Here is a 72089-nt window from a genome sequence, read left to right as displayed (position 1 = left end):
CATGAATAAATAAAAAAATAAAATAAATACATTTTTATTAAATAATATATGCAAATCAATGCAGAGAACAGGGCATACATTGGTTGTGTTCTATTCTTTTTCAGCTTTTACCTTTGATCATTGTAATGATTTGGAGCCAGAAGGAGATGGGGACCACTGCATGCCCCTGGGGTTTTTCTTATTGTCTCAAATATCCATTTGTTGTCTAGGTATTTGTGCTGTTTTGTTTCCAATGAATTTTCATTGCTGCCTCTTAATATTGATATTGTTCATTTGTCCCCCATATATTGTCACACTTTCCAGTGCATTGTCCAATTACTGACACAATTGCTGTTGGTGCCTATTTAAAGTCATGATTTCTAGTGTATTGCCCAGATGTGTCCCGTGGGTGATGTCTAGAGTAATACATATCATGCAAACAACCGGCTCATACCTGCTGGCTCATACATGACTACGGTTATGAAACAACAAGTACATGTTCTATAGAGGGAACACAAAGTATAAAGAATGCATTCCCACAAATATTGTCCAGTGCTGAGATATTCAAGAAAGTGAGAACTTGTTGGGTTGGTGAGCACTGCAATTAGACCCACTGTGTAAATGATAGAGTTTTCCTCGTCTGAGTGTGGAAATATAAAGGGATGGCATCTTCCAGAGACTGGCACATTTTTGGCAATCTGGCAAGAGTTGTTTATTTAAAAATTACTATATAAAACTCAGAAAAAAAACAAGAAAAGCAAAATCTGTGTGGTGATCCAATGGTAATACAAACACATTTGTGTAGGTGGGAGGTTTATGTAGGCCTTGGGAAAGAGAAAGTTACACCTCCCTTGGGTTCTGGGGTTCTTCTTACTGTCTCAAATATCCATTTGTTGTCTAGGTATTTTTACTGTTTGCTATTTGTTTCCAATGTATTTTCATTGCTACCTCCTATTATTGATATTGTTCATTTGTATTTCGTATATTGTTATAGTTTCCAGTGTATTTTCCATTTACTGCCACAATTGCTGGTGTTGCCTTTTTAAAGTCATGATTTCTAGTGTATTGCCCAGGTAATGTCATGTCCTGTGGGTGATGTAATACAAACCAATCAAGCAACAACCGGAGAAGTGTCCGATTCCAACTATAAGGAGGGAGAGCTGCAGGAAGAGAATGGGAAAGGTCATAATGAGAGACCCCGCTACCTCAAGTACCCACCAATAGAAATATGGCCAATAAAAGAAAAGAGGTAAGAAACCTACAGATTTAAAATAATGATTTCAACAGGGATTGGACCTAGTCTATGACACCTTGTCAAAAGAACCTGGTGATAACAGTAGGGAAAGTGGAGACACGGGATGGTTGTGTTTTCCTGTGTCTATAGTGCGGTCTAATTAGAAGTAAAAATGAACTGTACCAGAGAACAAAAGAGTTGAGATTATGCTAGTGTAAATGTTTATTAATCTTCTCTACTCTTTATCCAATGTCCTCTGGGCATGATTTTGAGAGGTTGCTGATGTCCACTACGTACCTTCAACCCATGGTTATCATACATGCATAAGAATAAAATGATTGTTTGTAAAATATTACTTATATTGATATAGCTGGTATACATTGTGATGACATTCTCTTTTAATGTATAAACTGTTTACCTTGAAGAATACATATTAACAAAGCATAATAATTCCTATTATAACTTCCAGATAATTCTAATTGTGTCCCCAACTCCGTTCCTCACTAGGGATGAGCAAGAATGCCTCAGGCATTCTCGCGTAATTTTCCTCGCACTTCCAATGGTTCCGCTAAATTGTTACGAACTGATTTCATGAAACCATTGGAAGATCGAGGAAGTTATAACAGGAGGATTCACAGGGGGTTCACAGGATTCCCTGGGAATCCTCCTGTTTGTGATCCCTGGAGCACTAGAGGTTAATTAACCTCTAGTGCCCGGGGATCCTCTCAATGAATGCGGCTGTGGAGAACCTCCTGACATTGTAATATAGGTATCTCTTACAAATGATACATTTATTACAGATACAAATGTATCATTTGTATGAGATACTTATATTCTCCTGTGCTGGGGATCTTTTCAATGATTGCAGCTGTGGCTGCATTCATTGAGAAGAGTGTGCGATCCTCGGGGCACTAGAGGTTAATTAACCTCTAGTGCCCCAGGATCACAGAGGATTTCCAGGGCCGTGGAAATCCTCCTGCTCTGGGGGAGCTCGACCTCTCAGCGAATCAGAAGGCAATTCTCGCCTACATTTTCGATAAGCGAGAAAGGCCCGATTCGCAGTGAGATCGAACTTAATATTCAAGCTCGCTCATCCCTATTCCTCACTAGATAATCAGCATTTATTATCTCTGTAACTATGACAAATGCCTGTAGCAATTTGTACATTTTCTACAGAATTTGGAAAATATTTTTTCAGAAATAATTTTGTTTAAAATAAGTCATATTCCCCCATGTATTGTTTTAGCAATTTATGCACTATGCTTTTAAAACTCATACTTGCTGTCTGAAAGAAAGACTGCGAATACACCATCAGCAGTTTTATTTTCGTACTGCTGTTTAAACCTGATCATGTTTTGTCCTTCACTTGCATCCAGTAGTAATAAATACTATGATTGAAGAAATGTATTGTTGTAACCCTAAGCAGCTCAGGGCACACTGCGAAATATCATTTCAAAAAGAACATGAAATTGCTTCGGTAAGAAAAAAAGCTAGAGATGTTTTGTAAATATTAATAATATCATTAATATTAATAATACTTATGATTACTATTTTAGCAACATGCATTATATATATATATATATATATATATATATATATATCATTATCTCCCATGGTGCTGTACAGGTAATAAAACTAGGAGTGAACAATACAGATACTGGCCTATTACTAACAAGGATAGATAAAAAAAAAGATTTATAATAAAGAGACCTTCCCACACAACCGCAATAGGGTCCTTGCTGTCTTTTCCATACCAAAATCCTAATGGAACAAAGTGCCAGTGCAAAACATTTTCTCACAGCCAATGATTAAAGTTAGACCTGCCTTGGAAGATTAAGCGATGATACATTAAAATAAAGAAAGAGGAACACAGGCATTAGAAAGCCGAATAAATATGTGAAAAGATCTCTTTTTGGAAAATGTATGCGTATATTATAAAATCCAATAATAAACATTATCCACAATAATTTTTCTAAATGAACTGGTTTATTTTTGTATTGTATTAAAAAAGCAAATAAAAATGTACATTCCACGTAAGATTGAGTTTACTGGTTTTACATGAGGTCTTGACAATACATGACTTGTGCTGTAGCAGAGGTAGAAGCAATGCTGGGTCAGTAACGAAGGGTATATTTTAGGCCAATTTTATCCTTGTATGGGATGGGGATTTCAAAGGAAGCATTTAAATGTTTGAAGGGTTGAAGAATGCTGAAAGGAATTCAAGATACATGAGATAGGCCCTAAACTTATGCAGAAGCCATGTTGTATTACATATAATGTTTCTTCTTAGTAGTGTGGAAATTTAGTAAATGATACACAATGGGCCTTTTTTTAAAAAGTTACCTAAGACTGGAAAAGATAGACTGTCATTGAAAAACTTTGGTGATCCAGCAAACCTGCTATTAGTTAGCATATATTTTTAATCCAGGACCAAATCGATTCCAGGTTTGTTGGATCACCCAGGTCCTCCTGTAATAGTCAATCCTAGTAGTCAAATAGTCCTGAAATAATCTCCTCCAGACTTGGAGAGCTTTATTAAATCACCCCAATGTAATGTGAAATACATTGATTGTATGGGCTACATGGGCTAATAAACACTTATCTGTGGTTAAATCAATCTTCTGATCAGCCATGAAGCCCCATTTACCTACTCCAGCTCTTGGTGTTGATAACCTCAGGCACTCACTGTATCCTAAATTATCCCTGACATGAAGCTACCAAATATTTGGACACTGTCTCGGGGGAAGCAGGTGATACTCTGAACTAATTTCAGCTGATAATTAACTGTTTGACCTTACAAGGCAATTAATGTAGCATAATAAATAAGGAAAACAACTTAATCACGGAAGTGTAATTATGTGACATAAAATATATGATCATGTGTTCGTTTCCAAATGCATGCTCATAGTTTAATTTGATCTTGTGCTCTAGTCATAGTGTTAATCCTAAAACTAGCAAGATGCTCCAGCATTAATCGTTTATGTACAATTATATTGTGCAATAGAGAAATTAAGAGATAATGTAAGAAAACGCTTGAAATGTATTCTCTGTGCAGCCAGTGGAGGAACTGATAGAAGAATGCGAAGAACAAGAAGAATGGTAGATGAGTTGGCCACATAGGATGGATTGGAGTTGAATAAATTAGTCAACCAACTTTATTATGAGGACATACATTGCCATTTTAGATGTGTCATCCATTAAAAAGAAGTGGATGAAACAGAATAATCTTAGGTTAGTAATGATAGAAGGTACTTTGTGCATGGATGTATGATTAACAGTGACCCTGTCAGCAGCACAGGGTGTACTTTACATACCTACTAAAAGAAGTTATTATACTTATATATTTCAGTAGCTTATTTGTTGCTGCAGGTACAAATGGTCTAGATACCAGTTTCTAAATTTGGGAATCTAGGTAGTCCTCCTATAAAGGTAAATCATCATTCTGCAAAGGATAATTCAATTGATTTAGTGAATGCAGTGAAAAGTTACTTTGCAAAGAACACCCAATCAAGTGCAAGGATTTGAAAAAAAAAAAAGATTTTTGATTGTCCTTGCGTAAGTTATGAGGTTGTTGCAGTTATCATTTCATCATGCCAGTGAACAGATGCCTCAGGGGGGGTGCTATAGGTAGCTTCTCCCTTTGGAAGCCCCATTGAAGATGAATGGAGCTGGCAGTACCAGTACTGCTCACTACCTCCAGCTGTCAAATGTGCAGATGTTGGTTCTTTAGGAACCAGTGTTGGGTGCAATCTACTGAGTGGGCGTCAAGGTGCCAGCTGCTGGGAGTCATGTGGGATCACTCACCTCTGAATTATCCCTTGCAGATTGCATTCAATTGCCCTTCAGCCACTCACATAGGAGCCAGCAGAAAGAATCAACGTGACAAGGGAATGGGTATCCCACACACCCAAAATTACAAAATACATGCAGCACCCAGCAAGAGGTAGAACCATTTTGTCTATAGGGCCACCAGAAGGGTATGCATGGTGACTTTCCTTTCATCAAGTACGTAAATCTTTACAAGTGACCCTGTGCTGATGAAGTCACTTTAATAAGAGCGCAGAGATAAATACTAAGCAATGAGCTTGGAAACTGGAATAGAGCTGCTCCCATCTTGGCTGCAGCGTGGCAGAAGTGCCGGCATGATAAGAGATGTTTCCAAAATCCAAGTATTTTGACAGGTTAAACAACTGGAATATAGCTATAATAATTATGTATTTATTTTTGCTTTGAGTTCCTCTTTAAACACATAGATCACTGTAATCACTCAATGCTGAGTGCATAAAACATGGATAAAGCTTTATTTACTGTATTCTTTTTATAGTAATTTTAAATGATTAGTGAGTATACAAAAGAAAAAAAAAACACTTCCTACTGTGCTTAAGATGCTACTGTAATTACGTAGATTGTTAAATTTTTCATGAACCTTAGCCCTTAATTTCCACTTTGGAAATAAAATATTAATGCTTTGAATATTCAGCAAAGAAATGACATTATCTAGAGGACAGTTAAAAAACCAACACCATTTTTAGGAATCCTCTTCACTTTTTTTTTAGTAAGATTAAAAAGAAAAACTGGTTACATTACAAAAATAGTGAGTTCAGAAGAAATTACATGGAGGTTAGTAAATTGTAATAGTGGATAAGTATGAGACCTAATAGAGCCTTTTTTTAAATGAACAAATCACGCTTTTGGTAATGTCAGAGTAATGGGTGGGGTAATGCAAAATGTTCCTTCTTATCCCTGGGAATCTGTAGATCCAGAAGTGCTGATGTAATGGACAGATACATCCTATGATTATAGGTTAGTTAATCTACCTTCTGTCTATCTAATTCAACCCTCTGTATTCATTACTGTAATGCAGTCAGGCTACATATGCTTCAAAAATATGATCTTCCTTCTTTTATCTGCTATATACTTCAGGGTTAAAATACCTGGCAGCATGTTGAAGCGTAAGGCATTTGCTCTCATACACAATGGCTTGGGTCTCCGCTGATATGACGCGCTCTTCATTAGATGACCAGCGTTGTGGATTGGACTATAGTAGGTTCAGTTGAGCTTTAAAAAAAAACATGTTGCCGATAGCATTTTAAAGGTAAAGTTGCCCACAAATGCCTAGCACTGTTTCCAATTTTTATTATATCTAATTTTGAATACTTTATGCCTTTTCTGTACTGAAAATGATTTGAATGTTCAATGTATATTACAAAACCAATTTATTTATGTTTTGCTAGTACTGTCTAGTAGGAGATCTTTCCCATCTTAAGTATAACAGAACCAAGCTGAGCTCATCTGAAAACATGATTTACTGTTTTCTCCAAAGATAGAGAATTATCTTTACATAGCATGGTCAACTTATATATCTATATATCTTTATATAGCAAGTCCACTAGATGTGTGATAGCGTAATACAAAATCACACTGCATGTTCCACTCCTTAATAAATTTGAAAACTTGTCAAATTTAAGCTTATGTCAGTTGCCTATGTCAAAGGTCAAACACAAATTATCACAGCTATGCTGGGGCTGGAGGGGATGTCCCTTTGACTTAGATAGAAATAATTATTTGGTGATTAAATAAACCTTGATACACACAATATTGGATATAAATATTGAGGTTTTTTTCTGTTTTTCAAAAAACATGTTTTGGGTTTGATTCCATTGCACCAAGCTCAGTAAACTTTAATTTACAGTCTTGTAAAATATTTCTAGCATTCTAACCTTGGAGATGTAACCATATCTTACTTTCTACAGATTCTACGTATCCATTAATAAACCTGTACTCAGGGCTGAAATTGGAAATCATGCTGCCTCTAGTTTTTCCTAAATGATGGAGCTATTTTGTAAAGTTCTGTCCCTTGTGTTATGGGAATATTGTAATAAAAGTTAGCTCCAAAAAATACTATTACAGGCAGTAGGCTATTGTCTTGAATTTGGTATTGAACTTGGTCATTGTTCAGCTCACAGGGGATTATTATTTGAGCATGTGTTTGGAACTCTGGGGGACTTAATTTATGGGAGGAGGAGTGATTTAGTAACAAAAAGTTGCTTTACTATAGGAGTTTAGTTTCTCTGTTAAGCAAAGTGAAATATTTGTCTGCAAAGACACCTTGTTTATCAAATATGCTAAGAATTTACCCAAATCATGTGCAAGGAATTGTAAAAAACAAAACAAACAAAAAAAAAAACACCAGAAGTTATTGAACATGATTAGATGTGTGAAGTCAGGAGAGATTTTTATTATTATACAGTATTTATATAGCACCAACATATTATGCAGCGCTTTACATAGTCATGTCATTAATTATCCCCTAAAGGGTCTCACAATAAAATGGCCCAATCATAGTCATATGTTCATGTATTTATGTATGTTAATGTTTAACACAGTATAAAAAAGGTCAATTTTACGGCAAGCTAATTAGCCAACCTGCATGTTTTTTAAATTTTGGAGGAAACCAGAGTACCCGGAGAAAACCCACGCTAACACGGGGAGAACCTGCAAACTCCATGCAGATAGTGTCCTGGCCAAGATTCAAACTGGACCTAGTGTTGCAAAGGCCAGAGTGCTAACCACTGAGTCACTGTGCTACCCATTGAGCCTCATTCTATTTTCTAGGAACGTTCAATTACCGAATGATATTTAGGGAACCCCCAGCATTCCATTGGTACATTAAACCCTTTTGTGTATATTGGGATAGATCAGTGTTTCTCGATATTGTTAACATGGGGGAACCCCTATGAAACAACTTTTAGGTCTTTAGGGAACCCCCTATAATTACTATATCCACAGCTCACCGTACATTAATGTGGTGGTCAGGGGGAAGGATGCCTCCTCATTGCTGGCTATTAGGAGAATATCACCTTTACAGATAGCCAAAAAGATCATTGCAGTTTGTGATCTTCTCATTGCTCAGAAAAACCCTAAGCAAGTTCTCAAGGAACCTTGGAGTTATTTTATTTTTAGCCAGTATTTATATAACACCAACATATTACACAGCGCTTTACAAAGTCCATTGTCATATCAATAACTGTCTCTTAAAGGAATTCAATCAATGTCCCTACCATAGTCATATGTCATTAATTTAATGTTTTTTTTTCGAGGGAAAGCCGTATAAATGCATGTTTTTTGGAGTGTGGGTGGAAACTGGACCAAACCCAAACCTGGGACCTAGTGCTGTAAAGGCAAGAGTGCTAACCACTGAGCCAACAGAACTTTAGTTGAAACCCTCTCCTTAGGACACAATGTTAATATTAACTGCATATTCAGGGATCAAATGGTGAATCAAAGTCAGAAGCATTATTAATCTTACACAGGCAAGTCACAGACACCTTTAGCTTTTTTCTGCTGATATTGTCCACAGCAGCAAAGTTAGCTAAATCGTATAGGAAGAAGATTCTGAAGGCTGGCTCAGCTGTAATTTTATCTTTGAAAACACATTTCACTGAAAAAGATTTTGTAGGTAAAATGCAAGCACTGTAATTTTAGACAAGGTATAAAACATTGGACAGTGGTTTTGATCCTTTAAAACTAGCAGGAATCAGTTCACACATATTCATCAGAAAATTAATAAAGAAAGAACAAACAACCAAACATGTATGCATGAAGCATTGAAGCAAGGTAAAATACACTTGTCACGCTACTGCCTTGTAAAATATATTCAACATCTCATTCTCATTGGTGACCGCTCAGCACAAAGCAGGCCGTTACACCGACAAAAGACACAAAGGGTTTTTATGTCATAATCTTTAGGCTGAGTCTATGTCATGGAAATATTAGGTAGATCGATGACAGATCATCCTCACTGTACAGATTAAAGAACATTTTCTTTTATGGCATGAAGGCTTTAAGTGAGTAACATACTGGGGAAAACAATTAACCTTTTAGATAGCTTATAAGTATACTGCTGAGTGTAAAGAATACAAATAATTTTGTCAAATCAATCAATAATATAAAAAAAGGAAATATGTGGTCTTTTACTTTGCTCATCTATTGATTTTTTCATTGTTTTCCTTTTATATGTTATGGTTGATTTTAAAGATGATATATATGTGTGGTCTCTTAGCTGTGCACACGGGGAGGGGGGGTTGTAAACCTATATTTGCTTGGGGTGTCACACTGCAATTTACAAAAATGTAGCACAATATTGCAATTCAAAGCAAAGCACTATGCTTGCCATTAAATGTGACTTTTATTTCAGCCATGTTGGTAAAACTCCTTTAGCGATGTGTAACCCTCGCAGGTTGTCATGATTTAATCAAGTGTATCTGCACAAGCCAGGCTGGGGTAAAGCAGCTCATGGTGGAACAAGGAAATGGATGTTATCACCAGAAACCTGGTAGTAACACAATGGGACTTAATATTCTGGAGGAGAACCTGGGTGACTGAGCAGACCTGGAATGGATCTGGTCTAGGATTTAAAACATTTGCCAAGTATAAGCAAATATTTTTTAATAAATCTATTCCAATTTTGCTGAATGATGCAGGTTCTCCCGTGATAGTCTATCTTCTCCAGCCTTAGAAAGCTTTACCAAATCTGGCCCAATGTGCCTGCTAGTACCCATTCAATAAAATGTATTAGGAAGCCACCTGATCTAGGGTGTATGCATTTGGATATTTCTCAATTTAGGATGTAATTTGGAGCCCTGCCAATGAGGGCACTTATAATAATAATAATATAAAAAATGCTGGATTGCGAGATAGCCTGAAGAAATTATTTAAAGCCAAACTGGAGCTAAAAATGACACGAACACTTGAATGGAAAGATAAAATATAGACATCTTGTGCTGTCTTGCCTTCTCTTTAGCAAATTTGTTAGACTTTATTAAAGTGGCAGGTTCTCTTTAGGTTTAAACAAGTTGGGAAGACACATTTTTAAATAATTTAATAATACTACAGTAAACACTGAAAAATGATATGTGTGATATGAAATATAAATCCCTGATTTATGCTTTATGAAAATAAATGTATATGAAAGGAGCCAAGCAGTGAACTTGAAGACTGACCTCTAAAAACTCTGAAATTTTAGCGTGCATACTAAAGAGAAGGAAAGCTAGAGCAGGATAATGCAAATAGGATGTCAACCTGCATGATATTCAACTGCAGATAATACCTAATTACTGCTGGGTACATTGCCAGATTTGTTAGTTACATTGCTTTCACTTTTTGAGCAACTTTACATTGACAATGTCAGAATTTAATGAATAGGGTCCCTTAGTAAGCTATCGAAGAGAATGTTCAACTGGGATTTTGTTTGTTGTTTAACCAGCCTACAACCCACTTCTAAAATCTCAAACAGCTGTCAGATCCACTGATCTCCAGCTGGGAAACCACTTTTACAGCGGTTTCCTTCCTCTTACTCTCTGACAGCTTATTATGACTGGAGTGGAAATTTGGTATAAAGGAATCTGCTCATGGAAACAGTGTTGATATCACAGAGTCACTATCCTATCTTGACATGCAGAAAGAAAAATATTGCAAGGTGCATACGTACTGTAAAATGGCCCTTGTCTGGATAATCTTTTTTCCCTTAAAAATTGATGCACGTCCATTAGGAGGCTGCTACTTTGTTATAAATCAATATACACAGGCCATTAAATGCTGGGTATGACCACTCTGGTTGAGACAGGTATTGTCAGTACAAGGATATGGAGGATTTCAGACTCCATCACTCCAACTTCTCTTTTAAATCAATTTAGGGCCATTTCTATATTTCAATGACATTCAGGTCTTGCCAGACTTCTGGCTCCAGCGTAAGAGTGTAAAGGAACACAAAGAATGTAAAGTAACTGATTTTTTGGATGACATCTTAGATTAAAATTAATGTCTATGCAATTCATTTATATATTTAACTTATTTAGTGAAGCAAAGAATGGCATGCAGTTAGCAGCAGTTCAGGGAAAATAGTTATCATGGCTAAGGGAACCCACTGAACCAGAGAACTAAACACTCAGTGTTCAGATGCACAAAATCAGGTCTTTAAGGATATGATTTGATGGGTTTGGTGTTGAAAAACTTGAGCTGCCTGCAATTATCCCTACTGAACACCTTGGGAAAGAAATATTAGTACCAGATCTTTCTACCCAACTACAAGTACTTGACTTTAAAAAATTGAATTCAGGTTTATAGATTAAACTACCTTCATACATAATATAAAGTGATCCCTTGTTCCTTTTTCAGATATGGCCATCACTATAATTGTTAGTCTAGAAACAACAAGTCCACATCAATTTATGGGCCTAAGATTGTGTTCAGGAATGTCCTGGCAAATGGTATTGGCCAAAAGTCCTCAAATCGCAAGACTGCTCCTTGGCAAACCAAACAGTGCACATATATTTTTTTTCACGTGTCCATTTACCTGTTTGCCTGTTTTCAGCTTATATAAATTTTAGAAATAAAACATGACATGAAAAATCTTTACCTTACAACAATTTATCAAATAAAAATCGAAGACATTATGATTCTCTGCTGTAACATCTCTTAGACCATACAGTGGCATTAAATCAAAATGCAATCCTGATCTTTCAACTTCACTACTTGTGCACTTTCATCAGTTCTTACTTGTGGCAACATCTATTGATGTGGATTTAAAAAAATTACATTGTATCCTTTTCAAGAAAGGTTTTTACTGTGAAGAGAAGATATCAAAGCTAGTAAAGGCATGCTTACAAAACTTAAAAAGTCTTATATACATATTTTAATATATATTTAATGTATAATGAGGAAACATATTCTAGTAGGTTTTCATCCAAGTTTTTATATATGGTTCATTGTGCCTAAGGATCCAGACAACAGAAGTCAAAGTTATTGGATTTTATTAACAATACCTCTAATATTACAATACAATACAATTGTATTAGTTTAAAATATATTTTCACATCCATGTAGTAAAGCTATTTACAATTAAAAAAGCATAACATACATTTTAAGGACAAAAGAACAGAACTTTTGGATGCTACAAAAACACACATTTACAAAAGGATACTACATAAAGCACATATATGTAAACCTAATCATAAAATCTTTAAAAAAATCATATTTCTGTTTAGTCTGCATATTAAACTTGATTAGGGATTAGTTATTGCACACTATTGCTATTAGGTTACAGCAGAACCTTTATATAAAAAAAAAAACAACACTTACCTTCACTTCTTCCAAGCGTTCGATCCCTTCACAACTGGCTTCCATTTGGTCCTGGATTCTTTTTTCGTCTTGACGTGAAGGAACCAGCACAATCTTCATCTGTCTTCTTCCGGCTTCTGCCTACGTCACCAGAATTTGCACTGTGCAAGGCCAAGCTCAGTTGACATTTCCTTGTAAATGTAAACAAAAAAGAACGTGGCAATTTTTTTTCTATGCAGGAAAAGCCACTTTTGTAAATGCCTGGGATTTGGAATGTGCAATTGGGGGGTCTCCCCTTAATAAAAAATATTCACTAAAAACAAACACATTTTTACTTTATATAAAAGCGTTATCCATCCTTTTTTAAGTAAAAACTGTGATAATAGGTCCACTTTAAATGTGATCTACACATGAAGTATTTAAAGTGAACCAGTGCTTTGCCAATACTGCCAAAAAGGGTTCACTTTACAGCAAGAATTTTAAAGCTTAAGTTTAAATTAGATTTTAGTGAACTAAACAAAATGTTGTGCAGTTTGTTTTCTTTCTAAAGCAGCCGCAATAACAGTAAAAAAATTAGTTCCCCATCAGCAGCTGCAGAATGGGGTTCCTGCTCTCTGTGGGGAAACTGTGATCCCATTATAGTTGTCCAGCACAGTCCTACTGAATCGCCATTTGTTCAAGAGTTCCAGTTTTCACTCAGCAGGAAGTCAGAGCAATGACCAATGAGTTGTGATCAATTCAGAGATCCAGGATTCCTCTTTACAGCTGCTAGCATAGGACATAATTTTCTGTGGTTGGTTTTTTTAGAAAACAAACTATAAGACTTTGCACCACTGTTTTAGAACATCTAGAATGTGTTTAGGTAATTTACATTAAGGTTAAAGGGCTTCTCATTTAAAGACTTATGAGTTTGGGTCTCAAATCCAGTTATGTATGTTATCCGTGTAACAATACAATTAACAGGAAAACCTATTTCACCCCGTCAGTCAAATTTTCGTTCAGTTGTGTCTCATATGCTTCCACTTCTGGGACACTGCAGCCAAAAATGGGAGGGTCTCAGGAGTACAGGTAATTCTGCCAATCCTGAAAGCAGTAGGCAGGGCTAAATATGACCAAATACTGACTTTATGTCAGATGGCATTGCTGATAGCCATGCCCCTGTAACTTTTATTTTTATTCTACTATACATGAGGCGTGCAACTTTGCTCTGATTTCAGAAACAGGGCAGCATCATCAAAGAAAGCTGCATTAGATTAAAAGGGCAGACACACATATAATTAAGTTCTAGGACACATATTTTTTTTGGAGGGCCAAGGGTATTTTTTAGGGCAACAAACTAAGATGTTGTCTATGCCCATTAAAAAGTTTACTCTATTTTATTTGCATGCAATAGGCAAAGATTCAGGTTTGCTTTAAAACTAGCACTACCAGGAGTTTACTTTCCTATGTTCACCCACCATTCTTCATCCATTGTCAGTGGTTACAGAAGAACTGATATATCCAGCAAGTGGAAGACTTATGACCCTTCTCTGAATCGCACAATGCAAGGCTCATTGCCTTAGAACCCCATTGCTAAGCCAGATCCCTGGCATGTTGGGTGGTGAAGGAAGCACAGCTCTGGATCCTATAACTTTGTCAATGTCTTTCAACTTTTTCAGTGTCAAAACTTGTACATAATTTTAGTTGGCTGCAGTGGCAAATCTTGGCAACAGGTAAACAAATACTCCACGTGGAGCCTGTTTTTATTAAATTCTGTTATTTTTTCGGTCTAGGAAAGGTTAGGTTTGCTTTAATATTAGTCGTGCATAGCAGAGATCATAGAATCCCCGACCAAAGGGATATACACATATGTCAAACCTTCAACTTACATTGAAGAACTCCATTAAATCACTTTAACACCATGTTACCCAAACCATATTACAATGTCTCTGGAGGCAGTCTCTCTTCCCAGACCTGTAAATTATTTAGTAAATATCTCATCAATTCCCCAAAGACATAGCAGAAGCCAAAGTGCAAAGGATAGTAATTATGGTCACAACTCAGGCTAACAGTAACAGGTTTAGTAGTTTACTAGCTCTCATTTATAAAAGTATTTAATCTAATTTTCATTTCCTGCCATTGACTTCAGGTAGATTTTGCTCTGGTGGCTCTAATTACTTGAAATAGCTCAATGGCTTCATAAAACAACACATTTAGAATGAAACATCTGTCAGCAAGGGAAGCACACTGACAGTCAGTCAGCCAGACCCTGACTTCCAAACAATATATATTTTAATAAGTAATGGTTCTGCATAATGTATACACTGTACATAATAGTTGCATTTTAGCTTGGAAAAGCTTTAACATTGCTTCCCAGTCTACATCAATGTGAGGTCAGAAAATTAGATGTTTCCATTATTCAATCAACATTAACAAAGAGTTAGTGTTATGCTGGTGCTAATATTTTGAAAGCGTATCAGTTATTTTATTTTTTTATTTTAAGCATTGTTGTATCATATAAATACATTAGGACACATTTGCATACTTACTGACTCTTGAATTGAGCATTTCAATTTTGGAAGCCAATAAGATAAAGCAGATAAAAATGGCTTATAATTTAATACTTTAATGGATTTGTTAAGGAGAATGAAGTATTAAATATATGTTTATTTTCCCAACAGTGTTTACTTGTATTGGTGAGAATTGTGCTTGGATATTGGCAATCAAATGATCATTCAGATCTGGCTGTATTGAAGAAAGAGATCACAGCTGCTGAGTGTATGGTAACATTTTGGCAGGCACTACCTAAAGCTCAACACTACCTGCATGTTCCTGCTTCAGTATATATGGTCATTCTATTTGTATACCATGTAGACCATATGATAGCTGCAATTCAGAAAAAGGTATGTCTGCTCAATTTTTTTCCAACAGGGCAAGTTTGCCTAACCCTTTTCTAGCTGAACAAGAAGTAATGTTTACTGACTGCCAGACTGCTATGTACCTTAAAAACTGTCTCATGTTAATGCTAATGCCTGAGAAACTACCCCTGACAACCACCAGCCTACTGTGCACTTGGACTCGCAGGCAATGGCTGTTAATGGAAACAAAGCCTGTTAGCCCATTGTTAGGTACCATTAGAGTAGCATTAGGTACCATTACCATTCACTGGCAGGTGACATAGGAGATTGGACAACCTCAGTGTACAATTTGCCAATTAGGTGGACACAAGGCAGGCTGGGGTCACGGCTAGCAGAACGAATGGTTGTAAGCCAACCAAGGTCAGGGTAGGTGCCAAACAGGAAGCAGAGTCTAGAAAAGGTGAGGATCAGAATCCAGAAGATCAGGCAGGTTGACTAAACTAGCAATATCTGCCTGAACTAAAGAGACTTGAAAAGCCCTCCCAATCCATTGCCCTGCCCATCACATAGGAACATGTTTGAACAGAAACAGGTACACAGTAGGGAGCAGATGTCTGTTGTGTACCTTAAATAATTTGGGGTTAATATCAGGATTATTTGTTAGTATTCAGAACCAAACTGAATGTCAGATGTTTAGGTAGAGTTTACAATTAAATTAAAAAAGGCAACAAAACTTAATAGGAAGTGCTTGTTAAACAACAGGACATATGTAACTCTAATCACCCAAGACCAATCCTGGAAGATTATAATTAAAAACTTCAACTATCTTTGAATGCCACAATACAGCTTAAAGGATATATCAAAGATAACATTGGCACCACCTTAATTGGAAGCCAGCCAATATTCTATGTACAGAATATGGTTTTCTAACTTTTTGAGTTAGAAAACCGTATTTGTTTACTTTCTAACACAGAAGGCTATATAATGCTTATGCTTGGTGCATTACCTTGTCCCTTTTTTTTTTTTCTTTAAATTTGAAAGACGGAGGCCAGGACAGGACGTTATCAGTACTTTAAAAATTTTGTCCAAATGTTTCCATAAGTTCACTGTACTGTAAATCTTGCAAATGCAAAACTTCCTCCAATCCAAAGGAGCACCAAACCCAAACCTTTTGCCTTGTGAAAAAACTAGACAGGTAAAGGTAACACTGTTGGAAAACTAAATTTTATAGATGAAGTTGCAGAGTTTTTGTACATTGCATACAATGCTTAGCTGACTACAGCTGCAAACACAATGCCAGCTACCCACAAATCCCATTACATGCTCCTGGTGGTAGAAAGAATTATGAGTCCATCACACAGCAGTGGGGATTTTCCATGTGAGGATCCAGCAGGAAATATGTTTGCTGAAGTAGGCTCTTAAATAGCAAAATAGATCTGACTGTCTATTTTAGTTAGACCTACATTTTTAACTCACAGTGGTTATTGGAGATTTTTGCTGAGCAGCCAGCCATTACTATATATTGGATGAGAAATATCTGCATGTCCTGGAACCCAACCTGATCTTTACTGGACACAGCTTTACCTCTCATCTAATGTTCGTCTGCATAGGTACAGTAAGGGATTGGTATCTGGGCATAGGAAAATGATCTAACAAGCATCTCTTTCAGCCTAAGATATTCTTTATTTCCTTTTTGAAGTTAAAAAATGTACTTAAAATTCCAAGTTCTATTTGCTTTATCTTAAAGTAAACCTTCAGGCAAACATAAAAGTCACAAATTTGTATTTATGAATGCAGCATTAAATGCAACTTATTAAAGCCAGAAGTAAGTACCTGAATTTGACTTAATATCAGTCTTTTATAATCCTCTGCATCTGCCACAAGAAGTATGTTTCTGACTATCCAGTTCTTAAATCAACACAGCCACAGACTGCAGCTAGCCTGGAGACCTGCTTTGTCACTGTTATAGGCACTGTTATAGGCAAGGAACCCTTTATATCCCTGCCCTTAGCCTGTACAATGAAGCAGAAGCAACAGACTGATTAGGTCATCTTTTTTTCTCCCTCTACCACTAAACTTAATCATTGTAACATGTGAATGCAAGGTAACTGATTGACTCCATGTACTAATTAGGTCTAATTGCTACTCTACTAAATATACCAAAATAATAAGGTCATGTCACATAGTGGCATCTGTTACAGTTGTAATAAAAATATTAAACAATTCCAGTACCCCCCCCCCCCCCCCCCCACACACACAGCATGTTCCAGTGTGAACACTCCATGTGCCTCACCCAAGCCCCCTTACTTTACCCTTAATGCCTTGGTTTTCCCAATTATTCATAAGCTTTTTCTGCTTTGAATGACTTACAGTTTGGAAATTATGTCAAAATATACCAGAACTGATTTTATGTACACAATGTAACTTTTCCTGTGAGGTCCAGTGTTTTGGACTTTGTGGTCTACTGGGTGTTCTGTGTTTTGCTGCTCATGGTGTTTGGAGTGTACCTACATTGTACGCTGTGTGACAGGTGTTTTAGCCACCCCTGAGCAGTGGGAGGGGGTGATTGGGGCATTGCTACGCAGTGGGGTGAATGTATTTGGGCCAGCCTGTGCAGTGCCATCAAAGTTTGTGTGTGTGTATGTTTGTGTGTAATGTGCAGATTATATGTATGTTGTATGTAATGTGCAGATGTGTAAATTTTTGTGTCTAGTGTGTCTGGTGCAGACCTATATGAAGGTTTATATGAGTGGTACAAGTAGTAAATATTGATGTTAGTATAACATAACATAACATAGCATGCAGTTAAATAAAAAACAGTGCTAGTATGCCACGAAAAACCTTTTAAGGTTCATTCACACACAATTGTTTTGCAATCTATTGCAATGCCAAGACAAGTGCATTGAGGCATGTAATCTGTGCTGTCTAAAAATGCTACAGGCACCTTCTTCGATTACTTGGGCAGTTTAATAAAATAAATGGGCTGCCCTAACAAAATGCACATTACTGTGTGCCATAAGGCAGCACAATAGTGTGAATCGGCTCTTCGATGAAATGAAATTAAAAAGTGAATTACAATAAATTCATAAGTGTTTTATAATAACATTAAAAATGAAAACACAAATCTGTCCCCTCATGTTGTATGAATATTCTGATTTTTTACAATACAAATACTTCCCTTATGTGTCTTTCTAATAACAGCAGCGGTCCCTACTATGACTCCCTAGTTGTCTTAGGCCATCCTCTGCCATGTGAAGGCCTTGCATGCAGGGATTTCCTTTTGCAAACCAAACAAAGGAAGCCACTGTATAAATAGTGACAGGTGTTGTCTTACAGAAAGTTCCAGCATTTGCCAATACTTTCTGAGTCATTGTCCTGGCATTTCCAGCAATAGAGGAAAGCCTAATGTTTTTTGGGCCAAATTGAGGCCCCGTGCTTCACTCATGACAGGGCCATTTTAGGCCGAATTCTAATATTAATGCTTGTAATATCAGTGCACGGCACTATGGTGCCTCCCCTCAGGACATGGGTCTATGATGTCCTGCACTAACAGTAGGTCTTCCAGGTTGAAGGAGACATCTTGTGATGGATAACAAGTACTGTAGGTGACAATGTCAAAGAGTATGTAACAGGCTGGGGTCTATATTGAGCCTTAAGTTGTGTTTTAAGCGCATTTGGATGTGTATTTAAACACCCATAGATACATAAATGTACCCTGATCTACACCTACATTTGTGTGAAGCAGAAACGTAGGTAGCTGACCTTTAGTTCCACATTATATTCTTTCTTAGATAAGGAACCCTCTGACAAGAACTCTAAACCAAGGTTTTCTCTATAGGTTTCAGAAAAAAAGTGGTGTCTGTACATTCAGATACCGCCAGGTACAAACAAAAAAATCAATACAATCAGTGGTTACAGGTATCATTTGTTTGCATTGAAATTGAGCCTGATATGTCCTAATCTATCTTCAAGGCATTGATAAAGTTACTTTGTCACAGAGAGGGGACCACCTTTGGAAAGGGAAGTGCTGTGAAACTTTAGGATGCAATCCAGGCTTCTACAAGGGGTATGAGCCTGCATTTTAAGAAGGTGAGATAGCCTGCAAGTTCAGATAGTGTTTAACATTTTTGGCGATAATTAGTGAATTAGTCAGGTAACTCACATTGTAGAATAGTTTAAAGCTATGCTCAGAAGTTCTGAAAGAAAGAACATTTTAAATACAATCAATCTATGGCATTTGGTTGTTGTTTTTTATGGTCTATGGTTGGTATGGTCAGACTGGTGGTGCTATTACTGTTTTCGCATGCCACTGACCACTGCCTCGGGGGAAATGTATTATCCCCCCATGGCAGACCAATAAAGAATATATAGGGAAGGCAGTAAGTGGGTGAGCTACCGGGAACAAAACACCAGTTATCAGGAGCTGTTTCTGTCATGGCTCTGAACCGCTTCTTAGAATCTAATGCCCAGTAGCAATATCAACCCATGTCAGACTGGACAAGATTTTACTGTCTTCAAATTGCATTAAATGAGTAATACCTTTACAGGGTGGAAGTTTGTTTAAACCTTGTGTGACCATGCACAGCTAGCTTTGGCTAAGGAGGAGTTTTGTTTTATGTGTGAGCATTTGGGCTTTCATAGAAGGCTATCCTAAAGGGATTGCAGAATATGGATTTCTACAATGTTGAGGTTCAGGATCCTCATTGGCATTCAATTTTACATGTCGGTTTGGGGTGGAAACATTTGTTTTGGTATATTTAATGGAGGACATATCCAACATTTCTGTGAAAAGATTGTACAATGGCTATGACAGTATTTTTAAACCCAATATATGTGGTATATAACAATACAACCAATCATTGGCTGCATTTTGCTAGACAGGCATAAGTGGGGTAAAATCACTTTCAACTATTGGCAAAAATCATAATTGCATCTGCTTGGCAATTTTGTAAGCAATTATGCAATAGATGTTTAAGAAACATTTTTATTAGAATAGTTTATGTTACTCTAACTTGTTTGGATTTTAGTAAAACAGTTTTATATCAATATAAATCTAAATGCTACACAATGCAACAAATTATAAGGATATAATATATATCCACTCTTAGAATAGTAACACGTTTTAACATATTTTATGCATTTATCATTATTGTTGCTTTTTTTAACAAGAGATGTATTTGATGGGGTTAAAATGAAAAAGGCAATATGCAGACATGTTATTGTTAGGATACAGAATTGCAAAAATACTTTGACACCAGCAATGGAAGCAATACACAAAGCCTGGCAGCAAAGAGGTTAATGAGTTTGTCATCAGGTCTGCATAGAGGACCCAGCTACTCAGATGCTGCACAGTAGCCTTGTTCTGCTCAGCTTGTCTGTCTGATAGCAGCAGCTGAGATAAATATCCGACCCCCCTGCTGCTAGTAACACACAGGCTCTGCAATTCCAAGAGGAACAGCTCTTTAAACTGACCGCAGCTCTTCTTAATAAGCTGCTGGGAGACTCCCACTTCTTTATGCAGCTCTAAGCAATACCTAATGGAAATCTCTCTTCTTGCTTGATACATATAAACCTCCACCTGCAAGCCTGACACAAGAGGCTACATTGGATCATTCTCCATCCTTGGCTTTATGTGATAAGTGCAACCAGGAGGCTTTATAATGAAGCCAAGCTTACCTAAGTAGGAGAGTGGAAACATTCAGCACATTGGACAGCACCTACATGGAGAAGTCCTGGCATCTCTGAAGCTTCCCATTCTGATGACATCTCTACAAATCTACAACCTTCATGAGTTTATCTGCAGTGAGAAGTCTTCTGGCATCTGATTATCCTGAATATGATAGACAGGAAAAGTTTGCAAAGTAGCAGAGCAGGGAAACGCAAAAAGAAGATCTGAAAGGTGCAGGAAAAGGTTGATGGTTGGGTTTTCTTGGCTGAGCTGGAAGGAATGATGACTGGAGAAGAATGTGTACCAGCAGTCAGATCATTGGAAGTCTCTTGGTGCTCTCTGTGCTGGAGATAGGACTGGGCTTATCCAGTGTGGCAGTGGGAGCTGTGTCCTTCATCAGGGTCAGGAATAGGATGGAGCCACCACCACAGCTTGGAGACTCTTCTCCGGTATGGAGCGGGGCGTGTGTACGTTAGCCATTTCACTACCTTTATTTTTATACCCTTGTGATAAGGTGTCATCCATCAGATTAAAAAAAATCCTCATTCTAATTCAGATCAGTGGGGTAATAGAAAAGGGAAAACTTAATATGCCATACCTTTCATTACAAGTTTTGATATAGGGGTATTTGGAAATCAACATTTTTATCTATACCAATGATATAATCATTATGTGTTATTTGCTAAATGTAAATCCAGAGTGCCACTTAACTATGCAAAGTGCATTTCTCAACTGTCCTACCCAACCAGTCACATGGCTCTCTTTGGTCTCTGCTCTCTGAGCATTCTAATTTACATCAGTGGGGCAATAGAAAGGGCAAAGTTATTATGCCATACCTGTAAAGGTCTTTCATTACAAGTTTTGATATAGGGATTTTTGGAAATCAACATTTTTATCTATACCAATGAAATAATCATTATGTGCTACTTGCTAAATGTTAAATCCAAAATGCCACTTAACCATGCAAGGTGCATTCCTCAACTTTACCCAACCAGTTACATGGCTCTCTTTGATCTCTGCTCTCTGATCATTCTAATATTGCATGCACTGCCCAGAATGAAGTTCATTTTGAATGCATATTTTATATAATTGAATTAGGTGGTTGACTGTATTCATTTGATACACCATTTGCAATAGCTGGGTTAAATAGGGAAGTTCAAGAAGCAGTAACTCATAGTAACCAATGGTCTATTTTGGATAGGTGAATCATAAAATATTTCCTATTGGTTGCTGAAGGTTAATGCATTTTTACAATGTCATTGCTATGTATATTGACTTACTATAAAGTAGTTGGTGTTGCCCATCATCCCAGGATATATTATAATATGGTGAGGAAGCTTGGAAAACTCTAAACCAGAAGGTATTTTGCTTTATGATATCTTTAAGATATCTTTGTGCCTCCTACAATTTTCTTTTCCCTTTTCTTTTTTGTCATTTTTTACTTCCAGTATGTACATATTATCTATCTATCTATCTATCTATCTATCTATCTATCTATCTATCTATCTATATATCTATCTATATATCTATCTATCTATCTATCTATCTATCTAATCACTATTTATAATGTGCTATGCTATATGATGTCATTCAGAGAGCAATTCCTGCATTTTTGCCTGTAGCTCCTAAAACCCTAAGTATTGCAATGATATAGTTCCTGTGTTTTCACTTTACACAGTCTACAAAAAAAGCAATATTTGATATTTTTAGATCACCCACTTTCCATTTAAGTTCTGCCGTTGTGACTTCACGTAAATGTCTTGACAAGTACGATAAGTAGCAAGCACTTGAAGTACTAAAGGTGCAGTATGTTACAGTTTATATGTGGAAAGCCATCTGCTTACTGGTCTGTTTGCTTATGTCACACAATATGGTATCATCGTTATGTGTTACCAGGTCACGGCACTTCCAGTACCACAACCTGATAAAATATTGCAATGCTATAAACATATCTGGAGGAGTTTTATGGGAACTTACTTTGATTAGATCCATAGGAGTCATGCTGAGCTAAGTGGATATGTACTGCATACCTATGAGAGGGAAGGATGTGATGCTATTTCTGTAACAGTACATTCAAATCTGTGTAAACTGGCTATTTATCACTCCATTTAGGCTTTCAGATTATTCTGAAGACAAAAGGAAACTTCTTCTATAATTGCGATAATGTGATGGGATTATCTATATGATATCAATGTGGGTAAGAACTAGAATATTAGGTAAGAGCCTGATGGAAATACATAGATAGAAAACAACTTTTGCTGATGATGTATGGACACCTTAGAAATGTAGCAACACATTTTGCTTCTTTTATAGACTTAGTTCTTACCTGATTTATTAGAACCCTAAACAAAAATTTTTAATCTCTTTATGACCACCATTGGTCCATGTTCAAAAATGCAAAGCATTTCACATTTGGGGATTTTGCAAACCTCAAGCTGTTAATCAACCATATAGATTTTGCACTACACCTCAGCCTAGCCCCATAAAAAGTTATCATTTTTAGTACAAAATGTAAAGGAGAAACAAAAGCATAATATCTGTCATTTAAACTAATTTGTTGTAAGAAGATATCTTGTTCCCTATATTACATCTGTGCTACACATCCCAAGTGCCTATATTTTATAGCTTTACCACTTCTCCTCCATAACTGCCAGTGTGGGCACCCATTATGCCTAATCTTGCCTCCTCATATTGCAGAGGTTGCAGTCTGAGCAGCCCATACTGGTACCCTGCACTGGTACTTGGGCTACAGGTACATGCCACAAAGTGCCGGCAACATTGAAGGAGTAGTAGACAAGTGGAGATAATGGTAAACTCTAGTCTTCCATAGGTATCCAACATAAGGTAAATGGAGGTTTCAAAAGTTTGGAAGTGTAAATGTTATCCTGAGTGTCTCTTTTGTGTTTATTTGGACCTTGTGATTTGAGGTGTGAGTGGGGTAATATTTATCAATGATTTATTTGTATATTTGTCTATTGCTTGTTGCTATCAGCAAGCAAGTTTTGCTGTGACCTATTGAAGAAGGGTAGAGTTTTGTTCTTTATAGAATAAAGTATAAAGAAGTAAACTGTAATACAAAATGTGCTTAGTCTTAGCTCCCCCTTACCCCATTTCTTCCCATCACAGTTGCATACTTACCAAGAGCTGATGGGCAGTCCCTTGGGTTCTTTTTTCATATTTGGGCTGTTAGGCTTCTTTTCTGCCCTTTGCATTAGACGCCTATGAGGCTGTGTCCTACGTCCAGAGACAAAGTTTGACAGAACTTACATAAGTCTGTAGGCCTTTATAATCTTTTGCACACAGTAAAGAAGACTAGCAGTTGTTGAATGAGTTGAGTTGGGGAGATGGAATAAGTACACTTTGTAATAAAGTTTACAATTAGTAGAATTAGTCAACCAATACCAGAAAATGCCTGAACAAAGGCCTTCCACGCAGAATCAGCAATTATTATTTTATTAAAGGATTTACAGATATTACAAATCACTTTTAAAATTACTTTGAACATGTGAAAGATTAAAATTTTAATGATTACATTTACAAACACTTTAACAGCCGCCAAGCCCCATTATAACTGCTGAGACTGGGCACTGTTAAAAAATGCTGCTGAGACAAACAAATGAATTTAATTTATTTAATATGGTGCCTGAAAATCACAAGTTAAACTTAGCATTTCATTAAAATCTAATTGTAGAAGTTTATAATTATGAAAATGTCAATTACTTTTCAGGAACTACTTATTGGGTGCAATCTTGCAAGCATGTGCCCATTACATGCAACACAACTGCCTAGACCAAATAAATATAAAGTGTTTAACCACCTGAGCGTTACACTGAGGTCTAGATTTCTGTACCAAAAGCGTTACAGGTTTTCATGAAATTTTTTTTTTAAATTGTAGACCTGTAACTTACAGAAATATGTCCGAATAGGGGTCTAGTAGATATATCCCCACTTACCTGGGTAAGTGGGGATTTTAATGTACGGAAAATCTCGGGGTTAACCAAAAGAGCAACTTTTTTTAGCCCGTACCAAGGTCGGGGCTTAACGGTCGGGAAGTTAATAAAGGTATGCTTTAGTGAAAAATGTAAATAATTAAATGCAAATTAGGTTTGAGTATTTTTAACGCAGATCTAACTTTAGCGCATCAACATTGCACTACCTAAAATAATCTTGTTGCTAATAATAGGGGGACACAGGAACACCATAATGTGTAGAAGAATACTATGACAAGTATATAGAAGAACGCAATGATGAGTAGCTAGAGGCAAACTATGATTGGTAGACAGACGAATACTATGATGTATAGATTTTGGAAGTATTTTGGTTTCCATCTTCAAGTCTGTATTCTTTAAGGTGGATAGCTGCACCATATAGAGAAATGGTATAGACTCCGAAGCTAACTTTCTAGTTCCCACAACATATTGTTACAACTAGACTGCACAATGCTGTAGACTTATAAATATATAATGGCAGTATTCGATTCCCACCAGGGAAAGTTTGAGGGAATGTCAGACTCCCTGTTTAGATGGCAAATATATCATTTATTTTACTAGCATTTCCATATGGGTGGGAAAACTTAATGCATGCTGCTCAAATTCTTTGTAACCAAACTACCTACTGTACATTATTTAGACACTATTTTTGTATCATTTAAAACTATATTGAACAAAAAAAATAGAATAAGAATTGTCTGTAAAATATATAATAAGAAGCTAACAAATAAATGATAAAAGATGGATACAGAATATGTAAATGGCACTGATGGGTAAATATGAATAAAACTGTACCACTGACGTTTCCATTAGTTTCCATAATTCTTTCAGTTATGTCGTGTGCCTGATTTCTGTGTACAGGCTTTGTATAATGATGTTTTTGTGCCTTTACACACCTACATTCAGAGCTGTGAAGTCAGATTTCACTGGCCATTTGAACAACGCTAACAAATGAAAAGGCTTTGTAGTTTAAAAGACCCAGAGCTATGCTATATAATTTACTGAGCAATGTACTCTGCAAGCCATCAGCCACTGGATCGCTCCCACCTCTAATTCAATTACAATATGTCTTGATGAACAGGCAATATATATATTTTTCAACAATGAGGTAATTTCATTACACATTGGCATTACTGTCCTTCTTGTCTGTTTCTCTATAAAACAAGCTGCAGTTATATAAACTGCATTGTATTACAGGATTTTTACTGTGAATGGCCTTTTTCCCAGAAAAACAGTTAGCCAATAGAAAATGATAACTTACCCTACAAGTGGTAAAACTGAAGGCCTGAAATGACTTAAAAACATTTGTTGAATGATGTTTGCACAATATCATTATATAATATATTATTATAATATATAATAATATATACATTACCAATGCTACTATGACATATCGCAATAAAGTGTTTGCAGAGGAAACTCTTCCTGAGATTGTATTTGAATTTAATGAACCAATCTGTCCAACAAATTTATGTTAGGTTGGGTTTTTAGGTTCAGATATCTATTTTAAAATGTACCCTTACAGTGATAAGAGGGGATGAATACGCAACTTAAAGTGGATCTTCCACTTATATTTTAACCCTATCATTACTAATAAATACTCATAATAATAACTCATTGTACATTTTTTAGCATCATCCTTTTGGGTCACCACTGTTTATGACTTGGTTCTTTACCTAGGCAAGGATGATGTAACCTGTACCCTGAGGCCTCCTAAAATATCCATTTAAGTTACCATACAGGGCTGCAGAACATTTTGAAGGCATCTTACAGCTTATGCACATATGCATAGGGGGCTGGCTGTTCATTTCAGGTGACTGTTGGCTCCCAAATCTAATATAGCAGCATGGGTGACAGCATGCAGCAGCAACGTGGAGGTGTAGCTAAGGACAGTAAGTTCCTCTTTAAATCTACTTTCAAGCTATTCTTGTGAACCTGGAGGAATTCTTTTCACTCCTATGTCACTAACATAAAAAATGCAGAAAATCAAGTTTTTAAATATGTTTGCAGTGTTTTACTGACTTTCAATGTGTTTGTGAACTTGCTAGCAAAAATGACTATTTCACAAAGAGCAAATTCCCAGAAGAGCCTCCTCCCTCCTTGCATGTGATGGCCTTCTCTTCTTTTGGGAATGGCAGATTACCATCTGTCCTGGCACAGTTCCTCCGCTCTTTCCTTCACCACACTACATGACTTTTTATGTACTAGTCAGGGAAGAAGCGTGGGGGAATACTGGAGAGTGTCACTTGAGTGACAGCTCTGAGCCTGCTGGGCCTGCTGACATTACATCCAAAATGGTGGTGCCCAGCAGCAGTCTTGGGGCTTTTGGATGTCTACAGGTAAACAGCATATCTAAAATACCTTAAATGTGTCTCATAATCTTTTGGCTGAAATGAATTATGTGAAAACTTACTGCATATTACTGTAAAGAATATAAATAAGTCTTCTCTTTAAAGTGAGACAGGACATGAACAAATGACTTAGCATTTACAGACCACATTTTGCAGCTGCACCTTTGGCTAGGCAAAATAATGATACAATAAGGTATAAGGTATATATAGTGTAAGGGGGTCTGTGAACCCCCTTATACTATAAACATGTGATGAAGCATTCTGCTGTTTCTAATCAAGTATTTCACCTGCCTACCTGCACATCATTGTAGTGTTCTGAAGTGCCATGGCAATGTATGGGTCCTGGAAGCACATGGTATATCAGCACTCTCAGAAGTGTTGATTACCTTTGCGGGCTGTGGGGTACAATTCCTCAGTAACAGAACAGTTAGCAGTGTACTGTACATAATATATTAAGTATTTTACTTTAAATGATTGGGTTGCTTTAAAAATAAATTACCTACTAAATAATTATAAAGAGAAACCTTGGGATAAAATGAATATGGTATAAGACAATGCAATAAGATATATATGAGAATAGAAGAAGTACAACATTTTAGTGAACCAGACTTTTTGTTCCTGAATTCAAACTACTGAGAATGTCAGAAAAAGTAATATGTAATAGGCAGCTTACCAAAGGTTCAGACAGAAAAATAGGTGGATATGGAACATATAAGAGTGGAATTACGAATACCAAAGTTCAAAGTGGAGTTTTCATTTAACTACCCAGGCTGCTACCAACAGCTTTTATCTCTAACATATTAGAAGGTTTTCAGCATCTGGCCTGGATAACCTTTAAGACTTTTTTCCATAGTTACACTGGTAAGAATAGAGCAGAGGTAACCATTTGGACTCCCGACTACTTTCCATTGTGGAACACATCATTGATCTTACTGAATATAATAGCATATGGAAAAAAGAGAAGACAGAACATATATATTAACTACAGTGTAAAGCTTAAAAGAACAGAAATTAATACAACTGTAAGTGAAACTCCTTACTGGTAGCAATGACCCAAAGCCCATGAAAGGAACAGAAGTCAAAATAATTTTAAAATAAATCTAGACATTCAGCAAAATTCTAAAAGACGACGTATCAAAAAAGAATGTTGTTAATAACATTCAATCAAGAGCGGGATGACAATCATATATGAAATAAAAAAATCAAACAAGGGCCAAAGGTCAAGCATTTCAAGCTAGGGGTCATACCCAGGACATGATAGAGATTGATTTTATCCAGTGCTTGTCCACAACGTATGTTCAAGTAAGCAAAATAAGAAAATAATACCTTTAAAATGATTGCAACTTAATAATTGCAATTCAGAAAGTAGAAGAAAAATATGTGATATCACCTGAATATTTAGTGGTGATGTAACACCGAAATATAACATATATTGGGAGAAATTATATTTTTTTATATTTTTGGATAAGCACTAGTTTGAATTAATTTAAACCATATCTAAAGCCAGTTTTAAAAAGAGTAGGAAATGGTTGAAACCCTTTTTGGGTTTGGTATGTTCAGGAAGGGGGAGCACATTTGCTGCCCTACTCTATATTATGTAAGCCTGGTATAGACAGGAGTAGGTACATACATGTTTGCTGCCCATCTTTTCCTGACCAGCAATGCTTACATGGAGAAAGGACTAATTCAATGGGTCTGATTTATTAAAGCTCTCCTGGAGAGGATACACTTTCATCAGTGAACCTGGGTGATCTAGCAAACCTGGAATAGATTTGTTAAAAAATATTTCTTAGCAAATATTTTTAGTCATGGACTTTGATTTACAGAAAAACTATCTGCTTTTTATTTTATATTTGGACATTTTACTGCAGGTTCTTCTATTCCCCCAACAATTAAGGTGAAATATGCATGGTCTTAGCAGACCTAAAAATTATATTCCTAACTATACTTTAATTTAGATCCAGTGGGACAAGTGTTCTCACAAGTCCCACTAACCCCCTAAAAATGCTTTAGTTTTGCTAACAATACTAAATTCAAGGGCTTTACAATTTACTTGAATGTTCAGCAGCTATAGAGTGCAATACAATTTGCAAGTAAAGCTGAATTTGGTTAAAATCAGAATTTCAATACAGGAGTGGAAGTTTTCAAATTAAAAATTGCGATTTCAATCATCCCCAGTCAATGTAGCCAGCAAAAGTTCCCTTCCTGTATCTTGCTGATTAGACAATTAAGAAAGTTACAGACTAATAGATGATCAGCTCTGCTTACAACTCAAGTTACATGCCAATTTGAATTTTCTCTTTGGGCCTTGCTTGGCCTACACCCAATGATAACTTTTCTCAACAAACACGTTCCCAAGTGGGTGTGCCAATCCAATTTACATATTATTTTTGAGTCACTGACTTGAAACATGTAAAGATTACATTTCTGTCCAGGTGCTACCAGGTAACTAGCAGTTTTAAAATAAACTTAGCTCTGTATATTACCATAAAATACTTGGGCCCAATGAAACAAGAGGTGGCCACCTTCACAACCATGCAATCACTGTTATTTTAAAATTTGTTGGCTCTTCATGTTATTTAAGGCTTTGTCTTTCTCCTTTGGGAAATGCTGTATACAAATAGATAAAGCAGTAGTCACCTTCAGCTTGGCAAAAAAACGGGACTTTGCTTCTTTTTTTGGGGAACTAGGTGATGTCTTCAGGAAAGAGAAACACACAGAGGAGGATTATTGCAAAGATGAACTCAATAATCTTTTTATTGGGCAGCAGAACAGGTGCATGGTATAAAACATACTGAAGGTAAGGAGAAGAAAGGTTAAGGGCCCAGATGGTGATGATGATGGTCTACATGGTGTAGAGAGTGGTAAAGGGGTTTAGCCAGACAAGGTGTACTGGGTAGAGGGGGGGATTTCATCACATTTCTATGGGGCCCTTTAGTTCATAGATAGGTATGCAGTAATAATTAGTTTGCATATTTCATTTAAAGTTTATTGGTAGTCAAACACAATCTACACTTGTGCCTACAGTACATATAAAAATGTGGAGCTCCATCAGATTATTTTCTCCATTTCAACCCTATGCTTAAAAACTGCAACCTTGTTGTGTGTGATAACAAAGGTGTTGATTTTTATAAATTTGCTTGATCTACAATTTGATTCAATCTCTCTATTCATATTTTCAACTACAGAAATTGTGAACATGTCTATTGATTATCCTCCTATAAATTGGATCAATATTGAATCTTTATGGACAAATTTCAGTCCTCAAAAAAAGTGTCTGGTTGATGTACAAAATAAATGAAATGATGAAAAGAAAGATATAAGGCTGCTGAGTTGCATCTCCATAATTGTAACAGTAGGTTGGAGGGGAAGAGTTGATACAAAAAAAACAAAAACTGAGTCATAACAGGTTAAACACAAAAAGTCAGTACTTACAAAACTTCATCATCCAAAAAATTCTTCACTGATATATGTAGAACGTACATTACACAAGTTAAAAATAACACAATTTATGCGCTTCATCTGGAAACATTCTTACTTATAGTCATGGCTTTGATAAAGTACTACCCCAGCAAAACACGTAAGATATTATTTTTAATTTTTGTACTATTCTTCATAATTTATTAAAGAATTTTTAGGAGATAAGCATTCATTTTAGCAAAACAAAATACTTTTGGCTGGCCCAGCCTCCTCCAGTGAAGCAACATCCATTCTCTCCCTTGGCATCCATGGCATGCTAACATTGTGCACTGAGCTATGCATGCACGGCTCAGGGTACACAAAAATTGCTGGCAGGCTGAAAAGAAGCTTTTACTTCACAGGAGAAACACAAAGTTTTTTTCTGTAATAAAAGTCTACATGGCAGTAGGCTACTAGTACTAGTGATGGACTGACGCTAACAATGCTGCAGAATCCATTGATTTGCCCTACTAGACAAGGAATGCTACCTGTTTAGCTTGCCAATATTAATGCATGGCTTCAGAATTTTGGTATCCATTGTCACTGCCCCAAAGCTAGCACAAAAGTTGAGGAATTCTGACTGTTTTGATTTGTTAGTTCCAGGCTGGTATCTTACACAGTGCCCCTGATTCATCAATAAAATCCGCGCTCGCTGGAAGCACGAAAGTACGCGCGGCCATCGATCGCGGTTTACCGCGGTCCGGACTCGAGTGTGCGCGTACACTCGCCTCACTGCCAGCCGGATTCCTGCATTCACAATAATAAGATTCTGCTTGATGAATCAGGGGCAGTATGTTCAGTAGGAAAGGAATAGGCGTCATGGAGGTCGCGATCAGGACTGGGACTCTTTCTCCAGAGGGTCTGTTGTGGCCCACTTGTGACCACACTCTAGCTGTTCAATATTCTACACAGAGCCCGAAGAAAAGATTTGTTGGTTTCCACCTTTTGGCTGTGCATTAGATGATGTCATTTGTTAGAGCCTGGCAAATAGAGACAGTAGTAGAAGATAAGATAATAATAATAATTTATCTAGTTGCATATTCATCTCCATGCAGGCTGTTGAATGACTTAAAAAGACTCACTCTAGTTAAGGTTTAATCAGTCAAATAGAACTACTGCAAGTTCAGAAAGCAACATTTTAAACAATAACAAAACAAAAAAAGTAAAAATTAACCATCATAGTTTTCCTTAAATTCCATGACAAAGGGAATTTCTACTCTAAATAGAGCCTTCCATGTGCTTCAACACACCACAACATCCTAATACTTTGTGGCTCTTCCCAGTGTAGGAAAACCAGTTTTATAGTTGCACTAGGACCCCATCTACTGGTGAAATCTAGTTTTGCAATGTGAACATTGAAGTACAGCGAAGCTTCATTTATCTTATATGTAAAGTAATGAAATGCTTTATGTATTTTTATGACGTAAGAAACTGTCTGAAGGAATACAATAATGGCACACAACATGTTGTAACTGTGGGCATGGCTTAACAAAAGTGGAAACAACTACAAATGGTTTATTAAAAAAACATGGTATGTTCACATATTTCACCAACATTGCAATAACTTTAATTTAGGGTATCTATGCACATGTTGGCATAGTTGTTCTGGTTTAGTTAAAAATGATTATATTATAGTCAAAATGTATAAATTACCACATATATCACAAAGATCGGGGTAAGTCACTGGTTTACTTATGTATGTATAAAGCCAAAACTTTTTTTCTGTTTTTTTTTTTTATTTTGTGTAAGAAATGGTTAAAACCCCTGCCTTTTTTTGGGAGATTTTTGCAACTGTGTGTTATTGAGAAGATTTCTACTTAAATTCCGTACTGTAGACATAATTGCAAGAGAACAAGAATTGATAAAAATGCATTCTTAGACATTAGCCATCAACACACATTTCCCAATTAGGAGAATACTGTAAATTTCTGTTTTAGTGACAACACAAAATTTTGGATTATATTCCCTCATGGATTAAAATCCCTATAATCTCTATCCGAAACAAGAAGGCAAATAGATACATTTTGATTTGCAATCGGATTTTATTATTGCTGCACACAGTACAACAGATTTATAGTTTGCCCTTTCCAATAAATTTAGTCTTTTATGAAGCATTCTAACCACTGATGGATTCTGCTTTATGAATATTTAATATATACAACATTACTTCCATTCCACAGGTTTATTGTGCGTTTACATACCGTCCATTAATTTTGTACTGTCTTATGCATGCCTGTTGACTATAAATATTGTTGACTTTTTATATGCTTTAGGAGCTGTAGTTTATCCAATCAATGTATCTGTTGACAAATGGACTTTTTACTTACATACACTGTGCATGGTGTGATAGTTTTATCATAATCCGTGTCTTGTATATTTTATCATATCTTTACTACTTCCTGAATGTTGGTCCCCAAAAAAACCCACATCAAAACTAAAACCTATGACAATAACAGTTATTACCTGAGTATTGGATCTTCAACAGATTTGACAATTTCTAAAAGATCTGCATATGCAGTGTCGAAGCTCAGATGTAGTTGCTTTACTAAAAATTGAATTTTAGTAAAGCCTCTCATAAATAAATATTTGTTAGTGTATTTGTCCTATGCATGGTTTTAATATTGACAGGTTAGGTTTTAATGACCCAAACTGTCATTAGAATTGACATACAGCTAGAGAATCCTGTTTATTGTGGGATATAAATACAGGGGAGCAGTGGGTGATTTACCGAAGGTTCATGTAAAGTAAATCAGCTCGCCAACTTCACATACCATTGTTGCATTAGTTTCCTGCAAGTTTGTTATATCCAAAAGTCTGCCTGTTATATAGACTATTGTTATTTATGTAACATGCCATTTTTTCAGATTACAATCTGTTTTGGTTGTACAGAATTGTTGTATTCATATATGTTTTACTTTAAAGAGGAGAATGCGTACCTTGGTTTCTTTAAGATTATTTTTTCATTGGGTAGGGAAGGATAAAATGCTTTATCTCATTGGGTAGAATGTTCATTTTCTGTTTTGTAGACATAACATGAATTGGGAGGAAATCTTAATAAAGTGAGGGAAATCTCCCCAATGGAAGATGTTTGTTTTCTGTTTTGGTGACAACTCAAAGTTTTGGATTTTCTTTGCTTTCAGTGCCAGTGTAAGGAAAATAGACTAAAAGAATCTTGCACTACAAGCATTAGAAGCACTGGTAACAAATTTGTGGGCTAATGGAGTCCTTCAGTCCTCTCTTCTGCATCTGCGGTCCCTACCTTACCCTTTCCATTGATTTGATGTCATTCATTTGGTCAAGTGTAGGCATTACTTAGAGTGGTCTGGATGCCCATCCCTGAATCCTCACTCCCCTCTTCTGTATCCAGCACTGAGATGCTGCTACTATGCTACTGCTTTGATTGCTACATGCACACCCATCGCTATATAACAATTTTCCCAAAAACAAATTTATGCAAAACAAATATTACATTGCTTCCTAATGAATAGTGAAAGAGAGTTTAAGATGGGAAGGGATCAGATGACTTGACTTTTAGAGCTTTGGGGCCTATGGGTCTCTCTTTCTATTCCAAAATGGCTGTCAGTAAGCTTGTCCTGTTAGCCAGGCTATTTATTCTGAAAAACGACTAGAGGTGTAGGACCCCCTTCAATAATTACCTATATTGCAATCACAATTGAAATGTAAAGGAAGCAATCTGTGAGGTGTGTGACAATGGTAGCTCAGCTAAGGAGGTGAGACGATTACAGATGTTGCAAATATGGTCAGAGGCCCCCCAATATCCCACACATAAGTACAAACCTGGTTGGAATCATCTCACTCCATGAAAAATAGAGGAATAAATATATAGAGAGTAGAATTAAAACTTGTTTGCAACTAATCTAAATTACCATTTTTAAATACTTTGGTACAAACTAAACTTCCTCATAATGAATTGTGTGCAGTGGGCTCAGAATAGTTACCAGAAAGCACAGTACTTTCTTAGAGATTACTTTTATAACTTACATTGACATTTTCAATTATTTGGGTAAATTTGCTGTGAATTTCCTCTTGTGATAGTAAAGATTCATATCCCTTTCTTTTAAATTCTGCTCCATTTGTGCAAGATTCATTCTGTTCAGCAAACAAAGGATGATTAAGTGGTTTACGGTCCACATTTGTCTTTTCATTGCAGTTCCTGATATGTGGAGTGTGTGGCATCTTCTGTGCGAAAAAGAAATCTGGACTCATAGTAAGTGCTTCTGTTTAAAAGCATGGTTATAAAATAGGTAAATTAAACTGTAGTTAATGTTTAAATGATGCTTGCAATATCTATGCAGAATTAGATAGCATTAATCCACCTGTCAAAGGTAGAATTACATGGCATAAAATAGTAATTTTAACCCAAACTGTAAACACTATGAAATTTGCGGTACTGAATCACAATTATAAAAAGGAACAATTTTAACCCATAGTAGAAAGGCAATTCTGCACTTAAATAAATTGTAGCAAAATGTATTAGTTCCAAATGGGCAAGGTCAGGGATATTAAGTGTCTTATATACAGAAGTGTCAATAAGAAGTATACACAAAATGTCGTTGTGAAGGAAAGAACATTTTTTTTGCAGAAGAGGAGCAGCAGATGTATGGTAAAGGGCAATATCAGCAGAACAAGAGTTCTAGAGGGGATTACAGTGAGCAGTAACTGCAGGGCAGGAATCTCAGAGGGCAGGATATTGGGCAGTACCTCCAGGACAGGAGAGCCAAAGGGAATAACAATGGGCAGTATATATACTGGTCAGGTGTGACTGAGAGTATAACTATGAGACGCATATACTGGACAGGTGTGACAGAGATTATGGCAGTGGGCAGTATCTGCAGGACAGAAAGGTGTGATAGTGGTCTATATCTCCAGGACCAGAGAACTAAAGGGCATAACAATGGCCAGTGTATGCTGGACTGGATTGACAGAGAACAAAACTATGAGCAGTATGTGCAGGGCAGGAATCCAAGAGGTTATGTCAATGGCCAGTATGTGCAGGACAGGAGTGCCAGAACGCATAAAAATGGGCTGTATATGCAGGACAGCAATTACTAAAATTATATTTGTGTGCAGTATCTTCAGGACAAGAGTTCCAGATGCACCTTTTCAGTATTTGTAAACCCTGACCCTGATCATTTCTTTCTTCTCATTTGCTCTTTTACAGTTAAATATTATGTTTATAAACAAAAGTTACAATCTTGTTAGAAATTCAGAGTTGTCCAGCGTTCTGTTCACAGTTTCTCATCTCTTAGTTCATATATACTTCATGCACAACTAAGAGTGTCATTTACCAAGCTGAAAGCTGAAAAGCTACGAATGTTATATTATCTATTTTTATGTAGACCAGAGTTATTATTAATATTAATATTATTAATGAACAGGATTTATATAGCACCAACATATTACGCAGCGCTGTACATTAAATAGGGGTTGCAAAATGACAGACGAATACAGACAGTGACACAGGAGGAGAGGACCCTGCATCGAAGAGCTTATAATCAGAGTTGATTTTTAATGCTTTTTCCACTGACCTTTAAACGTTCTCAAACAGAAAAGTGGGCCTGATTTATGAAAGCTCTCCAAGGCTGGAGAAAATACACTTTCAGAAGTGAAGCTGGGTGATCCAGAAAACATGAATTGATTTTAAAAAAAATAATTTTCTATTTGCTAGCAAACGTTTTAAATCCTGCACCAGATCCATTCCAGATTTGTTGGATCACCCAGCTTCACTGATGAAAGTGTATTCTCTCTAGCCTTGGAGAGCTTTAATAAATCAGGGCCAATGGGTCAATATCAATATTTTGTGCTACAAGATGCGCTAATCTGTTTTAAATGTCTTGCTTTCACCCTCCAGATGATTCTTTTCTCTGCTTGCTGCATCTGCGGACTCATCGGAGGCATCCTGAACATTCAGTTCCTAAGAGCCCTGTCCAAGAGGTCCTCCCTTCACCTTGCCTCCTTGTCCCTCGCATGTATCGGCATCAGCGGGTGCACCATCTCCACTTGGCTTACTTGTCGTCTGGCCAGTTATGAGCAAAGGAGGATGTTTCTAGAAAGAGAACACTCACTTCATCACTCTCATGAAATGACAGAAAAGGTAAAAAAAAGCCCACAAGGTTCTGAGATAGCTGAGCAAAACACATCTTTGATAGAAGCCTTTGGTTGTATTAAAAATGCAGAAAAGTAAAATAATCTGCTAGTTGCACATTTTTCTTTCTAAAATTACATCTAGAATCTGATTAGTTGCTCAAGACAATACTATAGTTAACTTTTTCTTTTAAATTTCAGCCTTTTTAGTTTGAATGGCACATAATAATATCAGTAACATACTTCACCAATTGTTTGTTCTGTAAATAAATGAATTCATTAATGCATAAACAATACATATGCTCATACAAAGGGCTTAAATCCTGGGTGTACATTGATAGATGTGGATATATGTATATATATGCCACTGACAACAATACCTAGACACCTGGAATGTATAGTATTGCTACAGTGAAACCGTAATGAATTCTTTATTGTACACTTTATGGGTTGATGTGCTATTTGTCCATATTTACCTATTTATCTAAAAAAGATAATAGTTTATTTACAGTTAGAGCTGTATTGTGCATGGTGGCCCCTATAGCCAGTTCCTATGGCATACTTAGCTATAAAGCAAAAGGTGTTACAGATGATAATGAGAGGAGACCAAAGGCCCTAAGGGGTCTATTTATAAAGCAATGAATCAGACATTTACTGAAACATTCCCTGGTGGAGAATCTTCCAGATCTAAGTATTTCAACAGCCTATTGTTAATTATGTGTACTTGTTTGCTAGTCTGTGCAGGTATGAAGGAGTTGAGCATATTGACCACAGTTTCGATATCAATATCAAGGGTAGAGCTTGCGCAAAAGAGTGTCATCATTTAGATGTACATAGGAGAGTATTATGTCTTAATAGAGCATTTTGTAATAAATGGAGTGGGAACTTTTTAAGTGAAGAAAGCTAATCTCCAGGCAGCTATAAAACAAACACAAATAATGCAGTTTATCTTGTGACTATTACACAATCATTTTTCTTTGTCTTTTGGTGTTTGGAACCAATTTCTATATATGTGATTCCTAGCAGACCTCTACTTAGTTTGGAGTCCTTTGAACCCCTTGAGAGAATGAGAGACCAGGACTATACTATTACAGTATTTAGTGTTTTTCTGTTATGTATTATATGTAAAAATATGTAGATAAAAAACTTTTTGTTGCCACAAAAACCCCTACTTTCTTTCGCTTTCCTAAACAAGTTGCATTTATATGAATATTTGTATTGGATCTGTGTATCTAGTTGTTTGCCTGGAGTTTAGCTTTAATGATTTACACAAAATGTTCAGAGCAACCCATTATTTGTGTAGTTTCTGCACTGTTTCTGCCAAAATGTTGAATCAGAATAACCTTAATTCTAGTACTGAACAATTCCCTAGGAATTTTGAATCTATATGCACATTTTTTAAGATAAATCTAACATATCACTATCTGATGATTTTAACACTATTGTTGAGTTATTGGGTGAATTAAAAAAACAAACATTTAAGAATTTTTAAATACATATCAGAAAACCTGTGCAGCTAATTCTTTTCATTGTTTGCAAATTATAGGTTGATAGGACAACATAAGGTTATTGAAAATAAGTGGCATCCCCTCTAATAAAGGTACAGTTGGAACATCTATTTGGGCTACATTATTCTCATCAATTCTTCTGGATGGGGGCATTGATAACAAAATGCAGGAAGCTACTATAGAGATCGGGGTGTGCAGGATCAGTGTGTGGAGTCCATGCTCCTGCAATGGTTGCTGTATATATTCCTAGTTCAGGAAAAAAATATAATTGAAAAAAAAATTTTTTTTTGCATGTAAATATGCAGTGTAAATATTTTATATTTAAACTTCTATCCAACTAGTGCAGCTCTAGCCTCCTTAAACATGTTTACCAGACTGTTTTATTGAACAAAGTGTGTTGAATACAGAGCTCAATAGTTCATCCCTCTTGTTTAAAAAAATAAAATGTTTACATAAATAGTAAAAAAATATAAAAAGTTTTTTTATATAATGCATATATCATTGACCTACATGTGTATAATTTCCTTTTAAAGTGTAAAGTCAAGTGAATAGAGTGGGGAAGGATTGGAGCTTTTGTTGGGTTTTTATCTGTGGCTCCAACAGACAGTAATCAAGAAAAAATCTGTAACAGGGACACAGATAGGAATAAAAAATTCAAAAGGGGTTATGGCATGAACTTACTTTACTTTACTAAAAGTATTAAACAGGATAGGAGGTGAAGGAAAGTACAGAGCTGGTGCACACTAACCCCTCAAAGTATTTGTGTAGGGTCTAAATTATTTTTAGATATGAATAATACATATTTTATTTACTAACAATGGTATCATATTGTTACTTAGATTACTATCTATAAAAATGAAAAATAAATCCAATTATTGTGACATGCATGGCTTAAACTTTTTTTTAAATTAAAATTATATTGGCCCCAATGGTCATGGCATTGGTACTTGTCCCCCATGGCAGCTTCCCATGCATTTTTAAGTAGTTTGCCTTATTACTCCTCCATAAAATGGAAAGAACATTTAAGCAAATTACACTTTCCCCTTAACTCTAGGAAAGTTTTCCTTCCATAGACTTCAGAGATCCCTGGTGAACATTTTAATCACCAAGCACTAGAGGGAATGGAAAGCAGAGATACTGTACGTTCAGGATTCAACTGGTATAGGCCATGGGAATGTCAGGTTTTAGGGGTGAATGTTAGGTTTTACATAGAGGGGAGCCTACACAAAATGCAGAGCAAATCCTGGCAAATCTACCTATATTAGCGAATTTGTAAACCCGGCAAAATTTTAAACATTTTTTTTTATTAATATATCCCCAAACAGTAGTAGGTTACCTAAAGCACCTGTTTTATAAACAATTTTCATTTTTTTTTTTTGATAAAAAACTTTTATTATTGACAAGGGTACAATTGAATGATTAAGGGAGGGGTTGGGAACCATTTTTTGCATGCGGCTGCATGCAACTGTGGCAGATTGTGACGTAGTTCTCAAAGCAACAAGTTGCTTTTAGTTTTATAGTTGTTTGAAGATTTGTCACTGATTGAACATTTAAAGGTTTGCCCCTGCTACTGTGTGCACCAGAACTTCCAGACTGTAGGTGTTAAGGGGCCTCAATGGTGACAATGCAAAAGCGCAAGTTACAGGAATTACAAGAACAGAACATTGTCACCTATTAAAAGAAAGGCCTAAAACGTCTTCATTGCTGGACTGCTGGGTGGTATTTTAATGAAATCTCTAGAGTCAAAAGTAATAAAAATGACATTTAAAATTACATAAACAGGGTAAAGCGCATAAGACATTTTGTTGAGGTTTACGTATACAATTTAATCAATCATTCCTACATAAAAATTCATAGAGCAAATGACATTGGCTGACATTGCTGCTTGCCTTTTATAAAAATGTGCTGACAATGGGCATGGATTAGTGAAGTTAGGATATATATATTTAATAACAGCAAAAACTTTCCTGATGTGAATATAAACATCCCAAGATCAGCATTACCATTGCCAGCAGCAATGAACTGTGCATGTCATTGTGCAGCATATCAATTAACTCTAATGGAACAGAAATAGAAATGACATGACTCATACTTTGCTGTGTAGTAAAGGCATTGTCCATCTGGTATAGACATTTATTTTCTGCCAATTACAAGTGAAATAATATGCTACTTGTAATAAAGTAAAAGGTGCTTGCAGAACTCGGCAAATGACATTCCCCATGGATACTATTTTATGTATACAAATCTCTTGTAAACTATTTCAAAAGAGCAACCAAACACAATTCATTAAACATATATTTATCTGTCATAGCAAGTAGATATTAGTGAATAGTGGAACCATTTATTCTGCAAACAGTAAATATTTTTACAACCTCTGCTTTATGCTAAGATGGCAGTCCAAGTGATTTGTTTTACTTTGCTTTATATTATAGGCATGAAAAAATGGAGAAATGTATTTTTATGAATAAAGCAATATTTTGCAACTATGCAAACTTTTCTGTAAAATGCACTAAAATCTATGGCTACATACATTTAGATTAAAGCCAATGAAAATTGTATTGTCACCAAAATTATGGGGGGGCATGAAGATTGGAACAATTTAAAAAGTTTTAAATAAATGTTTGGTTGGGATAATATGTTTTTAAAGGTGCCTTCTGACATTTTGAGTAAATTGCAAAGCCCCTTAACTGCTAGAAAGGGGTCAGAAGAACCTGTTGAAACAAGTTAAAAAAATGAAATGCAACAGCATGTGGCTTATCCATAAAGCCAGACATGGGTTAATTAGCATGGGAATGTAGCTCATTACCCTCCCTATACTTTGATCCACAATAAGTCTTGTCCCAATTTAATTGTCATCATTCCTTTAAATAAGAGGATTTCATTTGTTTGCAAATTCAATCAAGAAAACTGTAATAAATAAATACATAATCCATTCAAATACTATGTTGGGGATGCCTTAAAGTGATGTATTTTTAAATAAATAGAAAGTGTGCAGCCCCCTATTGTTATTGTCAAACTCTTCTCCAGACATAAAACCTGGCTGGTCAGGGAAAGGAGGGCAATGTGTGTCCTTCCCAGGACATACCAGACCCACATGTGTTTTTTACCAGTGCAAAGGCCCATGTTGAAGACCAGGACCTCATTCTCACAACCAGTGCTCAAATGGGGGGGGGGGTTGGCTTATTGTTATTTGAAAGCTTTACCTTAATAAGGGGGGCTTGGATAGCAACCCTTTCACACAAAAACTAGTACAAGAGTACATAGAGCTTGATTTAGGATAAACTTTCATCAGTGAAGCAGGATGATACAGCAAACCTGGAATAGATCTGGTCCAGGACTAAAAAAACATTTGCTAGCAAATAGGAAATTACTTTTAAGAAATCCATTCCAGGTTTGCTGGATCACATAGCTTCACAGGAGAGTTTTAATAAATCAGGCTCATAGTATGCCATACATTTAATGATGTCCCCAGAGGTAAAAGTCATCCAGCACCAAATGTCAGGGGACTTCCAGATTCCATAAAGACCCCTAGCTAAAACCAGTGAGTGTTCCTCTACTAAACAATACAATAGGGTTTTCTGTGAATGTTCAAAATATTGAAAGTGTCAAATTAAATAACTGTCAGTTGGCTTAGAAAAAAAACTATTGTTTATTTACATTTTAGGATGGTAAATTTATTAATTAAGTTAAATTATGATGCAAATTCACCCCTCTCCAAATAACTTAAAAAAAAAAAAAAATTCTCTATCTTCAATTTACCAGAACAATCACATGCTTTTTATATTTTTTACACGTCTCCTTAGGTCCCATCCCCTGCAATTTCGGTGACAAAATCATTTTCAGGGACTTTGCAAATAACTTGAAGATTTCAAAGAATTTTTCTCGGTGAAAATTTCACTGCTATGGGATGTGCTATGGTAGCACGCTTTCCTTGTGTTGGGGTGATTGCCATAATTATTTTATAAACCTGCTCCTGCAGTCTTACACATATTATTGCACTGGAAGTATTATCCTTGACAGTGCCAGGATAAAGTCCCCTGGCACCCTGGACAAGGATGGCTAAATGGGACCCTTCCTCTTTTTACAAGCTCTAATAAAACCAAAGTAAGGTGTAATTAAACTAGAACAAAAACATTTTTAAAAGTTAAAGGAATAAATGAAAGCGTTAATGAAAAAATAAGGTTTACTAAAATCAAAAAGCCACTGGTTAAACAGGGAATGTCACATTTTGCAATGTAATCTATAAATCTGAACTTTATGTTTAACAACTCAATACTACACAGTGTACAGGAGGCTATCAGGTAATGTAGAGACCAGAGAGGCTCGAACCCCAGCTATGCCTCCTGCACAACATGATAGACATCCAAGGTAGGAGTCCCTTGCATTTACAATTTCAACAATTACAATAATAGCAGGCAAGCAGTGTTTGGTTTAACTACACTAGGACTAATCACAGGATTATAGCAATGGCAGGATCTCCTTCCTTCATTCCAATAATTGCAATTTAATATAACAGCTAAGTATCCAAAAAACAGAAGCAGGTAATGATCTGCCATAAGTCTTGTAAAAATTTCTGTACTTAGATCTAAGCAAAGTGAGATCCAACAGCCAATACCATGCTTACCTGCCCAGACCTGGTCCACTTTTTCTATGAGTTCTAAATGTCCTACACATTTAAACATCTGTTTGCAATAAGACCACGTTATCTTTTTATATGTTTACATTGCAAAAAATAAGTAGATCTATCCTACTTCCATAATTCTGTAACATTATGGTAACTGCAGAAATGGATTGGGCAAATAGTCTGAACAGGGGATTTCTGGTGACTCAAATATCTGTTTTTGCTATGTATGTTCTTGTTTTTTTGTTTTTTTTTGGTGGGGATAATTTTGTTTTTTAAACAATTTGCTCAATTTAAAATAAAGGCATCCTGGGAACTGGTGCAATAATAATCAAGAGATGCAAGGGCCAGTAATTGCTTCTGCATTAGCAGTAATCTTACTTTGCTAAGTTAAGAAATGAACTGCAGAGTCTTGGCATTTACATTAAATGTTGTCTGCACAGCACTGCCACTGGTCACTGCACCCATGCTTACCATTAGCAATGACGTACAAGTGTAGAATGATTTTGTATATGCATAATTAATCATATTTAAAAAACTTGCTTAGTAATTGCTACAGATTGAACAAATTTCAGTGAGTGATCACAAGAAACTGCAACCAATCATGAGAGATTTAAAATACGCCATTTTCCTATACCAAGAGGTTATAAGCACCTGTCTTCTTTTATTAAAAAGGCTGAAGCACAAAGAATCCATTAAAAAATTTACTTTTATTTTGTAATTAATTACAAGTACTGAACTAACAATATGAATATTTTCTGTCTTTTGACAGGAAACCATTGAAAACATCAGCAACGGAGGAGCACAGCTTGTCTTCAATGGACGAGTATAGAACAATTTTGTATGATGCATAATGACCAATTTAATTTTCACAAGAAGATCTGAAGAGTTGTAGAACAATGTTACTAAATTATCCTACAATTTGTTCATATTTCTTAGCACATTGCCATCCACTTACTGCGACCTTTAAGAAGCATTACTGTAGAAATCCAAAAGACTTATTACAGGGTTACAAATGTGTTCTTATGGAAATAGGAGACACTGAAAATTATGCACAAATTTATCAATAAGCATGCTACTTAGGAAAGCACAGGGCTTCTAGAAAAAAACTTTCAATTACTTTCACATCAGCGCATCTTATCACGTTCACACAGTAGGGTAATCTGAGCAGGTTAATATTTACTGCACATTCCTATCCAACCTCAAGAGAAAGTAATATGTATTTAATATGTATGTATTAGGAGCTAATGCCAATCCTAAAATAATTTGACAAGCCTTAAGGGACAACTGTACTTTTTCTGCAATATTTACTATACGGCTTCTTTTGGTGATGCACAGATTCTGCTTGGAGAGCTTTTCTGCTGTTCTTCTCCTTACTGCACATGCTCACCATGCCCCCATTCCTATGGGTGATACAAACTCATAGAGTATTATCCTTAAAGCAAACCTGCAGGAATTTTAAAATGAACAAAGTCACATCAGGAGGTGACTATACACTCTATTCCCCTGAAATTGTATTTAGGTAATTACTAGATCTCTCATGGTTTCCCTTTGGCCTGCCTTTTCCTTTGTATTCTTTATATTCTCTTTACTGTTTGTCACACTTTGCAACTAATAAGAAGCCAAGGTGATTAAGGTGAATAAGGGAGAAACTTCCACGTGCATGAAGAATCTGGTAATATTTGCAGAAGTTGCTGTCCTGAACCAGTACCAGGGCACAGGAGACAGGTGTGTGTGTTCAAGCTCATACCTGAGCATGCAAAGCTTACATTTCTGCCAAATTCTGTTCTTCGGCAGGACCTTGTTGGTAATGTGACCGGGGCTCAATTACCAGCAATTAATATCTCCTTAAATCCATGGTATGGACTTCTAAATTGATGCCCAGTTACAGAACTTTTAAGCAATCAATAGACATAAAAACAATGCCCAATTAGGGAGTCTCTAGGGAGCATGGCACCATCACTGCATTATAATCATTGAGAGCTGTTTGGGTTAAAAGTTCTATCAGACAGATACTTGTATCCCTCTCCTCCTCCAAACTATCCTTCTTATTGTCATTACCAGCGTTGACCAAGTGCTATTTTATTAAATACATGCTTGGATCACTGTGGTGGTTATCACAAATATGTAAAGGCCATCCTAGGCCATTTTGGAATCATAGTATTTGTCCTGCCAAGAAAAAGTCACCTCGTTTGTCTATTGAAAACTAAGACATGCTTCTCTTTAATAAAAGGTTAGTAGTTGGATTGGGTAGGCATATTGAGTAGCAACGTGGTGTATATGGCCATATTAGGCCCGAAACTATGCAAGATAAGTATTAATAAATGTAAAATACCAAATACCAATAAAAAGCTACATAAAGCTAGGGATGTGTCTTGTGTACTTAGTTGCTCAGTATGGTCAGTTCAGTTGATAAAACTTAAGAAGTGGAGTAGCTCTGGTAAACTATTATTGGTGATGAGTAAAGTCAATTCAGGGCAGTAGGAAAAGTCTGTCGATATGTCTGCAGTTGGTAAAGAATAGTTTTGTCATTTCCAATGGCATGATGTTTTTTTCCTTGCACCTGAATATTATTCAACTATCTAATACATTCAGCACAACGTGATCAAACTGTCATTCACTCTCTTTCTACTTTATCCACTTCACAGTAACATGGGTAACTGTAGAGAAGGTTGGTAAATTTAGGCAAATAGAAATAGTTCACAAAAACACTTACATGCACGGACACAGAAAACATTTTTCTATAATTTGATATATTATAAAATGATACAAATATGAAAAATAATAGCAAAATGAATTTTAAAAGATCTATGACAACCCATGTATAAATGACAAATAGTGTATATATCTACAATTTATGAATGAGGTATTGTATATTTTTTAAGTTAAAATATTGCAACTATAGATCAAATGTGTTTCTTGATCTACTGGTTGAATCATTTTGTTAATAAAGCAATATTTAGAATTGAATGCATTTTATGAAAAGAGATACAATAAATTAGACTTTAAATACTGTACATATTGTGAATGATTGTTTTTCTGTTTACTCATTTTCACCATGGTCAGTGATTACAGGGACATGATATACAAGGAACAGAGGAGAATGTGGATATGGGTCTACCATAATATGGTGCCATAGAACTATAATTTTTCTGCACTTAGAGCTCCAGTTGTGTGAAGAACTTTTTGTCCTCTGGAAGTCCATCTCTCTTTTTCTCTGGGAATAAATATTGCAAATGTAGGCCTTAGTTTGGCAGGTCTTAATTGAAACCCAAAGGTAAGTAAGCAGCTGGTATACCAGTGAGTGCTTTAAAGGTGCACCCCCATCCACACCTCCTTCCAACCCGCTGATTGCATGGACTACTTAGAAACATAAAACCTATCTTTACTCATCTAAAGCAATGATCACTTGTTTTTTAGCCCTTAATCTTTTCCTTTACCCTGTTTGCTTCCGGTGAGGTCCTTCTTTAGATATTTGTGTGAAGAGGACACTTCCTATTGGCTATCAGGAATTGGGTCCATTGTAAATGAAGAAGATTACGGCAAAAGGAGACAGGCAGGGAATTGCCAGTATGGTTATATCTGCAGCAATGTATTAGAGGTCCTTTGCACCTAGAAAAGTCACAGTCGAGGGACCTGGGCAGCAGACTCACATGAATACAAATTAATTCATAAGGTAAAGAAAATTAAAAAGCAAAAGGGTGTAGGAAGAAGGGGTGGGCATTAGATTTTGCTGGGATATGGGCTTTAATACATCAGCATACACATCAAAAATAAAAACTTCAGTCTTCAAATTTTGGGCTGAGCTCTGCCTCCAAAGCTAAAGTCCACCCAAGCAGCCTAGTGACAAAAAGGCGCGCCCTGACTGGACAAGGGATTAAGGTGGGCAAACATAACAATTTCTTGTACCCATTCCTCCCAACACAATAAGAAGATTGAGAAGGCTATTTATTCAAACTCCTCTATACGATTGGGCAATCTTCCCTAATAACTCACAACTTTATTTCCCAGTCTGTAGTCTGTACAAACATATTTACAGATCTGGATTTACCATTATTCTTTCACTACTGTGCGTAGACCTGGAGGGTCTGTGTTTTAGGATGCCATTCCATTTGTGTCTCTGCACAGTCTGAACAAAAGGTATGGCATCCAGGTGTTACTGCATGCTTGTCATTGTGCCGCTGAATCTCCTAGCGGAATGCCACATCATGATGTTCGCTTCTGTTTATTTTTTATTTTGGAAAGGTACAGGAGATATATACGTTTTACAACTATTGCTATTTGTTACAATAGAGATCCAAGTCTCGTGCTACCTTGTTAGTTCAACAGTGTTTCTCAGCCAGGGTTCAGTGGAACCCTAGTGTTCCTCCCGAGGTTGCTAGGGGTTCCTTGAACAATGGGAAATTTGAGACTCTCAGGTCAGTTACCACTGACCCCAATGATCTTTTTGGCTATCTGTAGAGGTGGCAGCCTTCCCACTGGTCAGCAAATTAGAAGGCATTCTTCGCAATGACCAGTAAGTCAATGCATTGTAAGATGTGGATATGGTAAATATGGCAGGGGTTCCCTGAAGACATGAAAGTTATGTCAAGTGGTTTCAATGTTTAAAAGGTCAAGAAACACTGGTGTATAAAGTAAATAATGAAAAAAACTAATAAAGCTATCAAACTAAAATAAATAGTAATTTCCATCTCACTGTCAGAAAACAAAATACCAGTTCATTAAAATCTTTAAAACATGAAATAACAAGAATACACATTTAGAGAGTTTGGATAAATAAATATAATTTTTGTAGCACAGTAGATTTCCAGTAAGCACAGTGTGACGGCTTTCCAGATAAACACATCAGCAGTCTTAGCTGTGGGTCATGCAGGTAATTTATGTATCTCTAGGTTTCATCTCTCTATGGGCCATTATGCTCTGATTCTTCTATGAAGAATTACTTGGCTTTAAAATGTACTTTTCAACAGTAATGTTTGACAAGTCACAGACTAGAAAAATCACTACTTTCTGATTCAAATTAAGGAAATATATTTTATCTTTCTGTGCTTTTGTAAAGATATACAGGTATATATATATATATATATATATATATATATATATATATATATACACCGGTATATATAAAACAAGAAAATTGCTCATCTGACACTTGAGGTCATACTGAAAGAGCACCATGGCCTGGTCTACTCAAAAGCACCAGCTTGTCATGCTCTGGGTGGTACAGCTGGGGCAGCCCCCTTACCCTCTGCAGTCTGAGCTGTCAAACTGATAGTTCAGTCCTGCAGATTAAACTGGGCCATTGTGGTTTTTCCTGTGTAACCAGGAGCACTGAAGTGTCAGCCTTCTGTATCAGGAGCTCATTGTGCACAGCTGACGTCTGTCATGGACCTTCAGTGATCACCCAGGGTGAGCTGCATTCTCCCTGTCTAACCTGCAGAACTGAGCTGTCAGGTCCAGTACTGCTCTCCATTCATTTACTATTTATTTGCACATTGCTATTGAGTGTAAATTAAGCAAAACAAACAAAAAAACAACAACATATTAGCCCCCCTAATAAAGGTTAAGTGTACTTTATTTAACTATGCCTTAGCCTTCTTCCCCCTCTACACCAATTTGACCTAATCCACCCTACCCCTTCACAGATCAGTGTTTATTAAAAGTGCATTTCAATGTCACATGTTAACAGTATTACATGACAACTTTTTACAATTGCAGTCCTATGTACAACTAATAAAAACCTAAACTAATTTTTATATAACCCTAACCCAGAAATGTGTTAATAAAATCGTAGGCAACCCTAACTAATTTGTTTAAAGCTTTTTTTTTAGTGTAGAATTAAAGGGCCTGATTTATTAAAGCTCTCCAAGACTGGAGAAGATACACTTTTGTCAGTAAAGCTGGGTGATCCAGCAAACCTGGACCACCTAGGTTTACTGATGAAATTGTACCCTATCCAGCCTTGGATGAGCTTTAATAAATCAGGCCCAAAGAGTTCAGCTAGAGTTTTAAGATGTATATATTACATACATTAATATGTATATAATACATACTTCATCTTCTAGATGGGCCAAATAGCCCCCAAGTGGGGGCAACATTAATGTGCAATTACCAGCTTAATCTAGGAAGTTGCTTTACAACCTTTATTACTTTTTATGGCTTTTGATGGGAGTGATGGGCTAACTCAATATTTGTGAGGTACAGAAAGAAACATGCAAGAGTTGAGGCAGATTTGGGTTGATTGGGTGGTCCCTTCCATGGTAAAGTCACATATTAGCATTTCAGAGTCTACTGGAAGGTAATAAAGGCCATAACAGATATATTAATGTGTTTGTTTATGCAACAATAAACATATATACCTTTTATTTGTGTATTTTGCCTTTGCAACTTTCATTTATATCACCCTAGCAGACTATAAACAGAATTGTATAGATAACTACTACACATTAAACAGACGATAAGATTTAAGTTATATAGCAAACACTTTACAAAGGATAATATACCTCAGCAGTTCTAATGTGTCAGTGTATGTATCTGCTGCACACCAGAGACCTCTATGCTTTTCATTTAAACATCCCTTGAGGATTTCTTAAAGATGGTAAAAGTAATGTTTTCCAAAAATCTCAAAGACTTTTGTTCTCATCAGGAATCCATCATTATAAGAAGACCATGTTCACTGCTTTCTGGAAAAAAATATTTTTTCTTTTAGAAGTGATAATATGTGACTTAGATGTGTTAGTAACATTCCAAGTACGCTCACATACTGTTTTATTGTATTAGTGACAAAAAGCTTTGTGTTATTTCTCAAACCAACAACTTGAAAATGTCAAGTCACATAATACGTCTTGTTCCCTGTTGAAAATGAAACCAGTGGCTAGAATTTGTCCCAACATGCATGTGATCATTTTAGCTATCCAAAGCAGAGACAACTTTATTCTCCGACATAAACCCAAAGAATAGAGCCTGTGGGCCTAGAGAGGATACACTTTCATCAGTGAAACTGCGTGATCCAGCAAACCTGGAATAAATTACATAAAAGTATTTTCCTATTTGTTAGCAAATATTTTAATCCTGGACCAGATCAATTCTAGCTTTGCTGGATCACCCAGTTTAACTGATAAAAGTGTATGCTCTCCAGGCTTGGAGAATTTTAATAAATCAGGCTCTGAATTTTTACACTCAGCAATCTAGCCTAATATTTCTCCACCCAGACTAAAACATATTTAGTGAGGCCTAAAATCTGTAAGGCCTACTTACTTTAAAAGTAGGGCGCAAACTATTAGTCTAGATTCACACTGGCTGTAATGCAGGTTATTTCTACAGTCACGTAAACATTCTCAGATGTTCAGATCTTTTAAGCAGACCTTTCATTAAGATTGGGCAGAATTGACTTTGCTGCATGCACAGTAAGTGCAGTTTTTTTGTTTCTAAATTTACAGTGTCCAGACAGCAGCGGGAAGAAGAAGAAGACAGGCCGGCGTGGGACTGATTGGACCAGGTTCACAGAGGGATTGACACCTTTCCATGTGTTCCAATGTTAGTAACTGATTTTCTACCATTGAATGTCAGATTCACTTCTTTATAAATGGACCCCAAAGCGTAGTGTTTTTCATGAGACAACATACTAAAAGTAATTGAGAAGAGCAAGATATTTTTGAAGGGTTTACAATTTGGGTCACAAAACAATTTAACAATAGCATACTACTAAGCCTTTAAAACTCAGTTCACAACATAGTACATGAAACATTTCATGAAGTCATTGTTATTTGTGGTCTACACATTTTATTACACAATATTTTAAGTGGTGTGTATCATCTTGTGGTTTTCTGGGGTTTGCCAGGTTTCAGTTGAAAAGTCAAACTGAAGAAACAAAGGCAGTTTATGTCATGTTATCTATTATTTGGATTTTCTTGCTTTTTTAATCTTTTTGAATCACTTACCTGGATTCAGTAGAAAAGGTAAAGAGGTTGCTGGATAGAAAGTGAAGGGAAATGTTCTGAATAGTACACTACTTTACATTTGTGCCATATTGAACAATATCTTTAGACAAGAAAATACAAAAACAAACACAAAACCACTTAGTTGATGATTCTTTAATATTTCCAATATGCATAATTTAGAATAATATATTATTAACATGTATATGTATATATCTAACATATTACAGTGCCCATATTCATGTCATTACCTGTCCCTTTAAGGTGCTCACAATCTAATGTTCCTATCATAGTCTAAGGCAGGGGTGTCAAACTCAAATTCACAGTGGGCCAAAATCAAAAATACTTAGAAGAAGAAGCGGGGCCAGTCTTGAAACTGAAATAGCACTGCTACTACAATTCCCTGCACCAAGAAAACAGTCCAATGTGGGGCATAATGTTATTAGTGGCTGGAACTCCCTCTTCACTGAAATAACACCACTACCACAATTCCCTGCATCTATAAAACAGTCCAATATGGGCCACGCCAAAAAAAGGATGTTGTGGGGCAGATTTGGCCATTGGGCCAGAGTTTGACACCCCTGGTCTAAGGCAATCACACTTATCCAGGGTTCCTTCAGAGGTTACTAGGAGCTCTTAGAACTGTGGCTGATTGACCTCCCATTTGATGAAACATCCCTGACTTCCCTGAGCAACTTCTAACTCCCCTTGTCCTGAGCTAGTGTTTTTTCATGTCAGAATACAGTTTTCTTCCAACCTTCCAGCACACAGGCTCAAACAACAACTCCCTTGAAAAAGCAATCCATTTCCTTTTATCATGCTCAGCCAGGTGCTCCAGTGCCATATCCATTTCCAGGCCTGGAGGGTTGAGGTGTTTGGCCCACCCATTCCTTACAAGACACTCTGGACCTGGATCCCAAGTAAAGAACCGCACATCTACAGTCATACAATTACCTGCAGCCTTTTCTTCATCCTTTCTCTTTTTTGCCCAGGCGGTATGGGGGAAAACACTGCTAAATACCCTCCAAACCCTAGTCTTCACACTCTTAACAATAAAAAATTTGCAATCTGCAAAGTAGAAATGAATAACCTGATAAGAAATAAAAAAAAAAAAAAAAAACCTATAGATTCACCTGTTGCCTAGAAATGTCAAATATGAAATTTTAATAAACAGTATTTTGTATTTACCTGGCTAAAAATATTTAATTTGTTTGTAAATTGCGCTATTTTAGGAGTCCCTTCATTTTTTTTATGTGAACATTAAAAAAAGACAATGGAGGGCTGCCTTCTCATTTGAACACACCTCTGATTTTCATTGCCCCAGTGTATGCTCGAGTGTAAATATATATTTTTAATAAACCATTACTAATGACATATGTTGAAAGAGATCACCTAATAATGTTGGAAGATTGAATCACCCTTTAATCCCTTGTGAGCGTTAGTGATGAAAGTGAATTCTCAATTTAATAACCTAGTGAAGCCATTAAAAGGATCCCCATTATCAATAATTAACAAAACAGAACATGAGCAGTAAGATACTAACACAGAAATCAGAACTGTATACCAAAGGAGAATCTGATCATAAAAACACAGCCAACATTCATATAATATGTTGGTTTTGGTGGCCTGTCCCTTTTAGCTATGGAAAGTATTTCCATGTGAAAATGATGTTGGTTTATTAAGAACTATTTCTAACCTTAACATAAACGTATAAAAAGGCAAAATGCCAAAGGGAATTTTTAAAAAATCTTGGACTCAACATAAATGCAAACATTTCCACTGAAAAATGCAAAGCAAATACAGCATGGAGACAGGAAATTACTATCAAGTAGTGTTACTATTTTTCTTTTGAAATCCTGTCTTCTTCCTCGAGGGATAGCTTAATCTAAATGCACAGCGTTCTTCTTATCGGCAGTATATTTTGCAATATCAGTTTACTTTATTATAATTCATTTAGATCAGGGCTTGAGACTCAGAAAATTCACTTTCTTTTTAGGATGGAAAAGGCCGCTGAGGTCAGAAGGACAGAAAATACATGAATTGCTTATTACAGGCTCAGGTCCCAGCTGTGAGCTAATGTACTTTTTCTGTAGCATAAAAAACTTACACTGCTTTCAACAGAATTGTGAAGATGAAGATAGCATGGGAACAGCCAAAACAGAAAAAAATAGTATCCCCAAATAAACAAGTATTGTTTTGCAATCAGTCAGCGCCAAATGGGGAATAGAGAAGAACCCTGACATTGCCTGCTTCCCAAATTCTTAGTTTTCTGGTGACAGGGCCTTGCATTCAGTCTGAATTTTCAGCAACAGATATTGAAGACATTACTGAAATGATTTCGTACTTGTGGTTACTTTGTGATTTTTATGCCAAATGAAGAACTTTTGTTAGAGCATAGGACAACACAATAGAATCTAGTTAAGCATGTTATTTGCAGTTCTCACATTCATCATGAGCAAAAATATTTATTCCACAGCAAAGCAAATAATTATTTTCTTTTCCTGTGGCCAACTGAACATCCAAAAATATTGGTTGTATAATACATGTAGATCCATTTATTCCCAACTCCATGCAGCTGTTTCAGATTATTGACTATCATCAGTGCACTGAATGGAAACCATGGCTTCTATGAATTGAGGGTTACTGGGGCAAAAAGTAATGCTTTTCATTGCTTCAGTGGAGTGGGAACAGGGGTCTAACAGGTCTTGATTGAGACGGGGCCACTTACTCCAATGAACCTGTAGGGGGCCTTTTCATTACCTTGTTCTGACTGCTCTCTGTTGCACAAAGAGCCAGAAGGAGAGATCTTCCACCATTGACTCATCTTTCCGGCTTTGCATTAGATGATATCTGTAAGAACCTGGCAAAGGAATACAGTGGTAGAAGATCTCCTTGTTACAGCAGTGGGCAACTGGTGAAGTTACACTTGTTGGTGAGCTAATGAGGCTACACGCAGGGTGATTGAGCACTGACAGAAATCTGCTAATGTGAATAAAGGATTCTGATGTAAAGAAGAGGACTCTGGGGTAAAAGGGGGCTCCTGTTGTGAAGGAGAGACTCTGTTGTAAAGGTGGTACACTAAGGGGAGCTCCCATTGCATCCTTGTCCAAAAAAAGCTTTGAGGCCACATGTCTGTACTTAGAGGATCTTTAGTGATTGTACAGGGATCCAATGGAAGGAGAACCTCAGGTCAAGGTCTGGAATATAATAAAGAATAAATCCTTTCTTGCAAATGTATAGGCAATAACATATGCAAAAAAATTCTGTTTGAAGAATTCTATACTATGTTTCTCACCAATAGTGGGGGAAAAAGACCCTTTGGTCCCATTTTTCATAACCTCGTTATAATGGGCCTGATTTATTAAAACTCTCCAAGTCTCTGGAGAATGAATTTCTTAAAACCATTTGCTATTAACTGGCAATGTGTTTGGGTGTTCCTGAATGCAAAAAGGAAATTAAAAGAAATATTTTTTGTACAAAGTTAAGAACACAAATAGCAGGGAAGATGAGAGGGGTATTGTTTTATTTCTTGCCTGTATGCCAGCCATTTTAGGTCTGGTTGGTTTTCTTATGACTGAGGATAAGTGAAAAAGTTCTCTTTTTCTGACATGTAAAAAAATTAGGAAAGTGTACCTAAATTTGACAATTGGTACATAATACATTGGAGTCAATTGGTTACAATGGTGGGCTTTCATGATATTTCATGAAACCAGCTTTTAATGGTTCCGTAGGACTTATAAAAGCCTCTTTCTGTCCTTGTGCCTAAAAAGGGTTCTGTGTTAGTCTTATCCCCCCTCCAAGCCTTACCCAATACTTGAAGGGGGAGTGTGTAACAATTCACCTCCTTTGACTCAGCTGCCTGAACACTATTTCCCAATGACAAATCGAAATCAGTGAACTAGGACTCTTGATTTTTGTCTAGCCTGTGATTATGTTATTTATCAAATGTGTTGCACTGGTATGGGATGTTTCCTTCTCCTTTTTTGTTTCTTTTTTGTTCCAACTCCCTATTGTTATACTTTAATAAAAATTGATTGAAAGTAAGAAAACAAACATACACAAACAACGATCAAACAATACATTGAAGAAAAAAAAAAACACAAATAAAATGAACAAAGATTGAGGTTTTGCACTGAAATAGCTGACAGCAAAATTAATGCAGTCAAAATCACTTTGCTCACCCCTATTCTTGGCTGTTCCACAAATGACTGATGATGACTGATGAAAATCTTGGATCACAGTATACTGAAACAGTATCAGTTTTCTTACACTGGTGCTCTTCTGCCAAATCTTTAGTCTAAGCCATAAACCAAAAGAAGAAGAGTTTCAAAGCCATAATGTCTTATTTTGCTGATTTACCAACTCACATTTACTGGAATGCAAGTTTTTAGTCTTATTCATGTAATCAGTGAGGCCAAGTATAACTAGCTCATTCATTCTTAGCCAAAGAGCTTTGCTTGGGCGATGGACAGCTGTAGAGACCCATTGGTATGGTAAAATATTGCCTTAGTACACACAAAACCAAAGCTTTGCATAGTTTGATACAGTAAAGAAAAAAAAGGAAAATTTTATTGGGTCCCATGTTGTAATGTGATCACAGAAGTCTACATAAGCTATGCAACAAAATTGCTCCCTACTATGATCTCTCTGTCATTGTAGGTAACTCAATATGGACCCTATGCAGCCACCTACAACAAGGATGTTACACCATTGTCTATGTTGCATACAACAGACACTTGTTTTGTGGTTCTGGGAACAAATAGTGCTGTGTATTATTAATCCCAATATTGCTAATGATGACATAGCAATAGAGGTGACATTTACAATTCTAAAACACTGGGAATAAGAACCAGTTTTCTTCATTGTTAATATAAAACTTCAATACCTATAATTCAGCACATCTGCTTTTTCTAATTCAGAGGAAATGTGCCAGAGGGGAATTTGGAAAAATATTGGAACTATTACTGAACTAACCTCGATCAACAATGCTCCAAACTAGATGCAAGGATGTGGTTATTTTGTGGTATCTTTTTAAGTACTGGGTTAGTTCTTGGTATACTAAAGACAGGCATGCATTTAGAAACATGTTTAATTTCTGAACAGAGTGTTTTAAAGACTAAGTCTACCCCAAATTGAAAATTTACTGTTGGGTAAACACTGGCATGCTGGAGAACCCGCTGGCTGCTGACTGACCTTTAGGGCTTGGCAGTACATTATCCACTAGACCCCAGGGACGGACATGTGTCCTAACTGGCTCACAAGACTGGACAGGACAATACATTTAACCATACAATACACATTCAACTTACATGAGTGCATAGGAAATATGTACGTATTATGCACAAGGCAACGTAATTAACTATGAGCACGGGGAAACTATCAACTGGCTTTTTTGTTTGCAAGTAACTTTTTACTGAAGTGTTTCTCAACCAGAGTTCCTCCAGAGGATGCTAGGAGTTCCTGAACAATGAGTAGTTTCTGACTCTTAGGAGAGTTTAAAAGATATCAATGATCTTTGATCCTTGGCTATCTGTAAGGATAACATTTTTCCCAATGTCTAGTAACGTAGGAAGCATTCAGCCTATTGACCACCACATTACCATACTATGAGCATATATGCATGTAGTATGCATATAGGAGGGGTTCCTTGATCACCTGAAAGTTATGTCCAGGTTTCCCCCATGCTAAAAAGGTCAAGAAACACTGATCTAGTGAAAGAAAGTCAAAGCAGTTACCAAGTTACTACAAACGGGCATTTATCTTAGGTCCCCTGGAACATGGTGCCCATCAAGGACCATTCTAGTGTAGCCTTACTTGTGGTTGCCACTCAAACACTCAATTTTTGCCATTTAGACAGTGAGCTTTAGTGAAGGCTACCCTGACTTTTAGATGCCCTTAAAATTATTTAGCCAACAGACTAGGTCCCTCATCTCCTGGTTCGTCAAAGCTTGATAAGTGGTTGTTACTTTGTACTTGTACTGTTGGTTAGGGTTTATGCTTTCAAGTAGGCATGATGGTAGTCAAATGCCTATTGAGAACTCAAAGTAAGCACAGACATTATGGTGATTGTTTATGTAGTTTTAGGTGCTGGCGGCTTCTGCCCTGTACTTATCTAAATTACTATTTACACCAACCTTTTTTTTGGAAATCCTCCTCAAAAAGAGTAAAACAGTTCTTGCTATTTAAAGCTGCCTTGGCATTACTTTGCCTACAATCTATTAGCTGCTTACTTGATGTGTAAGGTCTGATAGACTCAGGAGGCTTTGGAATGGGATTTGGCGATGTCCCTTCTGTGCCACTCACTGTTCTCTTTGCTGGAGACTCCAACACGAGGAAGCAAAGCCTTGCCCCTAACAAGATGTCAATAAAAAAGCAGTGCCAAACAAGACTTGGTAAGCCAGTAATAGGGAAAGCTCAGCTGCAGGAAGACCATTGATAGTACTGCTAACAAGTTCTTTGCCTGGCTTTTTGAGCCATATTCCATAGTTCAGTTCCACTTTAAATTTCCAATATTGCATGAATTTTGCATAGAAATAGTTTGAATTTGATTTAGCATCAAAGCAATGTAGATCATTTGGTGACACGTAGATAAACTGAATGTGAGGTCAGAATGGGAAAAAGCCAACTCAATGACTGTCCTGCCCCTGCAGTGTTGTGAAGGGGGCTGTGCAGGTATCTGTACAATTCTTAACTACGTTCCAGACACATGCCTGGCTGTCTGCCTGTCTGCAGCTTTAGTGTGTTGTACAGCCAGTGAACTCACAGATGGCCTGCAGAAAAACAGGAAGCCCTAGGAAATTCTAAAGATGAGGTTTCACAGGATAGAAGTATATTCCAAAATCATAAATCTACACTTTTGTCTGAACAAACAAAAAGAATATGGTAAGAAGTCTGACCAATGCCAGATGTTTTCATTTATTTTAGCTCCCTTTTTGGCACATTTTCTCAAGCTTACTGGCCTGGTATTATTTATTACAACCATCGTAAGGGTAATCCTTGACTATAGATAAAAATGTTGACATAATTCAGAGAACAGAACATAATTATTCAACGTGTTTTATTGTGATAATCATCACTTCCAGTTGCATAATTTGGTTTCAAACTCAACAGTAAGGAAAACACTTCATCAGATTAATTGGTTTTCAGTACTTTCATATTCTTTCTTCTTGGTCCCAACTACTTTAACATGTCATCACAAGACCGAGCAAATTTGGAATCTTTTACTAGATTAATTCACAATCACCATTGGTTTGGTGTTCTATCGTTCTCTTCCTCACTCCTATTTATAAACTCTGAATAGGCGTTTGTACATGGAAAGTGGATATATAGGTGTTCCAAAAGTTCTAAAGTCACTGAAGTGTGCTCTAGCTTATACTTTTAAACACTTATATACATACAGTAACAGTTTAATTTTCTTTTTATTATGTTGATTAGTTTGTATCTAACCCTGTAACTGTCAAATATGTCCTTCATGTATAATAGTATTACAAACTTTAAATAAAAACATATGAAATAAAAACAAGTCAAATACTAAATACCATAATTACAGGCAATGGCACCATGCAGGGACCAGAGTGAAAATGTATTATGGGCCTTTAGAAAACACCAGATATGCAGTTCCCATGCTTACATTCATTTGAATCAATACTACAATACACTTTGGGAATCTAATAAAAAAACTTAGTCAAGGAAACATTACTATACAGCACATAGCACCTGAAATAAGAACTTGAGTCTTTTCTGTAAATCTGTTGACTAAGGTTAGTTATTATTCCAAGACTACTTAAGACCCAAATTGGTTTTTTTTTTAGCAATGAGTAATTAGGATAACTAACTTGCAAAGCCCCGTATCTATTGGAAGATAAAAGAAAATTATTTAAAAGGTTGGATTTCTGTTTAGCTTATCTGCTTTTCCTATCTTCTTTACTAGCTTTCATGATCTTTCAAGACACTCTATAGCGTAATACTGGTGGGGAAATGTCTTAAGAATAGAGAGAGGTTGTGTATATTGATTTTTTAATAAGAGTCAAATGCTGTTAAGTTTCAGATATTGTGTAATGTTCAGTATCTGGAATAGTTGTAATGCTTCTAGCATTTTGGACTACCAAGGCTAGGAGCCTGCCAGTTGTCCCTCATAAGGATTTACTTTCATTTTTGTTAGTCAGTTTTAGTGACATCAGCAGGATGAAGGTATGGATCTCCCCTGTGTCTCTGTTGCATGTGTCTGTATTAGGTATGGAGATGAATAAGAGTTCCAAAGATTGACTGTAACAATTGTTCATGTGCCACCTGCTCCTAATGGATGGCATGGCTGAGTGATATAAAGTAATATTTCATAGGTGCCAAAAAGGCAACCACCAATATTTCAGGACAAGAGCTGTGGGATTTTAGTGATTATTATTCTTCTATATTTGTAGGGATTTGTTCTTGGATTGTTTTCTGGATGGTCAATCTAAAAGTGATCAGGGACCGCCTGAAAGATATCTGTCTTCCATCACTTCCAGAGATTCAGTTTAGAATGCAAGATCAATATGGAAGGCAATTTTAAATGAGAACAAGAAGCAGAAGATTCTATGAGCCTGATTTATTAAAGCTCTCCAAGGCTGGAGAGGATACACTTTCATCAGTGAAGCTGGGTGATCCAGCAAACCTGGAATGGATTTCTTAAAAGTCAGATAGATAGATAGATAGATAGATAGATAGATAGATAGACATAGATAACCATTGTTGATTTCCCGTAAGGCGTGGATTGGCCTTTCCTGTAACATGTTTCACATGAATACAAAATTATATTGTTTCATTTCTTGTCCTTTAGAGAATTCTGTGGTCACTGGGACATGTGAAAGTTAAACAAAGCTGCCATTATAATGAGCACTTAAGCAGCTTTCATGTAACAATCTTTGCCATTAACTCCTTTCCATCCCATACACTTCCTGTACTGGATTAAGGTTTTGTTTCCACATGAATTGTCTTCTTTCTTCATACAAAATGTTGTTTGGGGGAATTTCAACAGGTCAGCCTGACTCAGTCTGGCAAAGATTACAGCTGATGAATGCAAATGTGAAAGTAAAGCACAAGGTCTATGGAAGAGTCATTCTTGTAGGATAGGAATGTTTTCACAATATTTCGAAAACTGCTAGCTGTGCTGAAAATGCATGCAGGCATCCAAAGGAATACATTATAGTTAAAGGGCAGATTAAACACGAACTGAATTCCAGTCAAACATAAAACTGAAGCTTGTGATTGGAATATTTTTGCCCAGGTATTATTGTGGTGCATCTGGAAACCTTGGGAATGCTGGATGGGCATTCACAAATTTATCCAAATTAGTCCTCTGTATACTGAAGACTCTCAAAGCTTTTCATTGCACTGATGAAATATTATTATGGAATTACATACCTTCTGCAAATATTCATTCCTTCCACCTATATTTGGCAGACTGTGTTCTTCCTGGTCCTCCCTTTTGTTTGTCAAGCCTTCCACCACTATTGGGTGAGCAAGAAACACCTTGATTGGCATGACTGGCAGATTATTAGATGTTTCCTGTATTAAAAACCTAAAATATACTACCATTTTCATTTTATGAGATTGTGGTGAATTGATACATTTTTTAGCAGGGATATAACTTTCCAGCACAGCACAGTTGAGGGAGGGAGATGGCTGCCAAATATTTTTTTGGCATCACCTTTTGGATTTTTCCCTGCCATCAGGAGCATAAAGTGGGAAGATAGGGCTAAGTGTCAAATACTAAACCGAACTGGGAAGACCTGGGACCTGTGCTCCACAGGCTTGAGGAGAGAGAAAGAGGGTGATATAGGAGGAGGAAACACAGAACTGGAGATAAGCTGCCTGAGTTACAGGGTTCCGGAGAGAGTTCCAGAAAGGGAAGGTGTGTATTTAATATAAAGTATGATTTAATGATTTATTAAAGCTCTCCAAGACTATAGAGGATAGACTATCATGTGACAACCTGAGTGATCCAGAAAACCCGGAACAAATTTCATTAAAAAATCATTTGGTATTAGTTGGCAAATATTTCAAGTCCTGGACCAGATCATTTACAGATTTGCTGGATCACCCAGGATCTCACATAATAGTCTTTTCCAATCTTGGAGAGCTGTAATAAATCAGGCCCTGTGTGTGTTAAAATGTGTGTTTATTGTGTGTGTTAATCTGTATGTTTAGTCACTGCATGTATGTGTTATATCACTGTGGGGGGTCACAGGGAGTGGGAATTTCATCCATAGGCACCCACACCTATCTGTATATATCTAGTAGTAGTAAGTCACATTCACCGGACTTGTTTTTGTAGTACTAAAGATTTTTTGCAGCCTATCAAAGCTGATTCTTCAGTTCTAGAAGGAAAACAATAATTCACAGAAGGGCATCGGCATTGGAAATCCCCATATTTTCTTTATTATAAGGTTTATTTTATCTTTCCACCTTTGCTCTGGATGACCAAACTAAAGCATTCTTGACTAATATATGTGCTTTTCCTTTGCTTTCAAACTGACAGCAGATATAAAACAGTTTGTCCTTTTACCCTTTAATATTGTTCAGTTTCTTACTATATCTTCCTGCTCAAACAGCTTTTCTCAAGTGGGGTTCCACAAGCTTTCAATGAGATATCTCCCATAAGGTGGTTGCTGTCTAATTCCAGGGCCGAAACCACTGCATGAAACCAAGGACATTTTAATGTCAGTAAAGGCGATGTTCTGACTTCTATTGTATTGGGGGCATTCTTCCAATTGGCAACCAATGAAAACAACATTTTCCAATTTATTATATAATAACACCTAGAAATTATTTTCAATGTTCCTCATGGATAAAAAGGTTGTAAGGAGTAAGGCTGCCCTAGAGGCTTCTAAACAATGGTCATATAGCATCGCTAATTCTGGAAAACATTCTGTATAACAGTGGTCGCCAACCTTTTCTGACCTACGGACCACTAAACTTACGGGCTCCGGACCGGACATATACAGGGAGCCATGTGTCAATCAAAGGGGAAGAAACATCTCCCATAGTGACGTCATGATGCCAGAACCTGCCCACTCTCCCATCGCAGGTCTGAGCCTGTCCAGAGACACAACCTGCCCACCACCCTGAGCCTGTGATCTGTACGGGAGACATGGTCCACAGTTCTGGCCGGTGCACCCCCTAGATCGGGGTCCATCTCCTGACCCCACTGGGGGGTACACCAGCCAGAGCCACAGACCACCAAAATTTTCTCCTGGACAACCCGTTGGCGACCGCTGCTGTATAGCATGATCATATATATAATTGTAATTATTCAACTGCTTATATTCAAAATGCAAAGTCTCATAACTTGACTTAGACATCAGTACCATCTACAGTTTGATATTTTGTAAAAAAAAAACAAGCTGGAATTTTGGTAAATGTCATTTTAAGACTCACAAAGTTATTTTGTCCTGAAATACATGTTTAGCAGCAAAGTATATGGGAAATACCATTTGTTCCTGTTTCTTATTAGCTGGATTTAGTCAGACATATTTTGCATGTTTGGCAACATTTGTAAGTTTTATTCGAAAAGTCTGCCAAAAGCCTAGAGAAGCTGGAAATCCAGTGCTTAAAACACCACATTAAATCCAGCAGTATGAAGTAAGAACCATGGTGACACTGAGGACATATCATATACTCTATATATCATCAGAAAAAAAGCTGGACATTTTTTTTAACTCATTTTAGGTACCTTAACTTCTTCCTAACACAAGATAAATAGGTAAAGAAGAAAAACACATGCTAGAGACTTCTAAGGGTTAATATTACTCCCAGAGTTATGAGTCTCCATCTGGGCTAATTATTTTAACCACAGATAAATGGGTAACACAAAGGTATTGCTCACTCCTGAGAAAGATACATTTATGGTGCAATGCTTATTTAAAATCGGATTACATTCAGCCAAGTTCATTCTGGCTGGTCTCTCATTCAGATCATTTAAATAAAATACATTATAAGCTGGTTAAAAAAAATGATATATGTTTTTTCAAAGAGGCTACAGTATATGTTGTATCTACGTCTGGAAGTCAGTGGTGTTTATTATCAAATAAATTCACCAGCTAACCTGTGAATCAACCTGTTTAGACTTTTTAAAAGGGATTTTCACTTTAAAACCAATATTTCCCTGTTATAGGTATATGTTTTATTCATACTAATCTGAGTGTGTGTATGATTAGCATCATATCTACTCATTTTATCCAAATGCAGATTTAACAAGTATGCTTATACTCTCCTATAAGATACTTATGATCCTGATATCCTGATATATATGATACTTAATGATCCTGATATTTTCTTACACACCTGAACTACCAGAATATGCTGATGATAACACAATTGTGTAACAAACAACCACTGACTTCCAGAAATGGATACAACATATACTGCAGTCTCTTTGAAAAACATTTATAATTTTGTTTACCCAGCTTATAATGAGATTTACTCAATCAATGATATATACAATACTCATGCAACCAGACACCATCATATCTGTTTGATATTAAAACAAAAAAGGAAATATATAAACTATTAGGAAATCAAACACATCATTTACCTGTAAGGTCCGCTCTGCAATCATAAATTTTAGGAGATGTTCCACAAAGTAGATGATCACATCAAAGCCCCATGCAAAAGAAAGCTATAGGTCAACCTTTTTCGCTATAGAGTACAGACACAGCCTTGTCAACGAAGCCTAAAGATTAAGGGATAAAAAATCTGCATTTAGCAAATTAGTTTTGTTAGTAAACTAACAGCTGGTGTTCAATGCTAAGTCCTCCTGTTTGTGATCCCCGGGGCACTGGAGGTTAATCAACCTATAGTGCCCCGGGGATTGCACACTCTTCTCAATGAATGCAGCCTCAGCTGCAATCATTGAGAAGATGCCCAGCACAGGAGAACCTCCTGACATTGTAATATACGTATCTCTTACAAATGATACATTTTTATCTCTAACAAATGTTTCATTTTTAGGAGATACTTATATTACAATGTCAGGAGGTTCTCGTTTGCCGGGCATCTTCTCGATGATTGCAGCTGTGGCTGCATTCATTGAAAAGAGTGTGTGATCCCCGGGGCACTATAGGTTGATTAACCTCCAGTGCCCCGGGGATCGCAAACAGGAGGATTCCCAGGGAATCCTGGGAATCCCCCTGTTATCTTCCGAAATTTCGCGGAACCATCGGAAGTTCGAGGAAATTTTCGCCAGAATGCAAGAGGCATTCTCGCTCATCCCTATTCAATGCACACTTGATGTGCCTGAATATACTTCCTCTGTCCTTGGAGTACCAAAATCCAGGGCAGTCACTTCATACATCTCATCCTGAAGCCCTGAAACTGGAGTTTTGACTCATCCAGTCCTGTTCAAATTATGGAAGGGAAGCTGGATACCTGTACTGAATGGATACCTGTAGAAGTTGGATACCTGTAGTCACCCCCCTCTGAGTGCAGTAATTCCTTCTGCTAGCTTTTATGTCACTGCTGTGTGCTCTAGTAACTTAGTAGATGGCAGGAGGAACCCCAAAGCCCAGGGAAAGACTAGGTATGCAAGCAATATGAAAGTGTTGGATACCAAACGTGCCTGAAGCTCTTCTCTGGGATAATGATGGGTAATTTTCCATACAGTTAACGCTTGGAAAATAAGCTTTTCACCAGGTTTATAAAATATGATCGTGGCATCCATACCAAGAGTATGAAAATCAGCTCTGCAATCAGAGTTCTGGCCCGCTTCCCTTCCATAACTCAAACAGGATAGGACCAGATGGACCAGAACTCCAGTTTTAAAGCTTCATATTGAGATATACAGAGTACTTGCCCTGGATTTTGGTCCTCTAAGGACAGAGGAAGTATGTTCAAGCACATCTATGTGCATTAAACACCAGCTGTTAGTTTACTGGGTTAATACAAGTTTGTTTTAAAGGTCATAAAATTTGAAATATAAATTTAGGAATCCTTATAGGTTAATCTTTTGGGTAAATTATATAGGCAGTTTGTATATACATAAAATATTCCCATCACTGCTTTATTCCCGTGTGTTCTTTTACATAGTTAAGAACCACATAAACAGGGCATACAATTCTTACATGTACACAAATCCATAGCCAGTGGAAAAAATGTATATGTATATAAAATAACCACAAGCTATTATTAACCCATGAACGCAAAACATTTCCTTGCAAAAGGCATAGGACTACATGATTTATATATGCTTTGTCCTCAGATAGCCATCATAATGAAATCCAAATGTAAAGTTCCAAACTGTGGCCTGTAAACTAGAATGTGCAAACATACGTCAACTATTCTGGCAAACAAAATGTGTTGCAGAGTCAACAAAAACAAGACAAGAAAATTAACAGCTCTTCAAAATCATATACAAAACATCAAAAAAAAGAACCGCATGCAGATTGAAAAATTGTCCACATCCGTTGGTTAGGAACTGCACCGTGGGAACCTTAGCTTTGGTGAATTCTTTTTCATATGAATTAGGTTTAACCTTGTCCTTTTCTTCTGAAAATTCAGTTGGGAGTCCTATGTTTTAACACCATCTACAGGCAAAAAAGCATAAAGCAGATTTAGGCATTTTTGCTGACTTTTCACTAACAATTTAAAATATGCATAATAAGACTAGAGGAAACATGAACTGATCATGAACTCTGACATGGTATTTACATTCTGTAGGTGTGTTTCTTGTTCTCTCCCATTGCAGTCCATGAAAGTAGTTAAATTATCAAAATGACTACAAGCACCAACATCTAGTGCAGGGATAGCTTGCTTCTCAAAATGGAATGTTCTCCTAAAAAACTGCATGGGTAGTATTTTACTGGCTGTTAAAATCTGGGCTGCTTCCCATGTTATCCATAGGAAAAAATATATTAAGACTGGCATTTTTTCCCAAAAAAGGCGGGAATAATAAGTGTGGATTAGCAGAAAATCTAATTTTAATTATTTCTAATTATTTAACACATACCCTGTTGATTTTGACTAAGACTGATATAGGCCATAAGGAAAATTCCTGGAGCGTGGAAATGCTATAAAATTCTGCTTACTCTCTAATATATATGGCATCCCTGGAGTGCGTGGTCCCTAATTTAGGTGGGGTGGGAGGGGGGAGAAATTTCCATGGATTTTTGTGATTTCCTTGATCCAATCAAAAATGCAGGAGGATTGTGTAAAAAATCCTGAAGAGTGGAATAGGGGGCCTGTAAAATTTGGCATAATTCTCCTTATATTTGGTATCTTCAAGGTTGCAACCCCCCATATATTTGAGGGGGTTCCAAACCTTTCACAGAGGCCATCTTAGTAAATGGTGCCCTTGAAATAGGAGAAAAGGTTCTTGATCATGGAAAGGAAAGGCCATACCTGTGTGATATTGGTAGTGTTGCTGTATAGAATTGGCCCCAACATCTAACATTTTGTTGTAATAGAAAAGAACAAACCCACAGTTTGGTTTATTTAGTGTAAATAGTGGGGAGCCCCTGTGGAGAATAACAACAGACACTTGGGCTATGTACACACGCGCAATAATTATCGTTGGCAAGCGAACAATTAAAGACCGATCAACAATATTTCACAATTATTTTGAACTACAGTGTGTACACATTGGTGGAATATATTTGAACTGCAACGATTATATCGTTACCGCATGTACAGAATCGTGCACTATACGATCGTTCAAATTTAATCCACCTATATTGTACACACTCTAGATATGATCGTTTGAACAATGCAGGAAATACCATGTACCAGAGAAAGTGTACCGCAGAATCATCCACGATCACCAGGATGGCCGTTCGTTTCCAGCAACATTTCTCATTTATCAGTGTCGTTGGCAAGTCGTTCACTTTTTTTGTTAACGATTATTGGATGATCAGTTGTTAATGGTTTGTTTCCAACGATAATTATTGCTTGTGTGTACGTAGCCTTAGATATGTAATCAGGCTTACAGCCTAATATTTATATTATTTACAACTTTGTAAAACTTGGGAGTGTCTGTTGTCAAGGAAAGCAATATTATTGATTGATGATTGTTAGTGCACGGAGCCGGTGTGAATTTTGAATGTTCAGGCCAATTCCAAAGAGCAACATTACTAAAGATCATAAAGGGGATGTCGGAAGTATTGTCTTCCTTTCCTACACCTCTTCCCTCTACAGGGTTTATTTATCCAGAGGACCTTTCTCCATTCTACAGAATAGTTTAGAACCCACTTCAGGACTTGCCTTGGAGGACATTACAAAAAGTACCTATTTTGAGAAGATCCCCCAGCCCACCACCCACTTCATGGACCTTTCAAGTCTAGGATGCCAAATGTCATGAAAGGGATGTCAGAGATATGATGAGACCATATAGATAGCTTGGACAAAGTGATAGAAATGGTAACATATGACATGCTGGGATATAATATATTGATGATAACGATGGTAACCTATAACATGTTGGGACATGATGATCGTGATGATATTTACCCCAACTCTTAGATTGTAAGCTCCCTTGAGTCCTCCTCTCCTCCTGTGTCACTGTCTATCTGTCTGTCATTTACAACCCCTATGTAATGTACAGCGCTGCGTCATATGTTTGCAATTTATGAATACAGTTTATTCCCAATCCTATATCCCAACATATGACATGCTGGGATAAAGGATGTTCATGATAATATATTACATGCTGGGGACATGGTGATAAAGGTGGTACAATCAAGGCAGGGTTCTTCTCCTCCTGTGTTACTGTCTGTATCTGTCTGTCATTAGAAACCACTATTTATTGTACAGCGCTGCGTAATATGTTGGCGCTATATAAATCCTGCTTATTAATATTAATAATAATAATAATAATAATATGACATGTTGGGACACAATGCTTGTGGCCTTTATTTAAAATAAACTTTTCTATCATACATTGCACTAGCAGAGAAAGGCAATGACCCGTGCCAATTTATAAATCCCTAATACCAGACGCCCTTCCCAGCACAGGCCGAAGACCAGGGAACACTTTATTTATATTAGTACTACAATGTGTCTGTCCATACTGCTGAACTAAGCAAACACTCTATTTCAGTTTATTTTCTAGAAAGTATGCAGTATATACAGTGTTCCCAGCAGTATAATTATAACATAGCATATATGAGGAGAAGAGAAGCACAGCCATATTTATTATGTGATATTGCTATGTATGAGCTGAAATATCTCCATCCACCACAGGGGGCCGCTGCTGATTGGTGAATGATGTTAAAAGGGAATTGGCTGAGTCATGTTAGCGTCAGGTGACCGGCCTATCAGCCTGGAAGACACGCGCTTTACACAGGCGCACTCATCATGTTATTTGGCCGCGGGGGCGCGCACAGGAACGAGCATGCGGGGGAGGGGGGTGGTACGTGACAAATGTGCGATGAATACGTCATCACTTACGGCCCGTCTTCTCCGAGACATGTGGATGGTATAGCATGGCTGATACCGGTAATGCTGCTAGTTCTACTGCATTGGGCGCAAATGTGCCTTCTACTGCAGTACCCGCAGCTCAGAGCGCGCCATTCTCCTGCCCTCTGCTGCCATCATTCTCAGAGGCTTGTAAATTGGTGAATAGCCAGCACTCGTGCCTGGTGTTAAGGACACATCGCAGACCCCTGGCTCTGTCCCCCCGGTACCTGAACAAGAAGAAAAGCGGAATACAGGAGCAACTAGGTGAAGAGCTTCTCAAGTACAGTTCCAGGTGATCATGGATTCCTTGTTACTTTGTAGGGTGGGGTGGAAGTGTGTCATGTCTGCCCCTCTTTAGAACAGCAAATCCAGCAACCCCCCCCCCCCCCCAAATATGTCTCTCATAGAACCAGAAGCGGACTTATTGCTGGGTTACCCCTTGGAACCAGAAGCGGACACATCCCTGTGTCCCCCTTAGAACCAGAACTGGACTTAATCCTTTGTCCCCCCTTGGAACCAGAACCGGGCTTATCCCTGTGTCCCCCTTAGAACCAGAACGGAGCTTATCTCTGTCTTCCCTTTAGAACCAGAACTGGGCTTATCCCTGTGTCCCCCTTAGAACCAGAAGCGGACTTATCTCGGTCTTCCCCCTTAGAACCAGAAGCGGACTTATCTCGGTCTTCCCCCTTAGAACCAGAAGCGGACTTATCTCAGTCTTCCCCCTTAGAACCAGAAGCGGACTTATCTCAGTCTTCCCCCTTAGATCTTGCGCGAGTTACAAAATTTTATCCCCCCCATTGAAGAAAAAGCTCTTTGCGCATGCCTAAGATCTGGCATGAGCAGAAGGAGCAGCAAGAAGCATCCTCGGATGTGTGACATGAGTATCCCAGGAGGCTCTGCACTGTCATTCTGTCTTTATTGCCACAGTAAAAAAGACAGAAGGGCAGGCACAGGCTTCACTTTTTTTGTTTTTATATAAAGGGTTGCCCTCCCCCCAAAAAAGTAAAACATTTAAATTTAGGTCTGCTTCAAGTGTAAAATGTCAACTCCATCCAAATGGCTGAATGCATTACAAAAAAATAAAAACATACAAGAATATGCTAAAATGTTAGTAATATGATAATAGATCATAGCAACTCACTCACCCTGCAGCTGTATGGCTGTGTAACATAAAGTGCCAGAGTTCAACATTACTGTCTAGTTTATGAAAATTATACTAATATTCTTCCTTTACAATGTTTTTTTTATATGTACATAATATAAAAGGCATTATTCTTGCTTGGAGTTGATCAGTTGATAACTAGTACAATCATTAAATATTTTTTGACTGACCATTCTATGCTCTCTCTTAAAGATTGAAAGGTGTTCCTGTGGCTTATGATAATATAAAAATAGTTGGCGAGCTTGGAGACATACATGATGATGTGGGGTATATTCACCTCAATGTTCAAGCTGATTTTGTCCTCTTCCAGCCAAAACCTGGACAGAAACTTGTGGTAAGCAGCATCAGATTTTACATCTTTATCTACTAAGTTTTGTTTTTTTGTTTTTTCCCCTCACAAGTCATATTCACCACTCCGTAAGTACTAATTAACTGTGTTCATTAAAGCAGTCCTACAAAAACCATGCTAAGTGAATGCAATTCGAGCAGGTTTCCTTGGGCCCAGGACAATGTGACCATGCAAACCTGGTGGATGCAGCTGGCAGGCCTCAATTTCAGATCTTAGTTGGAGATCAGATATGATTCCCACTATCCAAAAAATGCACCACAGGCAACTTTTCTATCCAACTTTCAGTCAACCATTGAAACCATTTGTTTGCAGCTACTTGGATGCCTTCTCCTACATGCTGGTCTTTATTTGATTGTTTTGTTTTTAAGGGCAGATTAGAAGCACCAGGTACTACTGACTTGAAGTCTAAAGTTTAGTTTTGAAATACCATCTAAAGTGGCCAACTTCAGAAGCCCCAAATATGTTCTTTACTCCTCAATTCTACACATATTCTTTCATAGTATCTTTAGCCAGAACTATGTTTATCTGTAACAACGCTCTGATGGTTACCATCTTAGTAGAGGCAATGATTGCTTTCACAAAAGGGCTTGTTTACCCTGAGGTTTTTTCAAGCTTTTTTCAGCGGCTTTACCGTTGAATAATGCTTGCAAAAAACAGTTAGCATGGGACTAAATAGGTCTGTTCATTATCCTTCATTTAACATGTGGCAGCATCTCCATGCCTTTTTCTGGATGCTGAATGCTGCATCTGGGGTCGGTTTGCCACTTCTACTGTCTCCATAGACTTGAATGGGAAGTGTTTAAAAATTGTTGCAAATGACTGCAAAAACTAGGCGGTTTTGCCTGAAAATGATTCTGCAAGCCTAGCTGTGCATAGTAGGCATCCAGGAGCAGTAACATCAACAGCAGAGGTGACATTGAACAGCACAGTAGTAAAATCACCAAGTTTCTCTCTAGTGATGGTTAAGGGGTTGGACAGCAGACAGCTTAGCTGCTATGTGTCCGGTCTGCCTAAATTTCATACTGCCGATATATGGCACTGAGGCTTTAGGCACATTCACACACCAGGAAGTTTAGTTCCATTTCTTTCAGGGTACTGCTTAGGCACAGTTAACACTTCTAGATGTTCACTATAATATGTTGAATCTTCTTTCCTTGTTGGAATTCAGGTTCGTTAATGATCTAAAGGTAACCCAATGGTATTTTAGGTCTTATGTTTGGAATGTTATTGCTGAATTGATTGTCGAATCTGGACCTGCTTTTCCTAATTTTTCTTTTTACCTACAAAAGACTGGAAATGTATCTGTACCTGGTGTGCTAAAAGATATACAGATGCTTGTTGTTGGTAGATATTTTGCATTTATGCATTGAAATAAGGATCCAAATTGCAGCCCCAGAACCTTCATCTTGGGACAAGTAAGCAAAGGCTGCTTTTACAGTTCTGTTCTCTGCCTTGATCCACTAAGAATGTATTTGGCTGATTTATTTTAATCGTTCAATTAAGCTTTATATCATCTTTTGTCATAGATTAGCATTTTGAATATAATACTTATTTTTTTTATTTTAGGGTATTGTAAATAAAGTGGCCCCAAGTCATATTGGTTGTCTGGTTCATGGCTGTTTCAATGCCTCTATACCAAGGCCCGTTAGGGTGCCCATTGAAGGTTGGCAGCATATAGGAGTGAAGATTGGAGATCACCTCGAGTTTGACGTGTTTCGATTAGATTCTGATGCTGTCGGTGTCTCTTGTATCCGTGGAAAACTAAACAAGCAGTAAGTTGTGTAACTACCAGTCAAAATGTCTTATTGGGATTTTCAAATCTGAGAGTAGCACCAGCTTTTTGCCACAATATTTGTCTATAGAGCTTCTTAGGCTACATACTTATGCTTCCAAATTCCAGACATATATAAAATGAAGAGTTAAGACTTCGTCCACAGTAACGGCTGAGGGAGGTCAGTGATGATTTACAGGTGGAAGGGGTGGGTATGGTTGGAGTGGCTCGGTGGGCAGATTTACAGGTGGAAGGGGTGGGTATGGTTGGAGTGGCTCGGTGGGCAGAGACATCATGTCTGATTTTATCTCTAAAGTAGGTGGCAATGACTTGGGCAGAGAAGGATGTTGTGGGGGGAGCAGGTGTGGGGTTTAGGAGGGAGTCAGTTGTAGAGAAGAGGTTGCGTGGGTTGGAGGCTTGAGAGGAAACCACTGTGGAGAAATAATTTTGTTTGGTGACAGTGAGCTCTGTGTTAAAGCTTTAAAGCTTGGCTTTGTAGTCCATGAAGTCAGCGCTGAGGCTAGATTTCCTCCACTTGCGCTCAGACTTTTGTAGCTGTTTAGTGTGATTGTTGTGC

At 37.0% G+C, this 72089-nt stretch overlaps 2 protein-coding genes across 4 annotated transcripts in view; both read left to right on the top strand.

The window, feature by feature from the left end:
* The first annotated feature begins 20592 nt into the window (after positions 1-20592).
* TMEM196 (transmembrane protein 196) lies at positions 20593-45824 on the top strand. 3 transcript variants are annotated; one of them, XM_072412546.1, is made up of 5 exons: positions 20593-21303; positions 34807-34863; positions 36508-36750; positions 38287-38340; positions 43642-45824. In XM_072412546.1, the coding sequence occupies exons 1-4, from the start codon at positions 21133-21135 to the stop codon at positions 38302-38304; spliced, it is 489 nt and encodes a 162-aa protein (XP_072268647.1). In that variant the 5' UTR covers positions 20593-21132; the 3' UTR covers positions 38305-38340; positions 43642-45824. The 3 variants fall into 3 exon arrangements, with proteins under 3 accessions (XP_072268647.1, XP_072268646.1, XP_072268645.1); XM_072412545.1 differs by lacking the exon at positions 38287-38340 and having other exon boundaries at positions 20593-21285; XM_072412544.1 differs by lacking the exon at positions 38287-38340.
* A 22378-nt stretch (positions 45825-68202) lies between these two features.
* Positions 68203-72089, top strand: part of POLR1F (RNA polymerase I subunit F) — a 6998-nt gene continuing 3111 nt past the window's right edge. Inside the window, exons 1-3 of the mRNA XM_072412543.1 lie at positions 68203-68522; positions 69585-69726; positions 71308-71513. Coding sequence (XP_072268644.1) covers positions 68257-68522; positions 69585-69726; positions 71308-71513 — 614 coding nt within the window. The 5' untranslated portion in view covers positions 68203-68256. The remainder of the gene's footprint in view (positions 68523-69584; positions 69727-71307; positions 71514-72089) is intronic.

The sequence above is a fragment of the Pyxicephalus adspersus genome, chromosome 5, assembly GCF_032062135.1.
Source record: "Pyxicephalus adspersus chromosome 5, UCB_Pads_2.0, whole genome shotgun sequence".
Taxonomy (NCBI): Eukaryota; Metazoa; Chordata; class Amphibia; order Anura; family Pyxicephalidae; genus Pyxicephalus; species Pyxicephalus adspersus.
Note: the sequence above shows the minus strand (reverse complement) of the source record. Positions and strands in the feature narration are given on the sequence as shown.

Coding starts and splice junctions, on each gene's coding strand:
- TMEM196 (XM_072412544.1), top strand. CDS start 21,133: ATGTGTACCAGCAGTCAGATCATTGGAAGTCTCTTGGTGCTCTCTGTG. Junction 34,864..36,507: donor AAAAGAAATCTGGACTCATA/GTAAGTGCTTCT, acceptor TTCACCCTCCAG/ATGATTCTTTTCTCTGCTTG. Junction 36,751..43,641: donor CTCATGAAATGACAGAAAAG/GTAAAAAAAAGC, acceptor GTCTTTTGACAG/GAAACCATTGAAAACATCAG.